General features: G+C 39.9%; 2 protein-coding genes across 2 annotated transcripts; both read right to left on the minus strand.

The window, feature by feature from the left end:
• Nucleotides 1-11,342: 11,342 nt before the first annotated feature.
• Nucleotides 11,343-15,394, minus strand: LOC145801017 (protein NRT1/ PTR FAMILY 3.1-like). The gene is made up of 3 exons (XM_082891080.1): nucleotides 15,183-15,394; nucleotides 13,691-14,250; nucleotides 11,343-12,495 (listed from the first exon to the last, which is right to left on the minus strand). The coding sequence occupies exons 1-3, from the start codon at nucleotides 15,351-15,353 to the stop codon at nucleotides 11,553-11,555; spliced, it is 1,674 nt and encodes a 557-aa protein (XP_082747206.1). The 5' UTR covers nucleotides 15,354-15,394; the 3' UTR covers nucleotides 11,343-11,552.
• Nucleotides 15,395-21,800: 6,406 nt separating this feature from the next.
• On the minus strand, nucleotides 21,801-30,211 carry LOC114257022 (protein NRT1/ PTR FAMILY 3.1-like). Its single transcript, XM_082889881.1, has 5 exons — nucleotides 30,137-30,211; nucleotides 29,986-30,022; nucleotides 28,199-28,416; nucleotides 26,976-27,535; nucleotides 21,801-22,906 (listed from the first exon to the last, which is right to left on the minus strand). Exons 1-5 carry the CDS (start codon nucleotides 30,209-30,211, stop codon nucleotides 21,973-21,975), a joined length of 1,824 nt encoding a protein of 607 aa, XP_082746007.1. The 3' UTR covers nucleotides 21,801-21,972.
• Between the last annotated feature and the right edge of the window lie 41,878 nt (nucleotides 30,212-72,089).

Raw genomic sequence — 72,089 nt, forward strand, 5'->3', positions numbered from 1 at the left:
TTCTCCTTTGACAGTTCCGACACCGAGATCGGTAGGAAATTTCATGGCCAGATGATATGTGGATGTGATGGCTTGGAAGGCATTTAGGGCTGTGCGGCCAAGGATAATGTTGTAAGCGGAGGGGCAGTCGGCCACAAGGAAGGTGAGCAACTTAGTGGTCTGCCGCGGGTGCTCGCCGATGGTGATAGGCAGATCGATGGAGCCGATGGAGGTCACTCGGTCGCCGGTGATGCCGACCAGAGGGGTTTGGAGAGGGGACAAGCTCTCCTCCCCGATCTTGAGTTGGCGGAAGCAATTGAGGAAGATGATGTCTGAAGAGCTGCCGTTGTCTATGAGGACTCGTCTGACCTTGTAGTTGGAGAGGATGGCGGAAATGACAAAGGGGTCATCATGTGGGTAATGGACTCCTGCACAGTCGGTGTCGGTGAAGGTGATGAGTTCGATCCATTGTTTTGACTGTTTGGGAGGTCGGTCCACCGTCGTCACTGCTTTGTCTGAGCCTTGCCTGATTTTTCTGAGTTCTGCCTTCTGAGCCGAGCGGGATGGCCCCCCGTAAGCAAGGCCCCCCAAAATGACTCTGATTTCTCCGACTGGTGGAGGGGGATTGCCCGGAGGCCGAGGCTGTGGTGGCGGGCGATCGTGGCCTTCGTTTGGTGGGGCTTGATTGCGGGGTGGTGTGCGTCGGCGATTGTTCCTGGGAAGGTCAGTTCTTTGCCTCTGTGCGGGGCGGGGGTCTGTGAATCGGCTGAGGCAGCCCTGGCGGATGAAGGTCTCGACCTGGTCTTTGAGGTTGATGCACTCGTCGGTGGTATGGCCATGGTCTTGGTGGAAGCGGCAGTATTTGGACTGATCTTTCCGGGTGGAAGGGTTTCGGGACGGCAGGGGCCACTTGAGGGGGTAGTCCCGCTGGATTTGATTGAGGACGTGCTCCATGGGGGAGTTGAGAGGTGTGTACCGCTCAAACCGACCGGGCGGTCTGGTCGGAGTCGACCGATCGGTTCGGGGGGGTCGGTCATTATAGTGGGGTGTTTGGCTATTATACTGGGCGGTTCTGGGCTCGGAGTCTTTCCTCTTTTCTCTGGGGGTCGGATTTTTAGGGGTCGGCTCTTGCCGAGCGGCCAGGGAATCTTCAGCATTCATGTATTTCTGGGCTTTGGATAGTAGAGCTGCCATGGTGGTTGGGGGATTTTTGGAGAGGGAGAAAAGGAAATCAGACGATCGCAGGCCGGCCATGAAAGCGGTGAGGATGACCTTGTCGTCATTCTCCGTTACTTGAAGGGCTTCGTTGTTGAACCGGGTGACAAAGCTGCGGAGCGACTCCCCCTCGGTCTGACGAATGTTAAGGAGCTGGGTGGCTGGGCGTCTCTGACGTTGGGCTCCAATAAAGTGGCTCAGGAAGGAGTCACTGAGGTGTTGAAAGGTGGAGACGGAGTCCGCCGGTAGTTGGCTAAACCACAGCCGAGCTGATCCCTTCAGTGTCACTGGAAAAGCTCGGCACATGATCTCGTCAGGGAAGGCATGGAGGATCATGAGGGTGCGTTAGGTTTCCAGATGGTCGACTGGGTTCGTCGTGCCATCGAAGGAGTCAACGGTAGGCATCTTGAACTTGGCAGGCAATGGTTTGTCGCGGATGGAGGCAACAAAAGGCGAGTTGGTGGTGACTGAGGGCTTGTGCTGAATGTTCTGCATGACCCCTTGTAGTTGGAGTTTCATAGCTCGGATTTCAGCATCCCATAGGGGAATGCTGTCGTCCTGGTCGGTCAATGGAGGCTGGACACTGCTAGCTTCCCCCTCAGGAGCCAGTGCTGCGACTGGCGGGCGTGGAGGTGGGGGTGGTAGGTTTTCATGTTGGGGAGGAAGGGGCTGCGAACCTTCTGGGTTAGGCGGAGGGGGTTGTGGAGCAGTATGGCCTGGGGTTGTTCCTTGGTTGGGTGGGATATTTGGAGGTGGAACGGGGGGGTTTCTTTGGAGTAACGCATTGATCAGGGCCTGGTTTTGCTCGGCCATGCGGTTAATGCTGTTGGTGAGCTCGATGATGTATTGTGGTGGGTTGGTTGGGTGGGGAGGATCTGTTTGGTGATCGGCGGCGTTGTGGTGAGAAGCCATGGACCTGGTCGTGACCATACACCTGGACGGGCAAGTGGGAAAGGTGATGGTGAGAAGGGAGGGCTCCGGCGGTAGTGAACACAACTAGCGCACGGATAAACCACGAAGTTCCCACAGACGGCGCCAACTGATAACGTTCTTCTTCCCGAGTGAAAGGGTCGGACTAGTCCAGGCTCTTCAGGTTCCGGTTCGGGGTGATGATTCTGTCAAATGACCTGCATGCAAGCCCAAAGGGGAACGGGGCAGTCCCCCAGTGAACCCTCCGGCGTGAGAATTAATAGAGGAAGAAGTAGGGAATATGGGGAGAGGGATCAAGAGAGAGATAACTTAACCTTATTCTTGTCTTTCTATCCTTGCTTATATCCTTTGGTCATCATTTCCCTGTCTCCTGTGACGTGCTTCCTTTCGCCGAAAGCCTGTGCCGTAGCTTACCTTGTTTAGGGTGATGGGGCTCTGTTCCGACGGGGGGGTGTTGTCGTAATAAATGCTGTGATGGGATGCATTAATGGTGATGCGTTGTGATAATAACTCTGCAGATCTTTGTCTGCTGATGTGGCCCGTGTCCCACCTGCCATGTGCCCAAATGCCATTGGCCATCCATGTCTAGATGGCCTCCAGCTGTCCTGGGCTTTGCCAACCGGGTTATGCCATTGGTCCCAAGCGATGGGTTTGGGGTGGTTTGCTGTGGGCCGTATGCCTTGTGGGCCTATCTGTGTCAAAAGTGATTTCAGTGCTCTGTAGGTGCTCTCACTCCCAAGATATTTTCATCAAGGACACGAGAAGGACACTCTCCCACTCCCGCTCCACTCACTAGCAAGTGGGGTAACTTGATCTTTTGGTAAAGAGTATATTCCCTTGCGTTAATATGGAAATTTTAGGCATCACATGACCATTAATTTCTTATTAACGTAACATTTTTCAGGTTTTTATTTTTTTTGGTCAAATTGATGAAATGAAATATATGAAGCTTGACGAAAAAAATATATATATATATTTACCAAGGAATTGGATCTGGTTGTTGCCTATTAGAACCAATTCTTATTGTAATCACATGTACAAGTACCCGTCTAACTTATAAATTTGTTTAATTTGCTGATCAAGGTAATTTATGACAAAAATGTCTCATTAGTAAAGTTCTTAGACATAGCTATAAGTTGTTCATGGCATAAATTTTGGAATATAAAAAATATTTGAGAGGGTTTCATATGCCCTAACACTTCATCTATTTATTCTTTTTGTTTGAACACTAAATTGTTGAGTTTCTATGCGGTTGAGTTGGCTAATGAAGCATCTGATGGGAATGCAAACCAGGAACGCTTAGATAGGATTTCTTAGTTGGCTGAGATTGAGGATTTTTAGTAGTGTATGTAGCCTTTATGAGTCATAGTCTTATCTATAGTTGAATCTTGGTATTTATAAGCCGTTCTTAAAAGACATGACCACCAACTCCTGGTTGCATCCTGGTATTCGGTTGAATACCTCATAATACCTTTTAGCATAAGCCCTAAGGCTCTCACCCTCACCAATTTTCAAATCCATCAGGGAGTCTAACCTTAATGGTTATAACTTGTTCGTGAAAACCTGGCCACGAACATCTCGACCAGGCCTTCCTAACTCTTCACAGTTTCTTTTGGCAACTTATGAAACCAATTCGATGCAATTTCTCCAAAGGATGAGGGAAACACCTTGCATAACAATGGTTCATTCCCTGTATACAAAGCCATTGAATTTAAATATAAGGCGATGTAAAAATTCGGATCGGACTTACCGTCATATATCTGGAACCTCGGCATATGGAATCTTTTTTGAGCTTCAAACCTATTTAACTCTACTAAGAATTGCGTTCTCGGCTTGATGGGGGATATGACCTCGGCATTCTGCCGCTTCCTCTGGAGGTAGTCCCTCAAATCCTCCTTAGTCCGACTAGGAGCTCGCCTGTCAACGGATTTTAGCCTTTTTGGTACGCTGCTCTCGGTGTCGTTATGTGTCCTCTTAGGCTTCTCTTCATTCACCGTATCAAAGCAAAGTTCCTTTCCCTGAATGTGCCGATGTTCTTGGACATAAGTTCCCTTGTTACGAGGCGTCTTCTGAGACTCTCTTCTCATCGACTCTGCTCGCCCGGCATCCCGTGAAGGCTGATGTGAGTGTTCCTTCACCCTATCATACTGGGGGACTACTGGGATTGCTTTCTGCCCCTCTTTCTGGGTGTCGTTCTTGGCCGCTGGAATCGGCATGTCCTTCAATAGAAACGGTGGTTGCACAACGTTGTTCTGCATCATGAAGCTGACAACCGATTGTAAGTCTGTCAACTTGTTTGTCATTCCCTTCATCTCGCCGTCCCTTCTTAGGCATCTATCTTTCCATACTTGGAGATCGCTTTCGTTGTAATACTCGTCTCGGCCTGCTTTCTTTGGTGCATCTTTCTCTTGACCGATGTCTTTCTCTCCGGGATTCTAATCCCATGGTCCTTCATCACGGTTTTCCTCCTCTATGTTAGGAATGGCATTTTTACCACTCCCATTAGGGATGTCGTCCCCAATCATCTATTTATGTTCGTCGTTGGCTATCTATTCTCCTTACGTTTCCACAGACGGTGCCAAATTATGGGTGTTGATTTTTGACCACACAACCAAACAGAGAACTCAGTTGGAGAGCACATACAGAATAGACTAAGCCTGAACAAGCTGTCGTAGAAAGATAAAAATCCGGCGGTGGTTCATCCACCCGAGGACACTCCGACGATTAAGTCAGTAATCAATATCTCTCAAAGATAGCAAATTGTGCTTAAACTCACAAGAAAAAACTTACTTTAGACCCATGAGGGTGCCCTATTTTTATAGCTAGCACTGACCTAATCCCTGTAAAAGTCTCACCTCAATAGACTCAAGCTTAATGCTCATCCTGGGCCTCCACCTAGATAGAGATAAACTCTTCTTGTGTCTTATCCTTATCCAAGATTCTCCCCTATTCTAGGACTCTTACCCCTTATCCTCTCATCTCGGATTTTGGCATCACCTTGGCATCAGGACTAGGCCACGTAAAACCTCGGCTGACACTTTTGTATCACTTAACCATGTGCTAACATTCACAAAATATGTCCCTATAGTTACCTTGTAACATTACAATATTCATCTTTGAACATTTATTTTGTTTTCTCCTAAAAGAATAATATTAATTATAAATTTCACTATTACAGCGCTAAGCTATTTTCTAATTTTTTTTGTTTTAACAGTCTACAGAAGAGATATTGTTCATGGTTGATCAAGCATTTCGGAGCCTTTGGTTCAATCTACTGGGCAAACATGTACATAAAATATTTTAGAGTTGTTTTTGTCTTTTATTATTTTTCATTAATTTATTTTTGCAATTTGATTACAATTAGGAGGGGAGTACTCCTAGTCCATATGATCGGGTTAAACAAATTTTTAAACCCAAGTATAATATGGATGGGGTTCAGAAAAAGTACTTGTAGCCCAATTCAACCGACACACCCACAAATTATACTATGCAATATTCTTTCGTATTTATAAAAATTTATATATATGTTTTACATAATTTAACTTTAATTTTTATAATCATAAATCAATGTATTAGTAAAAAATTACTTATAAAATTTGAACTATTAGCTTTAAACAAGTTAAACACGCACCTAAATGATTAAATTAATTATATTTTTTTTATTTAAAATATGAAAAAATATTATATTATGTCTTCGTTTAGCAACTTAGGTTGGGTTGGGTTGGATTGGATTTGGAGCTATTTTAGTCATAAAAAAACAAAATAGGTTTTTTAGTCTAATAAGACAAAATATTACATCAAACTCATAATTATTGCATTCTTTCTCTCACAAAAAGTCAAAAAAATTAAAAATCTCTTTCTAAACAAAACTTTTTAACCCTAAATTAAAATAATCAAAAAAAATTAAAAAGTTAAAAAAACAGCTCACTTCCCAAACGAATCTAGGCTAGATAGACAGATTTAAGATTTTTATATTGTTTCTGAACATGCTTGAGAATAAGGTAAGACTCAATCATGAGCTGAACTTTGGAAATCATTTCAAGTGGTATTATGGGTTTGTTTTGGAAGAAGGATTGTGTTGGGTTGTGGGCCATTTTAGTTATAAAAAGATAAAATATATATTTTTAATTTAATAAGACAAAATATCATATCTAATTTATAATTATTTTATTTTTTTCCTCATAAAAGTCAAAAAGTGTTTCACAAACGAGACTTTTAACCCCAAGTTAAAATAACTAAAAAGTCAATCTACATCCCAGACGAACTCTGGCCTTATTTGGTAGAACTGTGGGAAAGTGCTTATAGCTTATGCCTAAACAGCTTATAGTTTATAACTATGAACATAAGCTGATTTCTGACTTATAAATTAAGCATCTCCTGCCCCACTCAAAGAATAAGCTGATTTCTGACTTCCAAAAAGGTATAAGCTATAAGCTATAAGCTAAATCAAACATATCAAAATAGTTTAAATTAAGCTGAAAGTTAAAATAAGCTGCTTTTAAGTTCGGCCAAACAGGCACTTTATATCGTATGGGTCTGGCTCAAACATGTCCAAATCCGGCTCCATGTCAATCCCTACCCTATATTGGCTTAACTGGGCCTAGCTGAGATTTTTCTAATATGGCCCAAACCCGGCTATATTGGCTTAACTGGGCCTAGCTGAGATTTTTCTAATATGGCCCAAACCCGGCCATATTAGCTTTCGTTATTGATTTTGGCATTGCAATCTTTTGGGATTAGTTTAAATTCCCAAAATTCAGACAATCATGTCAGTCTTAGGTTGATTAATTCCACATTTCATCCTTAAATTCCATTTGCCCACCTACTCCTTTTTAGTCAGGTTCTTTTATAAAAGCTTATTTAAATATATATATATATATATAAGAAATAAAGTAATGGCAACTTATTACTTATTTATTTATTTATTTCTTAATTGTTGAGACTTTACAACCCATAGCGAATATACTTCCGGGGTGAAAAATTAAAAAAGAATGAATAAAAAAAATAAACAAACAAATAAATAAATAAATAAAGAGAGGATTCTTTTCGAGTGGACTAGGAATGGCAACGGGGCGGGGCGGGGCGGGGCCAGGGATCACCCTCCCCGTCCCCGATCCCCGATTGCAGAACTTCCCCCGTCCCCGGCCCCGATCCCCGACGGGGATCCCACTACCCCCCACCCCCGCTCCCTAACGGGGATCGGGTTTCCCTGACCCCGAAAATCCCCGGCCATCAACAACCTACTTGAGCTCAAATACAACATCATCAACAGATCTTCAAAAGAAATTAACTCCAGAAAAATTTAAAAAAAAAAAACATCAACAGATCACAACACATCAACAGATCTTCAAATAGAACATCATCAACATCAAAAAAAATCAAAAGAGAGATCTGAGTAGAGAGAGAGGTTTGAGAGAGAGATCTGTCGTGGTGGAGACGAGAGGAGGAGACAGAGGGAACGTCCTCGTCGTCGGAGGTCTCGAAGGAGAAGGATGCAGCCCTCGTTGTCGTCGGAGGAGAAGGAAGAGGAGTTGGCACTCCTCTCGGAGGAGGAGGGTCTGAATCGGTGGAACGTCGTCGTCATCATCGTCGTCGGAGGGTCTGATTCGATGGAACGCCATCGTCATCGTCGGAGGAGGAAGGAACGTCGTCGTCGCCTGTAGACACCTTATTCGGCAATGATTCTGAATCTGTAGACATCTATCTGCCATTGATCTTCATCACAAGATCTCCACAGGAGAGAAAGACGGAGAGAGGCAGAGAGGCTGAGAGGAGTGTGATGTGAGTGAGAGAGAGGGCTAAACATATAATATATATATATATATATTATAATAACCCTAAACAAATAATATAATATATATATATATTATAATAACTATACGGGGGTTCAGTCGGGCCGGGGCCGGAGCCGGGGTTTGGGAACTTATCCCCGTCCTCGGCCCGAAAGTCATCGGGGATTTAATTTTTAATACCATCCCCGGCCCTATGGGGATAATTTTCGGGAAAAAACCATTTCAATCGGGGTCGGGGGATCGGATCCCCATCGGGCTGGGTTTAAATTGGCATCCATAGAGTGGACTTTGGGGAGTGTTGTTGGTTGGAGTCCGAGACTCACTAGTATGTATTATTTATTGCATCTCATAATTTTGAAAGATTTATAGAGTTTATCACATGTTTCGTATTGGTAATTTAAATTATTTGTATTTTATAATTTATTAAGAAGAATATTCATATAAAAAATTAAAATAATTAGACATCGGTAATTATGTGTTTGAATAAATTTGTATTACAAAAAATGAATGGTTATTATTGAAATTATATTTATCGTTCATTTTTTTAAAATAAATATGATTCAAACATATAATTATCAATGTCCAATCATCTTATTTTTTATATGAATATGCTACTCAATGAATCTAAAAAAGTGAACGGTTCAAATTACCAAAATCAGATCCAAAATGAGCCTACCAAATCTAAACACTCTCGTAAGTTAAGATTACAAAAAAAAAAAAAAAATGAGATGATAAAAGTCAAATCTTACATTGATTTTTGTCACTTTCCAAACACATTAACTAAAAAAAACTCCTAAAAATTCAAAAAAAAAAAAAAAAAAATCCCAAAGACCCACTTAGTTAGTTGGATTAATTGTAGGGGGAGTTATGGGCCGGTCCTTTGGACTGGACTTAATTCCTAAGAAGTCTTGACCAAAAATAATTTAGCCCATCTTTCATTTGTACCACTTACATTCAGTTGAGTGATTTTACCTTAAACTCAAACATCTCTCTCTCTCTCTCTCTCTCTCCTTTATTTCTATCACTAGCACACCATTTCTTCATCCTCCTCCATCACCAACCATCATCTCCTTCTCCTTCATTGCCATCACTGTTGCTCCTTCCCTATCATTCATCTGTTAGCTTCAGCATTGTAATCCTCCATCATCGATCTACCATCTTCGACATCATCGTTGCTACCATCTTCCTCCATCACCAATCTACCATCTTTGACATTGTTGTTGCCACCATCTTCTTCCATCACCAGTTTGGGATGCAAAGGGTCTAATCAGTGTATTAAAAGGCGTTGTTGATCTTCTACAGATGTGTAACTGATCTGATAAATTTGTTACTTAATTCAGTAATAAATTTGTTACTTAATTTATGAATGATAAATTTGTTACTTAATTTAGTGATAAATTTGTTGTGATGCTCCTTTTCTCTCTCAAATTAAGTCTACTATTTATAAATTTTTTAACAAATTCATCAGTGATAAATTTATCACTGGTTTAAATAAATTTATCACTAGTTTATCATTGGTTTAAACAATATAGAGCTCCGAACTTGTTAATGTCAACACACACATCTACATTTATGTCGATTTTCTTGATCTCTCTCAGATCTAACATCATCTCTCTCAAATCCAAAGGTCACAAAGACAGTTCTCATGTTCACCAACACCAAAGAATTCATCAATGGCTCTAGAACTCGTCAATGTTGACACATCCCTTCTCCATTCATGTCGATTTTCTTGATCTCTCTCAGATTTAACGCCATCTCTCTCAAATCCAAGGGCCACAGAGGCAGTCCTCATGTTCACCAACACCAACAAATTCATCAATGGCTCTAGTAGTTTTCATGTTCACCAACACTACTAATTCATCAATGGCTCTTGCAGTATAACAGTAGGGTCAAAATCGGGAAAAAAAAAATACAACAGAATTTCCTGGTGTATGAGATAGAAACTTAAGACCTAATGGATAATAAATTTAATTATTGGGAAAAAAAACCCTTAATTGTATATCTTCTTGATTTTAGAGTTACTATAAAAGAAGTGTGTTGTATTTTTCCAATTGAGAAGTCTACTTCATTAGTCTTACAGACATCCAGTGTCTCTTCTTCCCTAGCTAGAATTCTATGATGAGGACTCAAATTTTTAATGTTATCTTTTACACATTTTCAATCAAATTTTTCATTAACATATCCAAAATCCGTTAAGATATGACTGGGTGGTAAGGTGGCTCGATCAAATAATATCAAAGCAAATCTATTTTTTAATTGAATTAATATTTTTTTCATTATCAATCCAAATTGTGTTACGTTTCTTAAAATGAAAAAAAAAAATCCAAAATTTTATTCAGAATTTAAATATGTGAACAAAATTCATTTTACATACTTCTCAACACGCTAATTTTAAATTTATACCATATACTTTACTCTCATAGTAAAATCCTATGTACATTTTTATGATTATTAAGGATGGTTACAAACAAATCCTGTGAATCAAACTTATTTATCAAAAAATCATATTAAACTTTTAGTGATAAATTTATCATTGTAAAATTATTTTTTAAAAATACAATTCAACTATTTATACTTCCTGCATTATATTTCAATACAAACTAAAACAAATAAACTAAAGTTAAATCAAAACTCACAAACAAATGCTAAAATGTTTCAATCATTTATCACTTTGGTAAATTTATCAGTATCATTACTAATATGAAATGATCATTTTACAAACACAAAACACATTTAAAAAATCTCAAAATTTTATAATTCTCATCATACATTAAAACATAAATAAATAAAATAAATTTACTCAAATCTTATGAATAAATATGTCTAGTTAATAAGAAACTCTGGTAATTGTTTTAAATTATTAAGTGTCTTTAAAGTGTTATTGATATTTTTGCCAATAACTGCCGAATCTCAAATTGTTTTTAGTATCGTATAATTTAAAGGGGCATTTACGACCAGTCAGTCTTTTTGACCGGACTTATTTAAAAACCCCGAATCTGTTGATATTTATGGGCTTGAAATGGCCAAATTCCTCCTTTTTAGATCAAACTGGACTAGTTTGGCCCGTTAATTTGAGGTAATCCAGCCCAACATGAACTTGTAGTGGACAATGGACATGAACAAATTCAGGTTTAGATCAAGGACCTCCACGGGTCAGTAAATTATACGTTCGGCCCAAAACAAAATGAGAAAAATGTATTGTATAAAAAAATAGAAACAGCCCACCAATATGGGATAAAATAAAAACTCAGTACACTAACAAAAGCCACATAACGAGGGAAACATGATTTCTCAAATAAAGTGTATAAAAATAACCAATTATGTTAGTCCAGTCTTCAAAATAGTTACCACATATAAATAACTAACATAACAATTGATAGAATGGAAAAATTGCATAGTCCACAAATTCAAACTTGAACATTACACTTGATAAAAAAATACTTCATTTATTATCATATCTAACTTTGATGCATGCTATATGAGAATAAATATTCTGATCAACTTCTATCAAATTCTAGCAATAATCATGTCTATAATGAGGCATTCGTTAAAATATATATATATATATATATATATATAAATAGACATGATTCCTTTTTGCACTCACTAAAATTAGAGCCAAGTACTGCAAATTTTTTAACATGGCACAAGTTCCCCATTTCCAGTGGCACCATTCAATGCCTTAGATGGTGTCTTATGATCCTCTCTAGCTAATTCCACATCACCCCCTTCACCATTTCTCTCATCAACCACCTCTTCCAATGGCTTGTAAGTATAAAACCAAGCACATATCACATAATACAAGAGATTCAATACTTGTATGCCACTCACAAGCCAATAATAGTTTTCCAATCTCCCCCTATTGAGATTCCTATTAGGCAACCAATTCCTCTCTTTCCCACTATACTTATGAACCATTGACACCATGAAAGAACCAATAAAGTTCCCCAATGATATCGATATCCAATACAGTGCCGCGGCTGTGCTTCTCATGCTTTCTGGCGATTGACTGTACAAAAACTCCAAATGCCCGACCGACATAAAAACCTCCGCCAATCCATGGAGGCAAAATTGCGGTACCAACCAAAACACACTTATGGGTATGATCGCGGTAGGCTTGTCGAGTAAGTTGTGATTTGCTGCAACCTTTTTTCTTTTTATTTCCACTATGGCAGACACAATAGTTGCAAGAATGTTGACTGTAAACCCTATCCCCATCCTCTGCAAGCACGTGATGCCTGCAGGGTTTTTAGTGAAACGACAAGCGAAGGGCACGAAAGCACGCTCGTAGAGGACGAGGCCGATGAGGACGGTGAGGATGGAGAAGATGGAGAGGCTGGCAGGAGGGATTTGGAAGGTGGGGGACAGGTGGCGGTCCATGGAGCGAGCTTGGAGGATGATGAAGCTTTGCTGGTGGGATTGGGCGGTTGCGAGGAGGATTCCTGCAGCCCAGATGGGAAGCATCCGGATGATGGACTTGAGTTCCTCGACGCGGTGGACGGTGGCGATTCTCCAAAGGTTTGGGGAGGTTGGATCTTTTGTGTCTTCTTCTGTTACAATGGCTGCTCGATCTAGCCACCTTCAAATAACAATATGTATAAGAAACGATTTTAATCATTTCAGACATAATGTCTGAATGCAGTAAAATATAAGAATTGTAGGACTAGTTTCAATGGTCTTAAAGTATGTATTTGGTTATAGTTTAGTCAATTGAGTTTTTAAAATTTTCAATTTAATTTCTAAACTATGAAATTTGAGTTTAATTCAAATTGTCCTAACTCTCATATCATCTATTAGCTGAGCTGGGATATTTTTTGAACAACTGTGCTAGAGACCCCCACTGGGGGTCGACCCCCAGTGAGGTGGCAGCCCCTCATTCGTCCAAATCACAAAAAAAAAAAAAAAAAAACAATTTTTTTTTTGACCAATGGGAATCCTCCATTCATGACCCCCAGTGACCCCCACTGGGGTCTGAGGCATTTTTCATTTTTTGAACTTCAAAATAAATACACAATAAAATTTTAAAAAATTAGGGGACCATAATGCGACAAAGTCAATAATTTAAGGACCACAACAGAACAAAAACACAACAAAATGCATACTTTTGAGTGTACTTGATCTTTTTAATTTTTTTAAGGGAAATTACATGTCAGTGCTGGTTGAAAAAAATATTTACAAATTAATGATGAATTTTATGAATATTAAAATACAAATTGATAAACTTTTTTTTATTAACGGATAATTAATTCTTGGAGGTTCTACTAAGATATAATTTTCTTTTTTTTTAATAATTTTTTCTCTTGAATACATCCAAACAAATTTGGAATACAAGTAACCACCCAATACCTTCACATATCGGATAAAAGTAAAATATCATAACTTAAACTTAAAATCTCCTGCATAAAACTTTACTTAACATTTGAGCTAACTCTCACTCATTGGTTTATCCTTTCAATTTTTGTTGAGACTTGATATAAAATTTCAAAAATATCACAAACTCCCATTAATCAATTAGAGTCAAATTAAATTGGTAGAATCTATTATTAATTCATTCTACACATTGCGAAAATATCTCAATTTAGATTACTTTATAAATATCAATAAGTTTGTACAAGTATAGAATCTATACACAAGAACCAAATACAGAAAATAAATGGATGGATAAGATAACAAATCTTATAAAATCTTTTCCATCCACAAATTTTCTATGTCTGATTCGATATTTAGTTTTTGTGTCCTACCATTGTTAGATAAATATAAAATGTGAATCTTACTTGAGCTGGTGAGTATGTAGAAGCCTTCCATTGTTAGAAATCCCAGCATCAAGCTCTCTATTCTCATATAAATCCCTAAAATCATGTGGCCCAACTTCCTTCCTCTTCTTCACAGCAGCAACAACAACTTGAGCCATCCTAACCAAAGGACTCCCGCTTGGTTTTACCTTCTTATACAGAGGAGACCCCAAAACAAACACAATCACAGACACAGCCATAGCAATGGTGGGTATTCCAAGTCCCAGACCCCAACTCACATTGTCTTGGACATAAACAACTACTGTTAGGGCACTCAGTGAGGCCATTCCCATGCAGAAATAATACCAGTTGAAGAAGTTCCAGCTTCTAGACTCTACTCCTGACTTGGACATGTCGAATTGGTCAGCGGCAAAGGTGACGACGCAGGGTCGGATGCCGCCTGAGCCGAGGGAGGAGAGGAGGAGGGAGATGTAGAGGATCCATAGTTGGAGGGTGGAGGCTTCTTTGCAGTTTACTTGAGTTGGGCATGGTGGTGGGCGGAGTTGGGGGAGTGTTGCTGATATGGTTATGCTCACCAATCCCTGTTTGGCCCAATTGTGTTATTTCAATTTATCATTGCAAAACCATATATAGTAGTATTAAGTCCTGACACTATTTTTGTCATGTATATTATTATTTGGATGATTAGGAGTGTGACAAAATTTTGAAAAAGAAAAATGTCAATTTCATTTTTATCCTTTTTAATTATTATTATTATTTTTTTTCACATTCTTAAATTATCAATTTCATTTATTTAGTCTCTAAGATTTTTAATTTCAGAATACATATTAGAGACATTCTGTCCAAATCATAATAGGAAAAATCAAAGCTAATGGGCAAAAGGATAATTTCATGATTTAGACAGCTTAAATCATGTAATCAAACACTCATCTTCTTATTCATACTATATTAAACAATCTATACTTTACCCTCAAACACTCATCTTTTTCTTCATCTCTTATTTCAAAACTGTAAGTAAGAAAAATGAATATTTGATAATTGTATAATTTAAATTATTTAAATTTCAAAATTACTTTTTTACTCATCAAATTAGACTCTTTTATTTTATTTTTTTAGATAACGCACGACACAACCCTTTTAGTTAAATTAGACATCCAAACTTGGGGATACAGAGATGCACCACTCCACGGCAATAGACTAGGCTTCGCTTAAAAGTTGAACTAAATATCTGAACCTGAACGTTATAAATCCCAGTCTTACCAACTCAACTACATTCTTGGGTATCATCAAATTAAATTTTAATGTTTATTGATTCGAACAACCCTCTAAACTACATTAGTTGAAATTAAAATTTGTAACGACTAAATAAATTAAATTGATAGTTTAAAAATGAAATAATTTTTTTTAAAAAATAAGCAATAATTTAAGAGATAAAAGTAAAATTAATTAAAAATAATAACAACATTAAGAAAATAATTTATATCTTTTTAGAGAGAGAGAGAGAGAGAGAGACCAGTTCATAAATAAGGGAACCAGCGATGATGGTCCAAAAACGGCCAGCGAAGGAGTCAGCAATCAAGGCACCAATAATAGGTGTTAAACTGGCTGTCGCGGCAAAGTTACTCAGTGTGTTTGCTGCTGCTACCATTGGCATGTTCAGCTCCTTCGTCAAGTATGTTATCATGTTTGCATGTGATCCAGATGATCCAAATCTATCACATATTTCATTTGCTGCCCAAAATCACACACCCAACAATCACATTATATTAGTTTATCAGTCAAAAGTCCTTTTACACAACCCATCAATATTTTTAAAAAAATTACAGAAGAATGAGGTGGAAGTGGTATTGTTATAAATATAAGGTATTTTTATGGATATTTTGTTTTAAAGGGGGAAATTATCCATAGGTCCCATGGGAAACATGTGATCTCCATTTAATCCCATAACTTTTTTACTACACCCAAAAGTCCTTTCCTCTCTCTCTTCTTTTTGCTTTCCTTCCTCTCTCGTTTTTTTTTCTACATTTTTCTGTCACCGTGTTTGTCATGGAAGAGGACCACCGGTGATCATATCTTTCTCCATTGATCGGGGTTCATTGATAACCACCAAGCATTGAAATCAACTCCGACGAAGAAGATGATATATTTTCCGACGAAGAAGATGAATGGATCTACTTAGATCTGATATAGATCTACTCAGATCTACATCAGATCTGAGTAGATCTACACAGATTTGGTTAGACATCCGTCTTTCCCCTTCGATCTTTTTTTTTTTTTTTCTCTCTCTGCTATACACTTCTGTTTTTCTGTTCTAATGGAGAAAATTTTCGAATTCTGAACAAGCAGTTTTCGAGTTTTAGTTACAGGCGGTGAAAACTGTAAAATTTTGCAGTTTCAATTTTTTTTTTTGGTGCTGGAATGAATCATGGTTTAAAACTGTAAAATTTTACAGTTTTATAACATTCTTTAGAACTGTAAAATTTTACAGTTTCATAACATGTTTTTTAATTATTTTTTTTCCGGCAATATTCTAGACATTCCGGTGAGTCTCCGGCGACCGTTAAACGGAAATCCGACGGTAGTAAGATGTGAACAGTGTCTATAAATTAAAAAAAAAAAAAAGGATTTTTTGGTAACAATTAAAAATGTGTTTGACTAATTGGTACAAGTATTTTGTTTTGGGATTAGTTGGGTTTTGAACTTATTACATGGGACTTATCAGTAAGTACCCCGTTTTAAAGTGAAACTATTAAATCACATTATTATGCATGAAAGTTCTTTATAAATTTTATATTTGTATATTATTACTCATATTTTTGTTGATGTAATCGGTCTTGTTTTTATTTTTATTTTTTTCAACGTTCATTAGTAGATTTATATTTACTAATTAAAAATTAAGAGAAATTGTACTTCAATGCATGTTTTCAAAAAAAAAATTACAAAATTTTTCCTAAGTTTATAAATATTTTGGGAATGTATCGCTGATTGGTATTTTTTATTAGGGGGGTATGTGCAACTTATCTGAATTGTTTATAACTTTTTTATTCAGGAGTATGTGTTAAATTATTTGGTATAATTTATGCTTATAACTTATTAGGTGAAATAGAAAATAAGCTAAAAAAATGTAATTTTCAAAAATTAACTACCCCCATTCAGAAGCATATGGGTCAACTAATTGAGAAGCAAAGTGTGGTTTAACTCAATAGTGGGCTTTGGGTTGACCCACAAAGAGAATAATTTGACATCTTCTCGGTTTAAACTCCATTTGTTTGTGGGGCAACCATTAACAACGAGTGGGCCGGACCATTAATTTCAAGTTTGAAAATAATAATAATAACAGTAAATACTTGTTGGAGTAGTTATTTAACCAGGCTTTTCGTTTAGTAATGTGTTTTGAGATTATAAATTTATGTCCACCCAAAAACGAGATTATAAATTCAATTTCTAGAGAGTGGAATTTGATATTTTTTATTTATTTTTATTTTTTCTAATATGGGAATTGTATAGGCTGTTTATTTATTCTCAAATTTAGGCTAGTGGTGATTGTTAGGGTTAGTAACTGTTAGGCCTTCTACCTTTTGTTGGACTTTAGTTAAGCTAATTTGATGTAATTGCTCAGATAATTGTATAAAGAGAGAAAAAATAAAAGAGAATCTCTGTATATTGAATATTAATATTTATAATTATTATAAGTAGTAGTCTATATACTAGACTTATATGAATTGTTAATCAAGAAATCATGAGAATAATAAAATCGAAAGAAATATGGAAACTTAATAACTATGGAAAATAATATATTGTAGATATGTTTTAATAGTCTCCCTCAAACGTAAACTAACAGTTTGAAAGAACAAAACAAACAAAATAAATGAGAAAATGAGAGTTTGTCGTGTACAACAAACGAAAGAGCCTGCTAAGGGTGATTGAGAAAAATCTGCTACTAGGACAAATGATAAAGGCCTGTTAAGGGCGATTGAGAAGAATCTGTTGTTAAGGCAAATAATAAAGGCCTGTTAGGGGTGATTGAGCGGCGTGGTCACCATAAGAAGGCCTACTAAGGGTGATGTTGAATGGTGTGTTCACCGTGAGAGGGGCCTTAAGAGGCGACTGATGTGATGGGCTTTTATAGGAGCTTGAATGTGGTGCACTAGGGAGCAACATATGTGATTGTACCATGGGAGGCGTAGGAGGGGCACTAGGAGGCAGCTTGGGTAGTTCGCATAGTATATTACCATGCTCACCAAGATATGAGTATATCCCTTTCTTTCAAACTCAAATAAGTTAGAAAATAGTAACTTATTTGAGGTTGAAACGAAAAGAACTGAGAGAGAGAGAGAGAGAGAGTGTGAGTGCAAGAGTAGAAAAAGAATAGATTTTGAGCGATTGAAGGACGCTAGGGTTGGACGATGATGGAGAATGTTGGCATAGGTTGCCAACTAGTCGCTCATCGATAAACTAGGAAGACAAGCGTTATATGTTAAGATAATTGTCTAAAGCGCGCGCACCGAGAGAGAGAGAGAGAGAGAGAGAGAGAGAGAGAGAGAATCTCCCTATATTGAATGTTATTGTGTGTAACGATTATAAGAGGTGACCTATACATAAGACTTATACAAAGTAAGGGTGTTCACGGTTCGTTTTGGATGATTTGCGGATCGATTTAGACCCATTTACATATATGCGGTTTGGGAAAAATTTAACCTACAACCGCCTGCAGTGCGAGTTGCTGTTTATGTGGATAGGGTTCGCGGATGTGCGAGTGGTTACGGGGCGGTTTGTGGATTGAATTTTTTTTAATTTCCAAATTCAATTTCAATTTCTAGATTCAATATAATATAAGATTGATTTTAATTTCAAAAGTAATTAACAGATTCAATTTCCACTCTATGAATAAGTAGATTCAATTTTCTACAATGTTCACAGAGCAAACAAAAAAAAAAAACTTTCAAAAACAATGTTCTTAAACAATGTTTTCTATAACATTTCTTTTTGTATCATGAAATTAGGGTTTGGTGCTTTGATAAAAAAATATTTACGATAGGATGAATGAATTTTTTTATTAAAAAAAAAAAATTATTCTAAGTGCGGGTGGGTTTTAACGCAACCCGTAATTATATTATATTCCAAATCTTATCCGTCTGTATTGTGTCTGCGAAACCGCCAATTTGTATGCAGATTGGTTTAGGTTGGCCGGGTTGAACAGTTCAAATAATCCTATACCCAACCCTAACACGAAGTATTAATTAAAAAATCATGAGAATAAAGAAATTTATAAAATATGAAAATCTAACAAATATGAAAAATAATTATATATATGCTTTAATAGTAATCAGTGTGTTTGGTTTGAGTTTTCTGGATTAAATTTTTTGAAAATTGAGTTTTTTGGTTTTTATATTCTTTTGTTTTTAGTGAATATTTTTTACATTTTAAATATTTTTTTTTACTTTTTTAGATGCACCTTAGTTAGATGTATCTAAAAAATAAAAAAATTGTGAAAAAAATATTTTAAAAAATTAATAAATACATAAAAATACAAAAAATGCACTGAATTCTTATATTTTTTTTTTGTATTTTTGGTATTTTGTGAATTTTTAAAAGATTTTTTTTACAATTTTTTTACTTTTTAAGTGTATTTATGTTAGATGTGTCTAAAAAGTAAAAAAATTACTTAAAATATTAAAAAAATTCAGTAAAAACAAAAAAATACAAAAAATAAGATTGTAGAATTTTCTGAAAAGTGTTTTCTGAAAAATGAAAACAAGCAAACTGATTTTTTATATTTATAATTATTCTTCTACTGAAAATTTTACAAAAATAAAAGATTAAAAGTGTATAGAGGACAGTTGTAAATGATTGAGAAAAATACTTGATTGATTATGTTGATTTCTCATCAATATCAAACATACAAACAAAAACAGACAAGATTTTTGCTTAAAAAATTGCGATTATCACAATGAGTGCCAAACTGAGGATGACAAAAAAAAACCAGAAAAATGTATAAAGGCTGTTCATTGATAGACAAAAGTCATTTACACTATTTTCTCCTAAAGTGCATTGAAATAATCTCAACTTTTTGATTAAAAGTCAAAATCTAAAATTCAATTTCAATAATAAAATAAAGTAAAAGGTGTACCTATTTGATACACTTTATAAATAAATAAAAAGTACTGGTAAAAAAAAAATCTATTAATTCAAAAGTAAAGAATTACAACGAGTTAATAAGGAGTAAGAAAAATTCTTAAAATTAATATATCCGAATTAGGTTAGGTAACATTTAAAAAAAAATTCAAGAAAAGTTATAACGTATTTATATTAGTTTTGGATGTAACTGCCATATCTAAAATGAATCCCAAACAAATCCTTAACCCCAAACAAAATTAAAAAATAAAAAATAAAAAGAACAACAACAACAATGGGTCTTACAATGATCATATATTCTTAACGCATTGCAGTTATTTATCATTTCATATATTAATTTTACATTGGTATAATAAGTCATACCACTTATGTTTATGTCCAATATAAGATTGACACATAAGATAGCAAAGAAATGAGTAATGATATACAAATAAAAAAAATTTAAGTAATATTATACAAACTAACAAATCTCCTAAACTTTTCTTACCTACTGTTGCATTATTCAATAAAAAAAATTTAAAATTTGAAAGAGGACTCATATCAATAATGTGATAAGTGTCCTATAAGTTAGTAGTCAATTTCTTTTTCTTTTTCTTTTTCTTTTTTTCCATTTTTTTTGTAAAATTCATCAGTTCGCATAGCATTTTTTGACTCTCTTTCCTTTCCTTTTTTTTTTTTTTTAACAAACTTACTATGTCACAATGAATTGTTCCTATCAGTCAAATTCAATGGATTTGTTTCACGTTCCAAAGTTTTACTATTACATCATGTATTAGATTGGGAAAAATTAATAAAAAAGTTATTTATATAATATTTTTCTAGCCAAAATATGATAAATCAAATATTATTATTAAAAAAACATTTTTTTTTTAAAATCAAATATCCGAGTGAACTTAAGCGCGCACACCAACTGAACAAAGTTTTTTTTTATTGAAAAGCAAAGTTGGTAAATAGGAGAACAAAAAATCACAACATAACAATGACTGACCACCTCCTAAACCAATCCAACCACTAAGAATACAACAACGTAACACTCAAAAAAACTGTAGCTAACTCAAAAAGTTGTTCTGAACCATTTAGAGGTGTAAAATTAGCCCGCAGGCTCATGGGTTGTTCGAAGCTTATTTGTTTCCCAAGTGGGTTTGACCCGGGCCGGAGCCCAGTCTAGGACCTTAGGCTTGGACTTTGGCCATCTGTTTTACAGTCCGGCCCATTCCATTAGCTCGACCTACATGGCTCGGACCATTGGCCCGCTCTAGTCTTGGTATAAAAAAAATTGGTGAAAAAATAAAAATTGGTCAGGCTTGACCTATGACCACCCCAAACTCGAGCCTAGGCCCAGTCTGCCAACCTGAGGCCCGAATACTCATTGGGCCTAGTTTTCTGGATCGTAAACTGGCCCGACCTGAATTTTGACGAGGGCCCAAAGAGCTCGACATGGGCCGACTCGAGCTCAAGCCCGAATAAGCCAGACCATGCCAAATTTACACTTCTAAGACCACTCCAATGATTAGCAATGCAATCTATCTGATTGATAGAAATTTATGAAAAAAAATTTAAAAAAATTTAAAAAACCTTGTCAATTGATAGGAATTAATACATATCAATAAAATTATATTAAATTAAATAATCAATTATATAAGCAAGTACAACAACTCATGCCCATAACGCGAATACCACAACATCATCAATATAAAATAAAATTTTATGGAAGACAGTAATAAATAAAATAACTTAAGAAAGAATCCTTAATAATAATAATAAAAAATGTATATATTGATAGAATGGAAAAATTGCATAGTCCACATATTCAAACTCGAGCATTACACCTGATAAAAAAATATTTTATTCATTATCATATCTAACTTTGATGCATGCTATATGAGAGTAAATATTCTAATCAAGTTCTATCAAATTCTAGCAGTAATCATGTCTACAATGAGACCTTAATTAAAATATATATATAAATAGACCTTAATTCGAGTCACACCTTGGGGCCACTGGAGGTTTGCCTGGTCGTTAACTTCAGGGCCCTGAGATTAGTCGAGGTGCGCGAAAGCTGGCCCGGACACTCAGTTATCAAAAAAAAAAATAGACATGATTCCTTTTTGCACTCACTAAAATTAGAGCCAAGTACTGCAAATATTTTAACATCGCACAAGTTGTCATCACTTGGTCACTCCTACTTCCCCATTTCCATTGGCATCATTCACTGCCTTATGATCATCTCTACCTAATTCCACATCACCGCCTTCACCATTTCTCTCATCAACCACGTCTTCCAATGGCTTGTAAGTATAAAACCAAGCACATATCACATAATACAAGAGATTCAATACTTGTATGCCACTCACAAGCCAATAATAGTTTTCCAATCTCCCCCTATTCAGATTCCTATTAGGCAACCAATTCCTCTCCTTCCCACTATACTTATGAACCATTGACACCATGAAAGAACCAATAAAGTTCCCCAATGATATCGATATCCAATGCAATGCCGCAGCTGTGCTTCTCATGCTTTCTGGCGATTGACTGTACAAAAACTCCAAATGCCCGACCGACATAAAAACCTCCGCCAATCCATGGAGGCAAAATTGCGGTACCAACCAAAACACACTTATGGGTATGATCGCGGTAGGCTTGTCGAGTAAGTTGTGATTTGCTGCCACCTTTTTTCTTTTTATTTCAACTATGGCTGACACAATAGTTGCAAGAATGTTGACTGTAAACCCTATCCCCATCCTCTGCAAGCACGTGATGCCTGCAGGGTTTTTAGTGAAACGACGAGCGAAGGGCACGAAAGCACGTTCGTAGAGGACGAGGCCGATGAGGACGGTGAGGATGGAGAAGATGGAGAGGCTGGCAGGAGGGATTTGGAAGGTGGGGGACAGGTGGCGGTCCATGGAGCGAGCTTGGAGGATGATGAAGCTGTGCTGGTGGGATTGGGCGGTTGCGAGGAGGATTCCGGCAGCCCAGATGGGGAGCATCCGGATGATGGACTTGAGTTCCTCGACGCGGTGGACGGTGGCGATTCTCCAAAGGTTTGGGGAGGTTGGATCTTTCGTGTCTTCTTCTGTTACAATGGCTGCTCGATCTAGCCACCTTCAAATAACAATGTGTATAAGAAACAGTTTTAATCATATCAGACATAATGTTTGAATACAACAAAATATAAGAATTGTCTAGTTTCAATGGTCCAAACTATGTATTTGGTTATAGTTTTGTCAATAGAGTTTTTAATTTTTTTCAATTTAATTTCTAAACTATGAAATGTGAGTTTAATTCAAATTGTCCTAACTCGTATATCATCTAAATTGATCAACTGACTTGGGATATTTTTTGAACTTCAAAATAAATACACAATAAAATTTTAAAATATTGGGGGACCATAATTCAACAAAGTGCATAATTTGAAGACCACAACACAGTATACTTTTGGCATCATGAGTGTATTTGATCTTTTTAATTTTTTTAAGAAGAAATTACATGCCAATTGAAAAAAAATATTTATAAATTAATGATAAATTTTATAAATATTAAAATATAAACTGATAACTTTTTTATTAAAGAACAATTAATTTTTTGGGGTTCTACTAAGATATAATTTGGAAAACTTACAGGTCTTAATAGGTAGACTTATTATTCAATAGATTCTATGATAATTAATGACATTTTTCATCAAACACCATTAAAAAAAAAAAGTCACTAATTGTTAATTTTTAGTTACAGTTCGAAAACTTTGTCACAAAATATCATTAATTATAAGGTTTAGTGACGATTTAAAAAAATCGTGAAAAAAAAAGTAACTAATTTTTAACTTTTTTGAAAAATTCATTACAAAAAAAGTCACTAATTGTAAATTTTAACGACAATTTATAAAAATCGTGACAAAAAAAAAAAACAAACTGTCGATTTTTTTGAGACATGTAAAAAGTCGTCACAAAAAAATATTTTAGCGACAATTTTGTTAATACTTATTTTCAATATGATTTGATGAGTTTTTAAAAAGGATATCTTGCAATTCTTCAAGGAATTTTATGATAATGGATGCTTAGCAAAAGGTATTAATAGCTCTTTCATCACATTGTTACCTAAGACTGAGAATCCAGGTGGTGTTTCAGATTATAGACCAATTAGCCTTATTGGATCTCTGTACAAAATTTTGTCTAAGGTTCTAGCTTCTAGACTTAAGAAGGTATTGCCTAAAATAATTGGAGAATCTCAGTCCGCTTTCATTGGGGGGAGGAACATTTTAGATGGGATTTTAGTATCCAATGAAGTAATAGATTGGTGGAAGAGGAAAAAGAAGAAGGGGGTAATTTTGAAACTAGATTTTGAAAAAGCATACGACACGGTAAATTGGGGGTATCTTTTTAATATGATGTCAAGCTTTGGATTCCAGGATAAGTGGATTAGGTGGATGAAGGTGTGTATACAATCAGTTAGAGTTTCAGTTCTTGTCAATGGTTCCCCGACTAATGAATTCTGTCCAGAAAAAGGACTCAGGCAAGGGGATCCGTTGTCTCCCTTTCTTTTTAATATGGTGGCTGAGGGTTTGAATATATTATTCCAAAGAGCTAAAGCATTGGACTTAATCAAAGGTGCTGTGATTGGCCTAAGGGAGGTTAATGTCACCCATTTGCAATTTGCGGATGATACAATTGTGTTTTGTGAGGCCGAAGAGAACGACATTTTGAGCGTTAAGAGAATCTTGAGGTGTTTTGAAGTGCTCTCTGGATTGAAGATTAATTTTCATAAGAGTACAGTTTGCGGAGTAGGTGTACAGGAGGCAGAGGTAAATGTTTTCGCAGGAAGATTGAATTGTATGATCCAAAAGTTACCTTTCATGTATCTTGGTTTACCACTGGGGGCCAGCCCGAGGAAGAAAAGCACATGGTTGCCGGTAATCAATAAATTCAAGTCTAGGCTGGCGTCTTGGAAAAGGAAGTTACTATCATTTGGCGGTAGGTTAACATTGATCAAAGCAGTGCTATCATCTCTACCAGTGTACTACCTCTCTCTGTTTAAATTGCCTACAAATGTATCAACATTGCTGGACAAAATTCAGGCCAGGTTTCTGTGGGGAGGTTCAGAAATTAAAAAGAAGATCCATCTGGTAAAATGGGAGGAGGTTACCAAAACAAAGCACTTGGGAGGTTTGGGGATTAAGAAACTGAAGGAAGTCAATGATTGTTTACTAGCCAAATGGTGGTGGAGATATGGCAGTGAGGACCGAGTGTTGTGGAAAGACATTTTAATTAGTAAATATGGCAGCTCTGGAGGTAGGTGGAGACCAGATTCTGGTAGCAGTGCCCAATGTTCAAGAGTCTGGAGTGATATTCTCAGGTTGGAGCACAGCAATTCTAACCTATTTTGCTTCTTTATGGATAATTCTGTCATTCAAGTAGGGAATGGTATGAGGGCTAGATTTTGGGAGGATAGTTGGGCTTCCTACAAATGTTTGAAGGATGATTTTCCTCGATTATTTGAGTTGTCAGTAGAAAAAGAGGTCACTCTTAAGCAGATGATGGATAAAAGAAATGGCTTATCTGAATGGAAGTTGAGTTTCAGAAGGAATCTGAGAGTTTGGGAGGAGGTTGAGATGGAAAGACTACAGTCCATTTTGTTTTCATATGACCCGTCTTTATCAGAAAAAGCTGATGCATTGGCTTGGAAGGTGTCATCTTCAGGTGTGTTTACAGTTAATTCAATGTATAATAGAAGATGTGTAGAGCAGTGCTTGGAGACATCAAGGTTGATTTGGAATAATATTTCTCCACCAAAAGTTCAGTTTTTTGGTTGGCTCGCTTGGAAGGGTCGAATCAAATCAAGAGCTTTCCTCCAAAGAGTGAGGTGTCTTAGTGATGAGGCTCAACTGAACTGTGTTTTTTGCAGCTGTGAGGTGGAATCAGGGTGTCATGTTCTGGTGCAGTGCCCCTTTGTTTGGAGGATCTGGACAAATTTGCTGAATTGGTGGGGTTTGATTTGGGTGATACCTGAAAAGCCCAAAGGGCTATTGGATTGGTGGAGAGGGTACAAATGGAGAAAGTTTGAACAGAAAATCTGGGAGGCAATTCCTTTGGCAGCACTGTGGTCTGTGTGGAGGCTTCGAAACGAGTGTATCTTTAATAAAAAACAACCTATATTGGAGGAGGTTTGTGAGCTAATTAAAACTAGAGTTGCACTGTGGATTACTGCAACCTCTAGCGAGTTCCATTACTCAGTGCATGATGTGGTGGCCAATTTGGATCAGGTAAGGCATGCATTACATTGTGGCTGACTTGGTGGTATTGTTGGGGGTTTTATGGTCCACATTGGTGAGCAAATTGGGGTAAATAATATCAATAGCCTCTCGCCAACTTATGTTCACTCACCAATGCAAATACTTACTATTCGCCCAAAGCATGGAATTGAAGTCATATTCCATGCATTGTAAATTTCAGTTGTAGCTTTTCTCTTATCAATGTGAGCAAACTCGTAAACTGTTGACAATATATGTTCTGTATTTGTATGTGTTCTGTATCTGGGTGTTGTTCTGTATCTGTGTGTTCTACTCTGTGCTGCTGTCTTGCTGATGCTGTGCTGCTGGTCTGTGTAAATGGTGTGTTCTTGGTGAATGCTATGATCATGGTCTGTGCCAGATTAGTCTGAATGCTTTGCAGTTTTTAGAGTAGAGATCATCAACAAGTGATGATCTGGTTTTGTTGCTGAAATGATGATCTGCTGCTGGTGGGAAATAATCTGATGAAGAAAAATTCTCTACAGGCTGCTGCTGTTATGTGGATGTTTTTTGTTTATGTTGATGGGGTTGAGCTGCCTTCCACAAGTTCACTCTCTTGCTGCTGTTGAACTGATGGGGTTCTGCTATGCACTGTTGGGGTTTTCCTCTGCCCTTGCACTGCTGGGGTTGTGCTGCCTCTTTGATTTAAATTGTAGTTTTGTTTTGGTCCCTTTTCCTCTGGTTTTGCTGGTTTTATCTTCTTTGTTGGTCTCTCACCAACTAGGAGGTTGGAGCTTTGTTTAGCTCCAACCTCCTCTTTATTGATGTATCTTTTCATACTTTGTATGGTTTTTCATCAATAAAGTCTTTCGTTTTGCTGATCAAAAAAAATATGATTTGATGAGAATTAGGTCAAACAAATTTATCCTAAATATAAAATGTGAATCTTACTTGAGCTGGTCAGTATGTAGAAGCCTTCCATTGCTAGAAATCCCAGCATCAAGCTCTCTATTCTCATACAAATCCCCAACGCCATCTGGCACAACTTCCTTCCTCTTCTTCACAGCAGCAACAACAACTTGAGCCATCCTAACCAAAGGACTCCCACTTGGTTTCACTTTCTTATAAAGAGGTGACCCCAAAACAAACGCAATCACAGACACAGCCATAGCAATGGTGGGTATTCCAAGTCCCAAACCCCAACTCACATTGTCTTGGATATAAACAACTACTGTCAGGGCACTCAGTGAAGCCATTCCCATGCAGAAATAGTACCAGTTGAAGAAGTTCCAGCTTCTAGACTCTACTCTTGACTTGGACATGTCCAATTGGTCGGCAGCGAAGGTGACAACGCAGGGTCGGATGCCACCTGAGCCGAGGGAGGAGAGGAGGAGGGAGATGTAGAGGATCCATAGTTGGAGGGTAGAGGCTTCTTTGCAGTTAACCTGAGTTGGGCATGGTGGTGGGCGGAGTTGGGGGAGTGTTGCTGATATTGTCATGCTCACTAATCCCTGTTTGGCCGAATTGTGTTATTTCAATTTATCATTGCAAAACCATATAGTAGTATTAACTCCTGACATTATTTTTGTCGCGTATATTATTATTTGGATGATTAGGAGTGTGACAAAATTTTGAGAAAAAAAAAATTGTCGATTTCACTTTTATCCTTTTTAATTATTGTTTTTTATTTTTTCACATTCCTAAATTATCAATTTCATTTATTTACTCTAAAATTTTTATTTTCAGAATACATATTAGAGACACTTTATCCAAATCATAATAGTAAAAGATAAGCCACGACAAAACCCTTCTAACTAAATTAGACATCCAAACTTGGAGATAAATGCACCACTCCACAGCAATAGACTAGGTTTCGCTTAAAAGTTGAACTAAATACCTAAGGTTATGAATCCAAGTCTTACCAACTCAACTACATTCCTGGGTACTGTCAAGTTAAATTTTAATGTTTATTGATTGGAACAGCCTGTAGACTACATTAGTTGAATTAAATTTGTAACGAGTAAATAGATTAAATTGATAGTTTAAAAATGAAACAATTTTTTTTTAAAAAAAAAGCAATAATTTAAGAGATGAAAGTAAAATTAATTAAAAATAATAATAAACATTAAGAAAATAATTCATATCTTTTGAGTGAGAGAGAGAGAGAGAGAGACCAGTTCATAAATAAGGGAACCAGCAATGATGGTCCAAAAACGGCCAGCGAAGGAGTCAGCAATCAAAGCACCAATAATAGGTGTTAAACTGGCTGTCGCAACAAAGTTACTCAGTGTGTTTGCTGCTGCTACCATTGGCATGTTCAGCTCCTTCGTCAAGTATGTTATCATGTTTGCGTGTGATTCAGATGATCCAAATCTATCACATATTTCATTTGCTGCCCAAAATCACACACAACAATCACATTATATTAGTTTATCAGTCAAAAGTCCTTTTACACAACCCATCAATATTTTTAAAAAAAATATAGAAGAATGAGGTGGAAGTGGTATTGTTATAAATAAAAGGTATTTTTATGGATATTTTGTTTTAAAGTGAAATTATTAAATCACATTATTATGTATGAAAGTTCTTTATAAATTTATATTTGTATATTATTACTCATATTTTTATTGATGTAATCGGTCTTGTTTTTATTTTTATTTTTTTCAATGTTCATTAGTAAATTTATATTTACTAATTAAAAATTAAGAGAAATTGTACTTCAATGCATGTTTTCAAAAAAAAAAATAATTACAAAATTTTTCCAAAATTTATAAATATTTTGGGAATGTATCGCTGATTGGTATTTTTTAGGGGAGTATGTGCAACTTATCTGAATTGTTTGTAACTTTTTTATTAGGGGAGTATGTGCTAAATTATGTGGTATAATTTATGCTTATAAATTATTAGGTGAAATAGAAAATAAGCAAAAAAAATGTAATTTTCAAAAATTAACTGAGGATGCTTTTAATTTCTGTTTTTAAATTGTCAACTTTTACCAAACATAGCCAAGAAGGTGCGGGTTGATCATTTTTTATTTTTTTTGGTTAGCTTCAACAACCCACTGTAGACGGCGGGTCGACCCCCATTCAGAAGCATATGGGTCAACTAATTGAGAAGTAAAGTGTGGTTTACACTACAGGAAATATATGATTTAATGGCGTTTATTTAACAGCGTTTTTAAAAATGTCACTATTTATAATATTTAACGACATTTTGTAAACGTCGCATTTTGTTTTAATTAAAACGGCACCGTTTTAAGTAATAGGAGTCGTTTAAAAAGCGCCTCCAAATGTGTTAACAATGTTTCTCTCTCCACACCCTCAAATCTCTCGCCAACTTATTTCAATCTGAGAAACTCTACAGTCTCAGAGAAACTGATCCCCCAAATCTCTGACTCTCTCTCTCTCTCTCTCTCTCTCTCTCTCTCTCTCTCTCTCTAAGTCCTTCAGCTCCTTCAGCTTGATTCAACCTTCTTCAGCTCGGTGATTCATCATTCGGTCGATCCAATCTCAGAATGATTTTGATTTCGAAGCTCCACCGCCACCACCATCTGTATCGTCTACTAACCATCTGCACGATTTTGATTTCAATCCAATCTCAGTTTCATCGATTCTTCTCTCTCTCTCTCTCTCTCTCTCTCTCTCTTCCTTCGGTCGATTCTTCTCCTAGGGTTTACAATCTTGAATCTCTTCATAGGGTTTGGATCAACTCTACTCTTGCCTGACTTGCCTCTTGCGATTTAATGCAGTAAATTCTCTCTCTGCTTATGAAGTTCATATTTAATTATAAATTTGCTGTGAGAGATTTGAATTTGAATCCATGTGTTCATTCGAATATGAATTTATAGTTATCAAATCGTGAATTCAATCTGTAATGCTATGATGTTGAACTTGAGTGATTGCTTCCTCATGAATTTGTTGACACAATATTAGCATTTTAGCATTGTTCATATTTTAACTACCTTTGATGTTTTCTCTAAGTTTATATTGCAAGGCTTCCTATTCTTGACCAAAACAATGTAGGCAGATTTTCATAGCAGTTTATATTGCTCATTCTGTGTTTTTGCTATTAGTGGATGCAGAATTTATTCTTTGTGAAACAGGGGCATTTACCTTTATGATTTTTCTTTGTTCCAGCTGTTCATCTTTTTGTATGGTATCCATCTTCATATACCCCTTTTCCCTCATCTATATTTGCTTTTATTTTATGGTGTATGCTTTTTGTACATAGTTTAATTTATAGGGACTAGTTTTTTTAAATTTTGAGTCTTCATTGTAACGACACCTATCAGGTTATGGTAAATATACACTATAGGCAATGAGTTAATAACAGTTTATGCTTATTTAGACAAATCACATAACATAAATATAAATTGGTGTGAATTTTTTGTACATCATATCCAACATGAACAATATACAAAGTGCAATAAGAAATGATATAAGTTAAGTTTTGTTTTTAATGTTATGATATCTTGTTAAGATAAGTTTGTGTGTATTAGTTATGTGTGTATATATCTTTGTGTGTTCAAGAGTATTTGTGTCTTTTGTGGGAGTAGCCAAGGCAAGCAGAGCAGCTACCAAGCTGATGTTGAACTTAGCAAGGAATTGGTATTGTTTTCATGAAACTTTAATGGCCTTGTTTTTATCCGATTTTTATGGTCTATTTATTTCAAATAGATTTACCTATTTTCTTGCATAGACTTTGTTACAAAATGTTTTTTGCCCAATTTGACTTTGGTCTCTTGAAGGTTTCAAGGAACATTGATCAGGTCTATGGAAGAGATAGCATAGGCCTCATGGGTTTGTAAATAGTAATTGTTTAATCCTATAGAAAAATTGGTGGCTGCACATTTTTGACATCTTTTTCTTCACAAATGAAAGTTCTGCATCTAGTTTTTGTTAATTTATTTTATCTTATTTTTGGGATTGGAGTAGGTAAGAATTTGAGCTCTGCATAAAAAGCTCTTTTCCTTCCTTTTTTTAATGGCTGAAGGTCTCTGTTTTTTACCATAAGGTAATTCTGTTTCATTTACTAATCACCTTTTTTTTTTTTTTTTTTTTTTTAATTTTAAGTGCAGGGTTGTTCTTTGATATTGGAAATAAGATTTGTATTATTAGATGTAGAGCACCCTACATCCAATGGAAATAAGATTTGTATTATTGATTTTTTTCAGTAGAAGCATATTCTTGGATATTGAATTTATTAACAGAAATTCTGAATTGTTGGTAGACATTTATAGCATTGATAATATGGCCCACCTTGATCCATGTTTTTTCCTCCTAATTCATTGTGGACATGAAAATCTTCTTTCTTTCTCCAATCTTTGAATAATTAATCGGTATTATGTGGATCTTCCTTTTCTTTTTTAGTAAAGAAATTCCTTAAGGGGAGGGGGGTGCAACCATAGTATACATGAAAAATACAAGACCAAACCAACTTACCATTTACTGAAACAAATACATCACCCAGAATTCCACGGATGATTCTAAAAGAATTTGCATTTGGAAAGCTCAGTGATCCAAAAATACAAAGTGCTCAAGAGAAATCTGTTCACCTTGAGGATTAGAGCTCCATTCCCTTAAATGCCCTCCTATTCCTGTATTCTACTTCTAAACTCACCATGCCAAGCACAATGGTGGGGCTTCCAAAGCCTTCCTCCAAACACGACCCTTGGCTATGATGGTCCACTAATGCTTTTGATGTCTAATTTTTTTATTCACCTGGTGAATCTTTTTACTTCTCTTGTAGCCCTAGTACTTGTTGAGAATGGTAGTTTTTTTAAATTGAATATTGCTTTCTCTTGGGTGCTTAATTTTTTATTCACTTGGTAAATCTGTTAAATGTGTGTTGTAGTACTAGCATTGAGTGGGTAATTTTTTAAATTGAAGATTGCTTGCTCCCTTGATTTGCGCACACAATTTTTCCATTTACTAATTGAAATTTCTGGATCAGTTTGTAAATAAATTGCGAATGCAAAAGAACATGTAAGGGATATAATGGACAGAACTTGTGCTGACTTACCATGGCAAGTTTGGCTTGAAGTTGATGGGAAAGACATCCCAATCCCAAAGGTACTTCAACTCAAATAACCTAAGATCTTTATTGTTATTGTTGTTTAAATTATTATTACTATTGTTATTTCATATTTTTAAATTTTTTTCTTTTAACTTTTCCTCCAGGATGCTGAGGGTTTAATTGTGCTCAACATAGGCAGCTATATGGGTGGAGTTGATCTTTGGCAAATTGATTATGGGCATGATGACGATTTCAGTCTTCAGTCCATGCATGACAAAATGCTTGAGGCTTTTCTTTGGATTCTTATTTCTCTTCTTTTTTTTTTCCTTTGATCTGACAAGGGATTGGGTGTTTTGGTTCACTTTCTTCTTATCTTTTGGCTTTGTATACAAAGTAGTAATTTTTTTGTTGAGAATTGTGAATTGAATTTTTGGATATGTTATTTTGTAGGTAATAGTGATTGGATATTAAATTGAATAGAAAGTGAATTAATTCTGCATTTACTATTTGAATGAGAGTTATTATTTCGTATTAGTGCTATTCAATTTTATTAGAGATATTTTTTTAGTTCAATCACACAAAATTAGCACAATTTAAAAAAAAAAAAGAGAGGATATCACGGCGTTTTGAGAAACGCCACCAAAACTTTAAAATTAATTTTTTAAAAAAGATATGACGGCGTTTTGAAAATGTCACTAAAAGACATTTGGCGGCGTTTTTACTAAAATATAGCGACGCTTTTAAAGCGTCATAAAGCTATAGCGACGGCCGGATCTTCGACGTTTGATATTAAACGCCACAAAAACAATTAGCAGCATTTTTGATAGCTATAGCGTCATTTTTTAAACGCCACTAAAAACCTAATTTCCAGAATTAAGTCAATAGTGGGCTTTGGGTTGACCCACGAAGAGAATAATTCGACATCTTCTCTGTTTAAACTCCATTTGTTTGTGGGGCAACCATTAACACCGAGTGGGCCGGACCATTTGTTAATGTACACCTCCTACACCACTAAAACCTACCACTATCACTACACACCTCCACTACTCCTCACCCACTCCACCTACCACCTCCACTTTACCTACTACCACCACCCACTCTACACCTACTACTCCCAAAACCTCTCTATATATAGGACTTGTAATATACAGATAAAAATAACAATATATCAATCAATATCAATCAATAATATACATTAATTTTAACATGGTATCAGAGCAGAGATAAGATTTAAGCCTGTATTTCTTTGCCACCGGCGGGCAGCCGGCCGGCAACTTTGCCTTTGCTGCCCGCTGGAATTTTCCACACATACCTTCAAATTCCTGTCTCTCTCTCTGTAGTCTCTTTCCTCTTTATACTACTGAAAGTCATGCCATCTTCTTCACAATGAAAGTCATGTTCTACTATTTTGTTGAAGCCGAAATAGATCCACCTTCCAAGCCTCTTGTTCTCTGGTTAAAAGGAGGTTTCTTCAGCTTCTCACTTCCTCATGCACACCCACCCCACTTCTGCACACCCATTTTTCTCTCTCCGGCGATGACGTCATTTCCGCCACCAGCAATGGCCGCGGCCCGCCCTCGGGTCTCCGTTCATAACCTCGACTCCGACATCGTCGCCGACGGCGCCACCACCACCCTCCCCTTGCCGGACGTCATGCAATCCTCGATCCGCCCCGATATCATCACCTTCGTCCACACCAACATGTCCAAGCACAGTCGCCAGCCCTACGCCGTCTCCCCGGTGCCTTCGGAACCATGTGTCGCGGCGGCCGCATGTTCGCTCCGACGAAGATCTGGCGACCGCTGGCACCGCCGCATCACCATCAACCAGAACCGCTCCGCCGTTCCCTCCCTCGTCATGGCTCGCGGCCACCGCATCAAGTCGGTGCCAGAGATCTCTCTCTCTTACGGAGAATAAAGACGCACAGAGAGCGAAAAGTTGCACCCCTCTCCTGATTCTCATTTTTTTTTACTTTGTCAAATTCCACAACCCCCACACACCCACTCACTCATATTTTAATCCATGCACTGGTTCTTGTCTGGTGCAATCCAAAAAAAAAAAAAAAAAAAAAAAACCAAAAAAAAAAAAAAAAAAAAAAAACCAAAAATATAAAACATATATAGCTATGCACACTGCTCCATCATGCATACACCAGCACACACATCTTTTCTTATTTATTTATCATCATAAAATAAACAATACCCACATCTTTTCATAAAGTGTTTTACACACCACCTCCACCCACGTGGGTTGATTCCAATTTTCCTCATCAATATATTTTTGGTTCCAATATATTCATGTTTTACACACACCACCTCCACTCATTTATTTTATTATTATTTTATACAAATCCAACCCATCCTTTTTCTTTTTCATTTTTTTTACACACTCATGTTCCCCACTCAATTTTTTTTTTTACTCCATCTTTTGAACATGGGTATTTAAAAAAAAAAAAAAAAAAAAAAAAAAAAAAAAAAAACACAATGGCACGCCAAACTTTACCTTATTTTATTCATCTCCGAGCTCAACCCCGATCACACTTACAAAAAAAAAAAAAAAAAAAAAAAAAAAAAAAAAAAAAAAAAAAAAAAACAGCCAAGACCACCATCACAACAACCAAAGGATTTTTTTCCGTATCCCTTCTCTACTCTGCCGCCGGTCTCTTCTTTTTGCCTCCATCCTGGGCGGCCCTTGACGGTGTTGCCTCCGTGCTTCCTAGACCACCAAGCAAGTTGCCTCCTCCCTGCTCCTCCACTGCAGCATATGGTGGCCCTCCAAATCGGAACATCACGGTGGCCTTCCGCTTCAGCTCCTTGTTTTCTGCCCTTAGCACGCTTATCTCTGCTCGCGCATCCTTATACATGCGTTGGAGCAGAGCCAGCTGGGAATTTAACTGCTGCACCTCATTTGTCCTGCTCTGCAGCCGGTTCGACAAGTTTGTGACCGCCGTCATGCTTTCCACGCATGCCTTCAAAGTATACTGGTTGGCCTCCACATCTGACAGCACTGCCATTCTTTGCTCCACCGACCGCATCGGAAAGTTCAACGGAGTAAACTCCGGGGCGCTTGGTTGAGTTTCCAGTGCCACCGCACCAGTTCTCTCTCTCGTTGACTCGTTGAGGTCGGGAAAGAGGGTGAGCAGCCCGCGGGAAGACGATGAAGCCATTTTTCTGGGCAACAGCGTATCTTTCTCAGCCAAACGAAGAATTTTTCAGAGATTTCTCTCAGTTTTTCTGTCTCAACTTCTGCCTCAGCCTTCGTCTTATAGCCGAGGCAGCCACGCGCATCGCGCGCCTCTTGACGCCGACAACCTGGCACGCCTTTTCATGGCACGCCTTTTGATGACACGCCTTTTGAGGGTGCGGGCACACCTTTTGAGGGCACGACTTTTAAGGGCTCGATATCTACATCCATGTATATTTTTTTGGGCAGCCTATATACACACTCATACAGTGTCTTCTACACCAGTCAGCTTTATCAATCCCTTTTCAACCTCAAATAGGTTACTCTCTTCACACCTATTTGAGTTTGAGGGGGGGTTATACACAGTCTCATGTTCAAGTCACCTCATGGCGCACTCCCTAAGTCGCCCCCTTGGTGCACCACCACAACTTTCTACAACGGTCCGACATGACCCCATAAACTGTCTTCTACATCGGTCTGACACGACCACACAGTGTCCTGCTACATCGGTCCGACATGACCTCGTAAACTGTCCTACTACATCGGTCCGACATGACCTCGTAAACTGTCCTGCTACAACGGTCCGACATGACCCCGTAAACTGTCTTCTACAACGGTCCGACATGACCCCGTAAACTGTCCTGCTACATCGGTCCGACATGACCCCGTAAACTGTCTTCTACAACGGTCCGACATGACCCCGTAAACTGTCTGCTACAACGGTCTGACACGACCATATCGTGTCTCCTATCCTGTTTTATTTTATTTATCAGTTTATTTTTTCTGTTTTGTAACTCTCTCCAAACTCAAGTTGGTTTGTGTCTAACCTCCTTGAGTTTGAGGGGGGCTGTTAATGTACACCTCCTACACCACTAAAACCTACCACTACCACTACACACCTCCACTACTCCTCACCCACTCCACCTACCACCTCCACTTTACCTACTACCACCACCCACTCTACACCTACTACTCCCAAAACCTCTCTATATATAGGACTTGTAATATACAGATAAAAATAACAATATATCAATCAATATCAATCAATAATATACATTAATTTTAACACCATTAATTTCAAGTTTGAAAATAATAATAATAACAATAATAACAGTAAATAGTTGTTGGAGTAGTTATTTAACCAGGCTTTTCGTTTAGTCATGTGCTTTGAGATTATAAATTTATGTCCACCCAAAAACGAGATTATAAATTCAATTTCTAGAGAGAGAAATTTGATATTTTTTATTTATTTTTTATTTTTTCTAATATGGGAATTGTATAGGTTGTTTATTTATTCCCTAATTTAGGCTAGTGGTGATTGTTAGGGTTAGTAACTGTTAGGCCTTCTACCTTTTGTTGGACTTTAGTTAAGCTAATTTGATGTAATTGTTCAGATAGTTGTATAAAGAGAGAAAAAATAAAAGAGAATCTCTGTATATTGAATATTAATATTATAATTATTATAAGTAATAGTCTATATATAAGACTTATATGAATTGTTAATCAAGAAACTATGAGAATAATGAAATCAAAAGAAATATGGAAACTTAACAAATATGAAAAATAATATATTGTAGATATGTTTTAATAGTCTCCCTCAAACGTAAACTACCAGTTTGAAAGAAAAAAACAAACAAAATAAATGAGAAAATGAGAGCTTGTCGTGTACAACAAATGAAAGAGCCTGCTAAGGGTGATTGAGAAAAGTCTGCTACTAGGACAAACGATAATGGCCTGTTAAGGGCGATTGAGAAGAATCTGTTATTAAGGCAAATAATAAAGGCTTGTTAGGGGCAATTGAGCGGCGTGTTCACCATGAGAAGGCCTACTAAGGGTGATGTTGAATGGTGTGTTCACCGTGAGAGGGGCTTTAAGAGGTGACTGATGTGATGGGCTCTTATAGGAGCTTGAATGTGGTGCACCAGGGAGTGACATATGTGATTGTACCATGGAAGGCATAGGAGGGGTACCGGGGGCGGCTTGGGTAGTTCGCATAGTATATCACCATGCTCACCATGGCATGAGTATATTCCCTCCTTTCAAACTCAAATAGGTTAGAAAATAGTAATTTATTTGAGGTTGAAATGAAAAGAACTATGAGAGACAGAGAGAGTGAGTGAGTGTGTGTGTGTGTGCGCGCGCGCGCGCAAAAGTAGAAAAAGAATAGATTTTGAGCGATTGAAGGAGGCTAGGGTTGGACGATGATGGAGGCTGTTGGCATAGGTTGCCAACTAAGTCGCTCGTCGATAAACCAGGAAGACAAGCCTTATATGTTAAGATAATTGTCTAACGAGAGAGAGAGAGAGAGAGAGAGAGAGAGAGAATCTCTCTATATTGTGTTATTGTGTGTAAAGATTAGAAGAGGTGACCTATATATAAGACTTATACAAAGTAGGGGTGTTCACGGTTTGTTTTGGACGGTTTGCGGATCGGTTTAGACCCACTTACATTTATGCGGTATGGAAAAAATTTAACCTGCAACCGCCTGCAGTACGGGTTGGGGGTTGTGTGGATAGGATTCGCGGATGTGCAAGCGATTACAGGCGGTTTGCGGATTGAACTTTTTTAATTTCCAAATTCAATTTCAATTTCTAGATTCAATATAATATAAGATTGATTTTAATTTCAAAAGTAATTAACAAATTCAATTTCCCCTCCATGAAGAAGTAGATTCAATTTTCTACAATGTTCACAGAACAAACAAAAACAAAAACATTCAAAAACAATATTCACAAACAATGTTTTCTATAACATTTCTTTTTGTATCATGAAATTAGGGTTTGGTGCGTTGGCCAAAAATATCTACGATAGGATGAATGAATTTTTTTATTAAAAAAAAAAAATTCTAAGTGCAGGTGGGTTTTAACGCACCCGCAACTCGCAATTATACTATATTCCAAATCTCATCAGTTTGTATTGTGTCTGCGAAACTATCCATTTGTATGCGGATCGGTTTGCGTTGGGCAGGTTGAACGGTTCAGATAATCCTATACCCACCCCTAATACGAAGTATTAATTAAAAAATCATGAGAATAAAGAAATCTATAAAATATGAAAATCTAACAAATATGAAAAATAATTCTATATATGCTTTAATAGTAATATTTTTTATATTTATAATTATTCTTCTACTGAAAATTTTACAAAAATAGTAGATTAAAAGTGTATAGAAGACAGTAGTGAATGATTGAGAAAAATACTTGATTGATTATGTTGATTTCTCATCAATATCAAACATACAAACAAAAACAAACAAGATTTTTGCTTAAAAAATTGAGATTATCACAATGAGTGCCAAACTGAGGATGAAAAAAAAAAAAAGAAAATGTATAAAGGCTGTTCATTGGTAGACAAAAGTCATTTTCAAAACAAATGGACCCCTCATCAAACACTACATGAAAAATGTACCTATTTTATACACTTTGCTCCAAGTGAAAATTATAAAATTTATAAATAAATAAAAAGTACTGGCAAAAAAAAAAATTCTATTAACTTAAAAGTAAAGAATTACGACGAGTTAATAAGGAGTAAAAAAAATTCTTAAAATTAGTATATCCGAATTAGGTTAGGTAACATTTAAAAGAAAATTCAAGAAAAGTTATAACGTAATTATATTAGTGTTGCATGTGATTGCCACATCTAAAATGAATCCCAAACAAATCCTTAACCCCAAACAAAATTTAAAAATCAAAAATCAAAAGAACAACAACAACAATGGGTCTTACAATGATCATATGTTCTTAACGCATTACAGTTATTTATCATTTCATATATTAATTTTACATTGGTATAATAAGTCATACCACTTATGTTTATGTCCAATATAAAATTGACACATAAGATAGCAAACAAATGAGTAATGATATACAAATAAAAAATTTAAGTAATATTATACAACCTAATAAATCTCCTAAACTTTTCTTACCTACTGTTGCATTATGCAATAAAAAAAAAATTTAATTTGAAAGAGGACTCATATCAATAATGTGATACGTGTCCTATAAGTTAGCATTCAATTTCTTTTTCTTTTTTTCCATTTTTTTTGTAAAATTCATAGCATTTTTTAGCTCTCTTTCCTTTTTCTTTTTCTTTTTTTTTTCATTTTTATTTTTATTTTAACAAACTTACTATGTCACAATGAATTGTTCCTATCATTCAAATTCAATGGATTTGTTTCACGTTCCAAAGTTTTACTATTACATTACGTATTAGATTGGGAAAAATTAATAAAAAAGTTATTTATATAATATTTTTCTAACCAAAATATGATAAATTAAATATAATTATTATAATATTATTATTAAAAAAACATATTTTTTTTATAACCAAATATCCGAGTGAACTTAAGCGCGCACACCAACTAAACAGAGTTTTTTTTTTTTTTTAATTGAATAACAAAGCTGGTAAATAGGAGAGCAAAAAATCACAACATAACAATGACTAACCACCTCCTAAACCAATCCAACCACTAAGAATACGACAACATAACACTCAAAAAAACTATACCTAACTCAAAAAGTTGTTTTGGATCACTTAGAGGTGTAAAATTAGCCCGTGGGCTCATGGGTTGTTCGAAGCTTGTTTGTGTCCCAAGTGGGTTTGACTCGGGCCTGAGCCTAGTCTGAGACCTTAGGCTTGGACTTTGGCCATCTGTTTTACAGTCCGGCCCATCCCATTAGCTCGACCTGCGTGGTTTGGACCATTGGCCCGCTCTAGTCAAGGATTGGCCAAGGCCCAGCCCAAGGCCCAATGTCATTTTTGGTATAAAAAAAATTGGTGAAAAAATAAAAAATGGTTAGGCTTGACCGACGACTCCCCAAACTCGAGCCTAGGCCCGGTTCGCCAACCTAAGGCTCGAATACTCCTTAGGCCTAGTTTTCTGGCTCGTGGGCTGGTCCGACTTGAATTTTTTCGGGGGCCAAAGGAGCTCGACATGAGGCGACCCAATGCCGAGCTCAGGCCCGAATAAGCCAGACCATGCCAAATTTACACTCCTAAGACCACTCTAGTGATTAGCAATGCAATCCATCCGATTGATAGAAATTTATGAAAAACAATTAAAAAAATTAAAAAAAAACCTTGTCAATTGATAGGAATTAATACATATTAAGAAAATTATATTAAATTAAATAATCAATTATATAAGCAAGTACAACAAGTCATACCCATAACGCCAATACCACAACATCATCAATATAAAATAAAATTTTATAGAAGAAAGAAATAAGTAAAATAACTTAAGAAAGAAATAAGTAAAATAAATAAATAAATAAAAATGTATATATTGATTGAAAAATGTATAAATTCAAAGAATCAAAACTTTAAACCAAGCATATGAAGTGGAAATAAGCATTCACATACAATAAAAAGAAAACAACACCAAAATGCTAGCTAATAATTGCGTTCATAAGAACCGAAAAAAGTATCCAAGGACTCAAATTAAACAATAATGGGAGGTATGAAATACCCTCAACGAAAATTATAAAAAATATTTAAAATATTACATGTTCACACTTTTTAATCAATAATCATCATTTATTATATTCTTTTATACTTTTCAATCACTCAATATAATACTTCATCTATCCACTTTTAGCACCAATTACAATATCATAAAGTATTACATGTTCATACTCCAAAACTACTCAATAATCACCATAACTCTAAAAGTTGAATGCCAAACTAGCCATGCTTAGCGAAGGTTTTATTTGGAAATCTTGATTTTTATCTAAAATGTTAAAAACTCATTATAATTTATTAAGTTATCTCTCTATCTTTTTACATGTCTTTTTATAAATAATTAAAAAATTATTAAAAAGTCATTTGCCAAACATTTCAATATATGATTTAAACAAGGTAAAACAATGAACAAAAATTTGAGCTAGAACACGAAAATGCGAACTCCCCGACGATAAAACCAAGGTACTGCTAACCATACATAATGTTTAAGTTCGAGTTTTATCATTGCAAAAAAACTACCCCTCTTCTATTTCTCTTTTATCGATTATAATTAAGGGAGAGAGAGAACTCACCAAGGATAAATGGCATTGTTCTCATCCCTCCAAGCTTCTTCTTCTTCTTGTTGTTTTGAAGCTCTTTCTTCTCTTGGTCCTCTCCATTTTCAGTCATGTTCTTCTCAGGCTCCATCTTGACATCCATGTTACAGGTTGAGAGAGAGATGGAATCCAAAAGAGTGTATTTATAAGGTAACTTGGTGATCTGAGAGAGAGATAAACCTAAAACCTGCAATGAGTAGAAAGAAGTGGGGACTTGGAATTGACTTGGTTGCCTTGTGATGTGGTGGCTTATGTCATGTTCAATATAGAGGTTGTCTTTACTCATATATTAATTAATCTGTGTATGGATTGTGTTGTGTTGTGTGCCTCCTAGGAAGTGCAGAGATCTTCATATTAAAAAACTATTTACTGACGGTGTTCAGATAAAAAAATAGCGTAAATTATAAATTATAAATACATCATTCAAAATTTATTTAAAATACAAAATATTTTTTGTGATTTAAAAAATTATAAATATTCAGTAGGGGTGTTCGCGGATCGATTTTGTGCGGTTTACTGTTCGATTTTGACCTGCCCGCATCTATGCGGTTTGGGAAAAAGTCAATCTGCAACCGCCCGCAGTGCGGTTTGCGGTTTGTGCGGATAGAGTTTGTCAATGTGCGGGCGGTTTGCAGTTTACACTTTTTTCTTTAAAAATTAATTTCGAGTTTTTTTTTTTCCAACGAATTTAGGCATCAGATTCATTTTATATATTTGTGATAACAATTTTCTGATGAGTTTACAAATAAAAATTGAATATCAATGTATTAAATGAAAGTACCCAAAACAAAGAGACCCTATACTAGCATTTTTGCCATGAAAAAAAATGTATATCAATGCATTAAAGGTTGTACTCAATTAGAATTGTCAGTTCAGTAATCAATAATCAAATTAGAAATTCCATCGACCACCAGAATGAAAATTTTATTAGGAAAAAGTGGATGAATCACTAACAAAAATCATATAAGAAACCAAGTTTAGGACTTAATAATTCTACGGCATTATGAAAGTTGAGAAATACTTAAAAATAAGGATCCTAGTGTCATAGAGAATATAATGGTGTTCCTGTAAAAGTTACAAAGTTGGTATATAAAAAATAATAATAATAATAACAATTAAAGTGCGGGCGGTTTTTGCGGGTTACGGATTTAAATCGCGACTCGCCCGCAACCCACAAATTTATCATATTTCAAACCGCATCTGCCTGCATTATGTTTGTGAAACTGCCCATTTATATGCGGGTTGGGCGATTTGAGCGGTTCGGATAAACCATTGCCCACCATTAATATTCATTCGTAAAATTTTTCTAGAGAAAATTAATAACACATCACTTTCCAACTTTTGGTAATGAAAGAGGTCCAATATGTTTTTTCTTAATATAAATTATAAACACACCTCATAAACTTTGCTTAAAATACGAACTGTCCCTGTAGTTCTAGAAATTACATCCCACCTACTATGGTTTCTAATTTCATAACAAATGACCTCATTTATTAATAAATTATCAAATCAATTTATAATTTTTAATTATGTTAAATAAATAATTCAATTAATAATTCAGTTAATTTTATTATTATATAGGAGAGAAGTTAGAAATTTTATTTTTTTAATTAATTATGTTAAATAAAAAATTCTGACAAAGGAATATTTATAATTTTCCAAACCATAGAGGTCAATTTGTATTTTAAACAAACCTCAGAGGTGCATTTGTAATTTATCATTTTTCTTATTAGTTAAGGTCTCTTAATAATATTATTAGAGAAATTTTCTCAATGACGAACTTAAATTTTCCTATGAAGTTGAAATTTCTTTGTACAATTTTTCTTTTGTGCAGAAAATTTTTATTGAAAAATTGAGGGACTCACAATTACTATGAAAATATTATATGTCATTAATCTTATAAAATCATAATATCGAGGATCTTAAACTAAAAATCGCATTTTTTTGTTAATAAAATTGACCGAAAAAATAAAATTTATAACATTTTCCTAATAATAAAATTATTTGAATTATTAATTGAAATAAATTTCTGACATCATTAAAAACCATTGATTGAGTTGATAATTTATTTGTAATGAAATTAGAAACTTCAAGTGACGAGATGTAATTTTCAAAACCACATGAGACAATTCGTATTTTAAACAAATCTCAATAGGTATATTTATGATTTACCCTTTTTTTAAAGTGATTTTTTAGTTTTTTTCCTTTTTTTATTTGCTGAAAAAAATTGATGTGTTTAAAAATAAAATTTTAAATTTAATAGATAATTGTGGGAAAAAAAAACTGATTGATTGATATGTAAGGTGTAATTTTTTTTTAATGGAGTTGAATTTATTGACTTTTTAACTTAACTTTCGTTTTTTTGACTTTTTAAGCAAAAAAGTCTCTTTGGAAATTAGGAAAAAGCCAACTTATTGACTTTTTTTTTGAAAAAGATATGCAAAAAAGTATAGAAGTGATGTGATCCAAATGAGCTAATAAATTGGTTTTTTTTTTTCTAATTGCCAAAATAGGCCTATGGGGTGGAGCTTGTTTAGAAATTGACTATTTTAATTAGTTTTTGACTTTTTATAATAACAAAATAATAATAATAATAATAATAATAATAATAATAATAATATAATTTATAGTGATTTTTTACTATTTTAACCTATTTTAGGCTATTTTTGTCTAATAATAACCTTTTTAGTCAATAATTTTTTAAAGAAATATCATATCAATAATATTTGTAAAAAATAATTACTAATCAGTAATAATTTTTTTAAATAGTAATAATTACAATTATAAACTTTTTCACCGATTTGAAATTATTTTCTAGAAACTAGGACTGAATTGTAATTTTCCCTAGTTTTTTTTTCTCCTTTCATAATTTTTTTAAAAAAATTTCGAAAAAGTTTCGTACTTTTTGGTACTACTAGGCAGACCAAAAAAAGTAAAATAAAAAATTAATAAATAAAACTGGAAAATAATCTTTAAATTTTTAATTTTTTTTTTCTTTGCTTTAGTAATTTTTTTTCCTCAGTTTTTTTATCCTTCTATACTAGATAGACCAAAAATAAAAATAAAAATTAGTCACAATTTTTATTTTTTATTTTTTTGTAAAAAAATTTGAAGAAAAAAAAGTGTCAAAAGAAATGTCTTTTTTAGGTTGATCCCAAACTCAGCCTAAATGTGTAGGTCTTATTTCATGTGAATCTATGATCAATTTTCACCTTCTATTTAAGCACAAATTAATTTGAACCATGTATTTGAGCCACACAAATAGATGGCTCAAATTTGAATTGTGGCATTTTTGGGTGTTTTTTTTTTTTTTTTTTTTTTTTTATCATAAAGAAATTTTCATTAATGAAGCCAAACGACACATACAGAAAAGAATCCATTCAACTAATAAACTGACACTAAACAAAGAAAAAATAAAATCAAGAAACACACATGAGTAAATCTATGAAGATACCCAGACGCACAACTCATGTTTATGCTAGTACTATAAAGCAGAGTGTAGTCAATCGGTCGAAGAACATGTCTAAGATAGATCATAAGGTACAATCACAGAGTAGGTAAGTTACAACAAATACTGATAGACCCCATAAACAATCCAAACCAAAAACACAAAAAGAAAAAAATCAAAAAACTTGACCGCAAACCAGAGATAGCTGGATTCGTGGAGTATTGTAGAGAAGTAGACAAAACAATTACGAAATTAGGCAAAACTTTTTAACATGATGTGAATTTCAAAATTGTAACTAATTTTATAATCAAATTTTGTGTGTATATGTGGGCATGTGTGTGTCTGTGGTTCTTTCTCTTTTTAGGACTTCTCCCTGATGTTGAAACTCCTCTTTTAGGTCCTGTTGTTGGCCCTACCACTAGTAACTTGCCAAGACATCATTGTCATCACCATCGTATGAAACCTATTTCAATCTCCTCAGACCCTTCTAAACCAGGTATATTTGAGTGCTAGTTACTGAACTATTTAGTCAGGTCCATCTCCCCCTCCTATTGATAATCTCCATATATTAAGAAAGTAGAGCTGTGGTGCCAAAAAAACACAAGTCTAAAGACAATTGAAATGTCTCAAAAAAATTGGTATATATCCCTATCGTTTAGTTTCTTTTCATCCATGCTAATTTGAAAGTCATATGCCAAGAGTAGCTCAAGACGTCAAAAAAATAAAAATAAATGACCTATTTTTGCTCATACTTTATCAAATGTTTAAACTAAAAGTCAAGCCATCATGACTACACTATTGGATTGCTAGTCAAGTTATGATAATTTGACTACAATCCAATGGAAAATTATTTGGCGGCCTTGGGCAAGTCCATGTGATGTCCCAATCTGATTTTTATTGGTTACAACAGTAGAGCCTAGTACTTTTGTGTTGGTTTTGAAGAGACAACCTGACGAGTGTTATGTGATGCATTGCTCTAAGACCACCAAATAACCTCTCCAATCCAATAGTGTAAAACCATAATGGTATGAGCAATCCAATAGTATACCAAATTCTTACTGTTGACAGTACCAAATTCTTATTGTTGCTTTGCCAAAAGAAAATTCAACTTCACAAGTTTCAAAATCTCTATGCAGTTTTCTTCCTAGAAAATAAGTAGAACTATGCAAGTATTTGACCTATTGAGAAGGTGTTAGGATTCTTAATTATATGGAATGAGTCTTGAGTTTTAATCATTTCTGGTTTCTTGAGCTTCAACTCTCACTTATAAGCACACCCTTTACTAAAAACACAAGTAAAGGAGCAAAAAAACTCTTGAGAATTGGGCTCTCTGTACTTTCAGCCATTGGCCTTCTTTTGTACCACCTTGTCTATTTATTTTTAGAGATCACATTGTAGACAATTTGTTTGTTGTCTTTCTGTTTTAATATAAACGGATTAGTTTCAAACTTTGCATTGTGGATCCAAGTTCTCTATTTTTTCCAAATAGGACCATGGCACTAATGCACTGCACTCTCAATAGCGCTTTCACAAACTTGGACTGAATTCAGCAATTCAAAAATTTCAGAGCACAAATTGATGAGTAAGAGTGCCGATCCAATATCAGGACACTCTTTAGTTGAATATTTTATGGATTTTGACTAGGCTTATTATGGACTTGCAAGCATTCTATTATTTGGTGGCTTGAGGAGAGTTAAACACATAAGAATTAAAACATTTATCTGTGTAGTGAACTGATTGAGAATTGAACTAGTAACCCCTTTAACTTATTCAAAACGTAAGGCACTTACCATTGTGCTGCCTCTTGTATTGTTTAAAATTTTCTTTCTATTATTATAAGTATATGCAAAATATGCATTAAGTAAATATGAATCATGGAAGCTTGGTTTTGCTCTAAATATGGCTCTATGTAATGGTTAATGCATAAAAGTTGATAACGTTCTTCTTCCCGAGTGAAAGGGTCAGACTGGTCCAGGCTCTTCAGGTTCCGGTTCGGGGTGATGATTTCGTCAAATGACCTGCATGCAAGCCCAAAGGGGAACGAGGCAGTCCCCCAGTGAACCCTCCGGCGTGAGAATTAGTAGAGGAAGAAGTAGGGAATATGGGGAGAGGGATCAAGAGAGAGATAACTTAACCTTATTCTTGTCTTTCTATCCTTGCTTATATCCTTTGGTCATCATTTCCCTGTCTCCTATGACGTGCTTCCTTTCGCCGAAAGCCTGTGCCGTAGCTTACCTTGTTCAGGGTGATGGGGCTCTGTTCCGACGGGGGGGTGTTGTCGTAATAAATGCTGTGATGGGATGCATTAATGGTGATGTGTTGTGATAATAACTCTGCAGATCTTTGTTTGCTGATGTGGCCCGTGTCCCACCTGTCATGTGCCCAAATGCCATTGGCCATCCATGTCTAGATGGCCTCCAGCTGTCCTGGGCTTTGCCAACCGGGTTATGCCATTGGTCCCAAGCGATGAGTTTGGGGTGGTTTGCTGTGAGCCGTATGCCTTGTGGGCCTATCCGTGTCAGTAGTCCCCCATTTCCGAGTGCAGCTTTAGCCCAACGAAGGGAATAGTAATAAGGAAGACAAGTGTGAATCGAGTGGAGAGGCCGACTGGAAGCCGTGCTGACCGCAAGGGTGACTGAGCGGGAGAAGCTGACCGTGAGGCGTGCCGACCGCGAGGGTGGCCAGGCTGGAGGGGTCGACCGTGAGGCGTGCCGACCGCGAGGGTGGCCAGGCTGGAGGGGTCGACCGTGAGGCGTGCCGACCGCGAGGGTGGCCGAGCGGGAGGGGTCGACCGTGAGGCGTGCCGACCGCGAGGGTGGCCAAGCGGGAGGGGTCGACCGTGAGGCGTGCCGACCGCGAGGGTGGCCGAGCGGGAGGGGTCGATCGTGAGGCGTGTCGACCGCGAGGGTGGCCGAGTGGGAGGGGGCGACCGTGAGGCGTGCCGACCGCGAGGGTGGCCGGGCTGGAGGGTCGACCGTGAGGCGTGCCGACCACGAGAGTGGCCGAGCGGGAGGGGTCGACCGGGAGGCGTGCCGACCGCGAGGGTGGCCGAGCGGGAGGGGTCGACCGCGAGGCGTGCCGACCGCGAGGGTGGCCGAGTGGGAGGGGGCGACCGTGAGGCGTGTCGACCGCGACGGCGCGGGGCTCAAAAATGTAATAATGTGAAATGGAAAGGACAGGGTAAGGGGAGGGGACAGTGCATCGTGGCCATACACGTGGCGATGTCGTGGGGGGAATGAAACGTTGGAGCGGAAATGAAACGATAGGTCACGAGGGGGGTTTTGAAAAGGCGGTTTTGGCGGTTGATTTGAAAGGTTTTGAAACGGGCGAAAATTAATGTGGATCCATGGGATACGGGTAAAACCGTGGGTTTTTGGTATAATGCGTTTCACCTACCTTTTTACAAAAACTCAAAATATCCAAGTGTTAATTCCTTCACTGCGTACGACATATCTGTGTAGCATCCTCTCAACTTCCTTGCGTCTGCGTCAGAAGTGTTTTGTAAGCAAACCCTAAAAATGGCGCAAGAAGAAGTAGACAATGTGAGGGTGGACCCGCTGGGGGATGATGATGCAGAGGAGTTAGCAGCGCGATACAAGACGGAGGTGCGAATGGTGGGGGAAACGGTGGGAGAATCGCAGGCGTCGGTCCTGGTATTGGCGCCACAGCCACTAAGCCAGGTAGAGCCAGATCAGTGGCACACTAAGGCGGATAGATCCACACTCACGGCGGCGGATTTGGAGGTGATTAGGGGACGGTACCATATTCCGGCGGAGGTAGAGTTACGGCTGCCAACATCAGGGGAAAGGCCGTCTACGGTGAGGCCAGGGGAGTTTTCCCTGTACGAGGAGGCGCTAAAAGGGGGGCTGAGGCTGCCACTGCCACTGCCTCAAGTGGTGGTTGACGTGCTAAATCGCCTGGAGGTAGCGCCGGGGCAATTGATGCCCAATGCGTGGAAGATTCTGCTAGCCTGTGCGAGTGCGTGGCCTAAAGCGAATGGTGGGGAGGCTATGACGATAGACGAGTTCTTCTCATGTTACAAGGCGTCGGGGCAGCAAGAAACTTGGGTCACCCTACAGGCGGTAATGGGGAGGGGATTGGTGGCAGGGCTGCCTACGTCGATCAAGGGGTGGCGGCCACGGTGGTTCTTCGTGGCAGTGAATGGGGGGATGGGGGTACGCACCATCTGGAAGGTGCCAACCCGGTCGATGGAGTCGAGACTGGGGGCGGTGGCGGAAGAGAGGGTGAAGAGAGTGAAGGAGTGGAAAGAGAGAGAGAAGGCCAAATGGAACGATCTTGTCCAGCCGTCTGCACTGTTTGAGGCGGGGCTGGGATCGCAGCCGAAAGGTGGAGACCTCGGCCGGGCGGAGTTGGAGGAGAGGAGAAGAGCGCAGGAGGTAGAGGATCGAGCCGTTATGGCCAAGGCCGCGAAGTTGATGGAGGCGCAGAGGGACCGGCCGCCTCAACCGATCGCGCGGGAGAGGAACCGACCGCACCCCAGGCCGTTGGGGGAAAAAGACTTAAGCAGCTTTGAGCCGCGGCCGCCGCCTGTAGACCCTGTAAAAGAAAAGGCCAGGAAGGGGGTGGAGCCTCTGAAAAAGAAGAAGAAGAAGAAGATGAGTGCCCCAGAGGAAGCTGCAGAGGAGTCTGGGGCCAAGAGGGCGAATGTGGCCCCAACGGAGGTGGAGGTCCCTGTGGCAAAGGACGCCCCAGAGGTGGTGGAGATCATCCCAACGGTGGAGGTTGTGGAGATTGCTCCACCAGTGCAAGTGGAGGCTGGGGTGAGTGAGGCGGTGCCGAGCGGAGGGGAACAGGTCCAGAAGAGGCCTGACCCCCAGGAAGGAGGGGTTCGTCTGGCTACGGCGATTTATCATGCGCGCGCGGTGGCTGGAAGGTTGGAGGGAGAAGAAGGCCCAGCTAGGGCGGGGGCAGACCGCCTGGTGAAGATTGCGGAGGAGGGAGCTCTGCGCGCGGCATCTGGGTATAATGAGGCCGACTTGCTGAGGGGGTTATGCTCCGCCCAAATGGAGGTAACTACCTTGGCGGGGGCCCTTCTTAGGAAGGCTGGGGCTGCCAAGTTGAAGGATGAGGAGGCCAGGGCCCAGTTGGCCAAATTAAGGAAAGACAGTGCCGACTGGAAGACTGCCCATACCGATCTGCCATCAATCAAGTTGGAACTAGAGGACACACGCCGTAAGGTTGTGTCGCTTGAGTTCCAACTGGCTGGTGAACAGAAAAAGTTGGAAGAGTCTGAGAGGGCCTGCGCCGTGGCAATCGAGCGGCATGAAGAGGCCATGACCAGCAATGAAGAGCTGGTCAGGCAAAAGGATGAAGCGGACTTCAGAATTGGAGATCTGTTGAAGGAGTTGGGGGAGGAGCGTGCCAGAGCAGAGGAGGAGAAGGGGAGGCTTCTGAGGGAGTGAGAGATGGAGAAGGCGAAGGCGGCGGCGGAGCTGGAGAGTCTGAGGAAGGGGGTGGAAGAGGAGAGGGCGACGGCGGCTGCTGAAAGGGGGGCCCTACAAAGGGAGCTGGACGAGGAGAGGGCGAAGGCGGCGTCTGAAAAGGCGGCCTACCCTGATCTATACATCGCAGCAGTGGAGCAATATAAAGGGTTCCCCGAATTTCCGATGGTGGTGGATGCTGCTGTCACCAGGAGTCTGGCTGGTCAAGAGTCTGGGGGGGTGGGCCCATCAAGGAAGACTGCTGGAGGTAGGACAGAGGCAGAGGTGATTGAAAGCTTCCAGCAGTCAGACTTCTATAAGCACGAAATGGCCGAGTTCTGGGACAGCGGTTGGAAAATGTTCAAGCGCAGAGCTGAAGAGCTGTTCCCACACTTGGACCTTAGTAGTGTGACAATAGGCGAAGATGATGTGGCCCAGACCCCCTTGGACGAAGGCGTTGAAGAAGAGGATCTGGTATCTAGCGATGAGGAGTAGCCAAGGAGAAGAAAAACTGGGCGTGCTCTGTGTTTGTTTGTTTGTTTGTTTTTTTTTTTTTTTTTTTTTTTTTTTTTTTTTTTTTTTTTTTTTTTTTTTTTAAACTTGTAAACACATTGTAAAGGAATGAGTGAATGAATGAAGGTATGGAGAATTTAACTGTAATGAAGTTGTGTACAAAGATTATTTAATTGTAATGGATGAATGTATAGCCAGTTGAATTTTGTGTATTTTGCTTATGTTGCCAGCATGAATGAAATGTTGTGATTAAAACTAGTCATAAAGATTGGGTCAATAAAAATATCGTGCAACGTGAAAGTTAAAAGTTCCTCCCTGTGGAGTGCGATTGGAGTTGTATGAAAATTGAAAAGATAATGGAAAAATTGGAGTAAGAGGCAGGTTGTAAATTGTAACTAAATAGTTGGCAAATAATCTGATCAGTAAATGTAATACGTGGGAGTATGTAAAGAATTTAACTAGGTAAAGACGTGGCCCTGGAACTGTGAAGAAGCTTCAGAATGTGACTAAGTGTTGAAAATGTGGTTCTGCTTGGCGTTGAAGTGCTCAGTCAGGCTGAGGCTGTTGAAATGCTCGGTCTGGCTGAGGCCTTTGAAGTGCTCGGTCTGCCGAGGCTTTGAAGTGCTCAGTCTGGCTGAGGCCTTTGAAGTGCTCGGTCTGGCTGAGGCTTTGAAGTGCTCGGTCTGGCCGAGGCTTTTGAAGTGCTCAGTCTGGCCGAGGCTTTGAAGTGTTCGGTCTGGCCGAGGCTTTTGAAGTGCTCAGTCTGGCTGAGGCTTTGAAGTGCTCGGTCTGGCCGAGGCTTTTGAAGTGCTTAGTCTGGCTGAGGCTTTGAAGTGCTCGGTCTGGCCGAGGCTTTTGAAGTGCTCGGTCTGGCCGAGGCTTTGAAGTGCTCGGTCTGGCCGAGGCTTTTGAAGTGCTCAGTCTGGCTGAGGCTTTGAAGTGCTCGGTCTGGCCGAGGCTTTGAAGTGCTTGGTCTGGCTGAGGCTTTGAAGTGCTCGGTCTGGCCGAGGCTTTTGAAGTGCTCAGTCTGGCTGAGGCTTTGAAGTGCTCGGTCTGGCCGAGGCTTTTGAAGTGCTCAGTCTGGCTGAGGCTTTGAAGTGCTCGGTCTGGCCGAGGCATGGCTGAGTTCTACGGACCACTGCATCAATCTACCTGAGAGTTCTGGTTGCTGCATGACCTTCTTTAGGGGCTGGTCGGTGAGGACCACTATGGAGTGGGCTTGGAAGTATGGGCGGAGTCGTCTGGAGGCAATGACCAAGGCCAGGGACAGTTTTTCCAGCAGGGGGTAGTTCTGCTCCGCGCCCCTGAGAGCCCGACTGATGTAATAGACCGGGCGTTGGATTGAGCCATCTTCTCTGAGGAGAGCTGCGCTGACTGCGGTTCCCGATACTGCTAGGTAGAGGAAGAGGGGTTCGCCCGTGATAGCTTGGGAAAGAAGGGGGGGTTGGCCATGCATTGCTTTAACTGTTGGAAAGCCTCTTCGGATTCAGTTGTCCATTCAAAAGTCTGCCGAAGAACTTTGAAGAAGGGCAAGCACTTATCTGTCGCACGGGAGATGAAGCGGTTGAGGGCTGCCACTCGGCCGGTGAGTCTCTGAACCTCTTTGACCGTCTTAGGCGACTGCATCTCAACCAAGGCCTTGATCTTCTCAGGGTTGGCTTCGATGCCGCGCTGGCTGACCATAAAGCCCAAAAATTTGCCAGACCCTACGCCGAAGGCGCACTTCTCTGGGTTGAGCTTCATCTGGTACTTGCGCAAGGTGGCGAAGGTCTCACATAAATCAGTAAGGTGATCGGAGGAGTATTTGCTTTTGACTAGCATGTCGTCAACGTAGACTTCCATATTCCGGCCTATTTGGTGATGAAAAACGGTGTTAACTAGCCGCTGATAAGTGGCCCCAGCATTCTTCAGTCCGAATGGCATTACACAGTAGTGGTAGGTACCTCGGTCGGTAATAAATGATGTGTGCTCCTGGTCAGATGTGTGCATCAGGATTTGGTTGTACCCAGAGAAGGCATCCATGAAGCTGAGCATTTGATGACCGGCTGTGGCGTCGACCAGCAGATCTATGCGAGGAAGGGGGTAGCTGTCTTTGGGACAAGCTCGGTTCAGATCAGAGTAGTCAACACAGAGCCGCCATTTGCCATTGTGTTTGCGGACGAGGACCACATTGGACAACCACCTAGGATAGTCCACATTTTTGATGAATTGGGCCTCGAGGAGTTTGTCAACTTCGGCGGCTATAAGGGTGTTGCGCTCCGGATGGAAAATGCATTGCTTTTGGCGGTGGGGTCGAAAGTGGAGTTCGATGCTGAGGCGATGGGTTATGAAGGAGGGGTCGATGCCTGGCATGTCAGAATGGGTCCAGGCGAATACATCTCTGTGCTCGGTTAGGAGAGCAGTAAGGTCGGCCTTGGCTTGGGCGGGTAATTGACTGCCGATCTTGGCGGTTCTGATTGGGTTGGTGGGATCGATGTGGACTTCAACAAGTTCCTCTACAGGTTCACCTCTGACCAGCTCGTCCTCGTCTCGGACGTCAAGCCCTTCGATGATCATGGCCTCTTTTAGCTTGACTTCCTTGAGTGAGGCGACATAACACTCCCTGGCCACGGTTTGTTCTCCTTTGACAGTTCCGACACCGAGATCGGTAGGAAATTTCATGGCCAGATGATATGTGGATGTGATGGCTTGGAAGGCATTTAGGGCTGTGCGGCCAAGGATAATGTTGTAAGCGGAGGGGCAGTCGACCACAAGGAAGGTGAGCAACTTAGTGGTCTGCCGCGGGTGCTCGCCGATGGTGATAGGCAGATCGATGGAGCCAATGGAGGTCACTCGATCGCCGGTGATGCCAACCAGAGGGGTTTGGAGAGGGGATAAGCTCTCCTCCCCGATCTTGAGTTGGCGGAAGCAATTGAGGAAGATGATGTCTGAAGAGCTGCCGTTGTCTATGAGGACTCGTCTGACCTTGTAGTTGGAGAGGATGGCGGAAATGACAAAGGGGTCATCATGTGGGTAATGGACTCCTGCACAGTCGGTGTCGGTGAAGGTGATGGGTTCGATCCATTGTTTTGACTGTTTGGGAGGTCGGTCCACCGTCGCCACTGCTTTGTCTGAGCCTTGCCTGATTTTTCTGAGTTCTGCCTTCTGAGCCGAGCGGGATGGCCCCCCGCAAGCAAGGCCCCCCAAAATGACTCTGATTTCTCCGACTGGTTGAGGGGGATTGCCCGGAGGCCGAGGCTGTGGTGGCGGGCGATCGTGGCCTTCGTTTGGTGGGGCTTGATTGCGGGGTGGTGTGCGTCGGCGATTGTTCCTGGGAAGGTCAGTTCTTTGCCTCTGTGCGGGGCGGGGGTCTGTGAATCGGCTGAGGCGGCCCTGGCGGATGAAGGTCTCGACCTGGTCTTTGAGGTTGATGCACTCGTCGGTGGTATGGCCATGGTCTTGGTGGAAGCGGCAGTATTTGGACTGATCTTTCCGGGTGGAAGGGTTTCGGGACGGCAGGGGCCACTTGAGGGGGTAGTCCCGCTGGATTTGATTGAGGACGTGCTCCATGGGGGAGTTGAGAGGTGTGTACCGCTCTGGTCGGAGTCGACCGATCGGTTCGGGGGGGTCGGTCATTATAGTGGGGTGTTTGGCTATTATACTGGGCGGCTCTGGGCTCGGAGTCTTTCCTCTTTTCTCTGGGGGTCGGATTTTTAGGGGTCGGCTCTTGCCGAGCGGCCAGGGAATCTTCAGCATTCATGTATTTCTGGGCTTTGGATAGTAGAGCTGCCATGGTGGTTGGGGGATTTTTGGAGAGGGAGAAAAGGAAATCAGACGATCGCAGGCCGGCCATGAAAGCGGTGAGGATGACCTTGTCGTCATTCTCCGCTACTTGAAGGGCTTCGTTGTTGAACCGGGTGACAAAGCTGTGGAGCGACTCCCCCTCGGTCTGATGAATGTTAAGGAGCTGGGTGGCTGGTCGTCTCTGACGTTGGGCTCCAATAAAGTGGCTCAGGAAGGAGTCATTGAGGTGTTGAAAGGTGGAGACGGAGTCCGCCGGTAGTTGGCTAAACCACAGCCGAGCTGATCCCTTCAGTGTCACTGGAAAAGCTCGGCACATGATCTCGTCAGGGAAGGCATGGAGGATCATGAGGGTGCGGTAGGTTTCCAGATGGTCGACTGGGTCCGTCGTGCCATCGAAGGAGTCAACGGTAGGCATCTTGAACTTGGCAGGCAATGGTTTGTCGCGGATGGAGGCAACAAAAGGCGAGTTGGTGGTGACTGAGGGCTTGTGCTGAATGTTCTGCATGACCCCTTGTAGTTGGAGTTTCATAGCTCGGATTTCAGCGTCCCATAGGGGAATGCTGTCGCCGTGGTCGGTCAATGGAGGCTGGACACTGCTAGCTTCCCCCTCAGGAGCCAGTGCTGCGACTGGCGGGCGTGGAGGTGGGGGTGGTAGGTTTTCATGTTGGGGAGGAAGGGGCTGCGAACCTTCTGGGTTAGGCGGAGGGGGTTGTGGAGCAGTATGGCCTGGGGTTGTTCCTTGGTTGGGTGGGATATTTGGAGGTGGAACGGGGGGGTTTCTTTGGAGTAACGCATTGATCAGGGCCTGGTTTTGCTCGGCCATGCGGTTAATGCTGTTGGTGAGCTCGATGATGTATTGTGGTGGGTTGGTTGGGTGGGGAGGATCTGTTTGGTGATCGGCGGCGTTGTGGTGAGAAGCCATGGACCTGGTCGTGACCATACACCTGGACGGGCAAGTGGGAAAGGTGATGGTGAGAAGGGAGGGCTCCGGCGGTAGTGAACACAACTAGCGCACAGATAAACCACGAAGTTCCCACAGACGGCGCCAACTGATAACGTTCTTCTTCCCGAGTGAAAGGGTCGGACTAGTCCAGGCTCTTCAGGTTCCGGTTCGGGGTGATGATTCTGTCAAATGACCTGCATGCAAGCCCAAAGGGGAACGGGGCAGTCCCCCAGTGAACCCTCCGGCGTGAGAATTAATAGAGGAAGAAGTAGGGAATATGGGGAGAGGGATCAAGAGAGAGATAACTTAACCTTATTCTTGTCTTTCTATCCTTGCTTATATCCTTTGGTCATCATTTCCCTGTCTCCTGTGACGTGCTTCCTTTCGCCGAAAGCCTGTGTCGTAGCTTACCTTGTTCAGGGTGATGGGGCTCTGTTCCGACGGGGGGGTGTTGTCGTAATAAATGCTGTGATGGGATGCATTAATGGTGATGTGTTGTGATAATAACTCTGCAGATCTTTGTCTGCTGATGTGGCCCGTGTCCCACCTGCCATGTGCCCAAATGCCATTGGCCATCCATGTCTAGATGGCCTCCAGCTGTCCTGGGCTTTGCCAACCGGGTTATGCCATTGGTCCCAAGCGATGGGTTTGGGGTGGTTTGCTGTGGGCCGTATGCCTTGTGGGCCTATCTGTGTCAAAAGTGATTTCAGTGCTCTGTAGGTGCTCTCACTCCCAAGATATTTTCATCAAGGACACGAGAAGGACACTCTCCCACTCCCGCTCCACTCACTAGCAAGTGGGGTAACTTGATCTTTTGGTAAAGAGTATATTCCCTTGCGTTAATATGGAAATTTTAGGCATCACATGACCATTAATTTCTTATTAACGTAACATTTTTCAGGTTTTTATTTTTTTTGGTCAAATTGATGAAATGAAATATATGAAGCTTGACGAAAAAAATATATATATATATTTACCAAGGAATTGGATCTGGTTGTTGCCTATTAGAACCAATTCTTATTGTAATCACATGTACAAGTACCCGTCTAACTTATAAATTTGTTTAATTTGCTGATCAAGGTAATTTATGACAAAAATGTCTCATTAGTAAAGTTCTTAGACATAGCTATAAGTTGTTCATGGCATAAATTTTGGAATATAAAAAATATTTGAGAGGGTTTCATATGCCCTAACACTTCATCTATTTATTCTTTTTGTTTGAACACTAAATTGTTGAGTTTCTATGCGGTTGAGTTGGCTAATGAAGCATCTGATGGGAATGCAAACCAGGAACGCTTAGATAGGATTTCTTAGTTGGCTGAGATTGAGGATTTTTAGTAGTGTATGTAGCCTTTATGAGTCATAGTCTTATCTATAGTTGAATCTTGGTATTTATAAGCCGTTCTTAAAAGACATGACCACCAACTCCTGGTTGCATCCTGGTATTCGGTTGAATACCTCATAATACCTTTTAGCATAAGCCCTAAGGCTCTCACCCTCACCAATTTTCAAATCCATCAGGGAGTCTAACCTTAATGGTTATAACTTGTTCGTGAAAACCTGGCCACGAACATCTCGACCAGGCCTTCCCAACTCTTCACAGTTTCTTTTGGCAACTTATGAAACCAATTCGATGCAATTTCTCCAAAGGATGAGGGAAACACCTTGCATAACAATGGTTCATTCCCTGTATACAAAGCCATTAAATTTAAATATAAGGCGATGTAAAAATTCGGATCGGACTTACCGTCATATATCTGGAACCTCGGCATATGGAATCTTTTTTGAGCTTCAAACCTATTTAACTCTACTAAGAATTGCGTTCTCGGCTTGATGGGGGATATGACCTCGGCATTCTGCCGCTTCCTCTGGAGGTAGTCCCTCAAATCCTCCTTAGTCCGACTAGGAGCTCGCCTGTCAACGGATTTTAGCCTTTTTGGTACGCTGCTCTCGGTGTCGTTATGTGTCCTCTTAGGCTTCTCTTCATTCACCGTATCAAAGCAAAGTTCCTTTCCCTGAATGTGCCGATGTTCTTGGACATAAGTTCCCTTGTTACGAGGCGTCTTCTGAGACTCTCTTCTCATCGACTCTGCTCGCCCGGCATCCCGTGAAGGCTGATGTGAGTGTTCCTTCACCCTATCATACTGGGGGACTACTGGGATTGCTTTCTGCCCCTCTTTCTGGGTGTCGTTCTTGGCCGCTGGAATCGGCATGTCCTTCAATAGAAATGGTGGTTGCACAACGTTGTTCTGCATCATGAAGCTGACAACCGATTGTAAGTCTGTCAACTTGTTTGTCATTCCCTTCGTCTCGCCGTCCCTTCTTAGGCATCTATCTTTCCATACTTGGAGATCGCTTTCGTTGTAATACTCGTCTCGGCCTGCTTTCTTTGGTGCATCTTCCTCTTGACCGATGTCTTTCTCTCCGGGATTCTAATCCCATGGTCCTTCATCACGGTTTTCCTCCTCTATGTTAGGAATGGCATTTTTACCACTCCCATTAGGGATGTCGTCCCCAATCATCTATTTATGTTCGTCGTTGGTCATCTATTCTCCTTACGTTTCCACAGACGGTGCCAAATTATGGGTGTTGATTTTTGACCACACAACCAAACAGAGAACTCAGTTGGAGAGCACATACAGAATAGACTAAGCCTGAACAAGCTGTCGTAGAAAGATAAAAATCTGGCGGTGGTTCATCCACCCGAGGACACTCCGACGATTAAGTCAGTAATCAATATCTCTCAAAGATAGCAAATTGTGCTTAAACTCACAAGAAAAAACTTACTTTAGACCCATGAGGGTGCCCTATTTTTATAGCTAGCACTGACCTAATCCCTGTAAAAGTCTCACCTCAATAGACTCAAGCTTAATGCTCATCCTGGGCCTCCACCTAGATAGAGATAAACTCTTCTTATGTCTTATCCTTATCCAAGATTCTCCCCTATTCTAGGACTCTTACCCCTTATCCTCTCATCTCGGATTTTGGCATCACCTTGGCATCAGGACTAGGCCACGTAAAACCTCGGCTGACACTTTTGTATCACTTAACCATGTGCTGACATTCACAAAATATGTCCCTACAGTTACCTTGTAACATTACAATATTCATCTTTGAACATTTATTTTGTTTTCTCCTAAAAGAATAATATTAATTATAAATTTCACTATTACAGCGCTAAGCTATTTTCTAATTTTTTTTGTTTTAACAGTCTACAGAAGAGATATTGTTCATGGTTGATCAAGCATTTCGGAGCCTTTGGTTCAATCTACTGGGCAAACATGTACATAAAATATTTTAGAGTTGTTTTTGTCTTTTATTATTTTTCATTAATTTATTTTTGCAATTTGATTACAATTAGGAGGGGAGTACTCCTAGTCCATATGATCGGGTTAAACAAATTTTTAAACCCAAGTATAATATGAATGGGGTTCAGAAAAAGTACTTGTAGCCCAATTCAACCGACACACCCACAAATTATACTATGCAATATTCTTTCGTATTTATAAAAATTTATATATATGTTTTACATAATTTAACTTTAATTTTTATAATCATAAATCAATGTATTAGTAAAAAATTACTTATAAAATTTGAACTATTAGCTTTAAACAAGTTAAACACGCACCTAAATGATTAAATTAATTATATTTTTTTTATTTAAAATATGAAAAAATATTATATTATGTCTTCGTTTAGCAACTTAGGTTGGGTTGGGTTGGATTGGATTTGGAGCTATTTTAGTCATAAAAAAACAAAATAGGTTTTTTAGTCTAATAAGACAAAATATTACATCAAACTCATAATTATTGCATTCTTTCTCTCACAAAAAGTCAAAAAAATTAAAAACCTCTTTCCAAACAAAACTTTTTAACCCTAAATTAAAATAATCAAAAAAAAATTAAAAAGTTAAAAAAACAGCTCACTTCCCAAACGAATCTAGGCTAGATAGACAGATTTAAGATTTTTATATTGTTTCTGTACGGGGAGGAAATAATTCTCCTCGTATAATCCTGTTGACCAAGTCCACGCTCCTCCGTACGACGTCGCTTTATCACCTGAAAACACAAACGTGAGCTAGCCGGCGGGTGTGTGCCGGAAACCTCTCCGATGCCTAAGTCAGTAAGCTTGACAAATAGACAAAGTTTTATGTTCTCAGAAAGAATTATGTTCAATTACCTCCTCCAAGGTGATGCTTGTGAGCTTTTATAAGTTTCCCGTGGCACAATCCTAGTAGGACTTGTATTTCTCCATGCAGAGTCCTCCTAGGATTCATTCTTCTAAGGATAATGCTTATCCTTTTACACCCTCCCCCACTGCTTAAACCAAGTGGGATGGTTTTCTTTATGGCCGAACTTTCATTTGACCGAAGTAAAATTGGCTATACCGAGCCACAGAGGGCCGAACTATCCTTAGCTCGGTCTTCTCCTCTAACTCCTTACTTCGGCTGCCCTGTTCAACCTTGATGTGCTTAGATCAAACTTCCAAGTAATAAGTTCTGACCGACCTAACCATTGTAAGTCACGACCGGACTAATTCCGAAACCGGCCTAACTTCAAGTTGTCAAAACCGAAGCAGCTTTGCCATTCCTTTAGCCGAAGTAACTTCATCATTTGTGAGCCGAAGTAACTTTGTCTCCCCAAGGCCGGAGTAACATTGCTCTCTTGGGCCGGAGTATTCATTACGGCCTTTTTACCTAGTCCTCCGCGTTTTGGGCCTCAACGCCCAACTCGCAGCTCGGCCCAATTTTCCCAAAAATTACCCTCTCAATTGCCCCTTAATTCCATCTGCATAGCATGATTGGGATTACCAGTCCACCAACCGAGCTGGCGTCGTTTTAAGCTTTTCCAGCCGAACTAAAAACCGTCGAACTTTTAAGCCGAGCTAATTTTACTTCGGGCCCTATTTTGTCCGGTCAAAAACGTCTCTTCAATCATAGTGTCTGTAACGCTTCCCATTCTTATGACACGTGGCATGTTTTGGTTGGCTAAGGACGGCTGTCACGCCGTCTTCGTGCTTCGTGAATTTGAAACAGTTCCCGCTTTTTTCTTTCCTCATCCCTCTCTCATATTTCACAAAACACCCATTCCTTACTGAATCATTCACCTGTATTCACATACCCTACCTTCTCTCTCTGTCTTCATTTCTTTTGCTTCCAAATCTGTGCTTTTCATCGCTGCTACTGCTCCATCTTCAGCTTCTTGTTCTCCAATCTGGTAAGTAAGCCTACCCTTCTTGCTCTTTTTTATTTGTTTTACCATCCGTTTCTGTTTTGTATGCTTTTTGCAAACATTTTTCTCCATTTGTCTGCTTTGCTTTTGTACTTTTATGAAGAAACCAGTAGAACCCCATGTATGTATGAACTATTATGTAGAAAACCAGCCTTAGATCCAAAATCACATAGCAACCGGACTAGGATACTGTTTGTCCAATATTGGTAGATCACTTCAGCCAATAACCGAACTAGAACTTGTAGGAATATCAGTAGTTTCTTCCGAACCACTCTAGCCAAGATAAGATCACCGAACAAACGTGCACATACCGAACTAGGTACTTCGGTCTATAACCGAGCTAAACTTTCGGGGCCAAGCCGGCTTTCTTAGTTTTTAAACCGAACTTAGAAAGCCGCCCCTAGGGGCTCAACCGAAGTAACTTTCCTCACACTGCAACCGATTTAGGCCTTTGGACTAAACCAGCTTTCTTAATTTTTTAGACCGAACTCAGAAAGCTGCCCCTAGACGTTAAACCGGTCTATCGAACAACTTGCTCCAACCGAGCTACCAGACCTTCAGATGAAAGAACCAGTTCTTTGAGGCCGAAGTAGGGCTTTTATACCTTGCTTGTAAATTGTAGCACGGTCCATTGATCAGTGCTTTAACCCCCTCTGTTTTTTACTTTGTAGACTTAGGTTACCCAGGCACTCCTGCGTGCGCTCAACCGAGCTTCTGAGCACGATTATCGCACCGAAATAACTTATTCGTTAAATTATACAACAAATGGGTAAGTATAGGTATTTAGTTGAGACCCCTGGTGGGATGGCCGAATTCAGGAAGGACTATGATATACCGGATGACGTTCATTTGACTTTAGCAAAAAAGGACGTCATTCCATGGGACAACGAAGGTTTCGTTCCTTTTACTCTTCAATCCATAATAGAGACCGGACTACGGTTTCCTGTACAACCGTTGATCTGTGAGTTCCTTAGGCAAACTAGGTTATGCCCCACCCAACTGTCCACCAATACATACCGTATTATTATGGGAATAGCCGCGCTAAACCACCAAACCGGTTTAAACCTTGGCCTTGCCGAAATATTCCATCAGTATTCCATCGGCTCGAAAGATGTTGGGTGGGTCTATTACCTTAGGATCCGCCGCCGCCGAGAGAAGATAATTAAGCACACACCGGACAAAGACCTTAATGATGATGACTTCTTCTGGGTCTCTGGGAATTTTGAGGATTTTCAAGCCCAAATTCCTGGCCGACCTATAAATTGGAAGAAGGGAGAGCCTGGTAATTTAACTTCGGCCTTCTTCCTTGTATTTTATTTCGGTTTTTGTTAGTCTATTAACCGAACTAACACTTCTCTTTCTTGCAGACTTCGCCCATCTCCACTCCTTATATAGTTATCCAAACCTTGCAATTTTGCGAGCCGCGCTACGGATTAAAGAAAGAAGTTGGGCCAAGCTTCTAAATTTTGAACCGACGTACCGATATAGCGGGCGCCGAAAAGCAAGAGTAACCGATTTCCTACTTAAGGAAACACCAGAGCCGGACCCAAACTTGCCGCAAATAAGATTAGTTCCTTTGACTGCCGAAGAGGAAATGGCCAAGAAGAGCAGAGTGAGGGCGCTTTTGACCGAAACAAGTAGGGCCGAAGTACCGTCACCAAGCCAAACGCAGCCTGCCGTCGTGGCCCTCCCCACTCAACAACCGTCTTCATCGCGCCGCACCAAGCGCGCCCAAACCAGCGAGTCCGAACCAAATTTGGTTGATGAAGATGAGACTGTTACTCCACCAATCTTGCCACCGAGCCCCCAACCGGAACCTACCAACCGAACTGCCACCCGTTGGGTACCAAAATTGATTTTTAAAAACCGAGATGTCGAGGATGCTGATTCGGTTGTCGCCGAAAAAGATCACGAGTTGGCCTTTAATCTGGCTAAGGGAGTGTGCCTCCCCAACGATATGGAGCATCACAGAAAGCAGCTAAACACCGAATAAAGTTAATTCGGTCTGCAACGAAGTCCATGATCCTGGTATGCCGCTCTGTTCATTTTTCTTACTAATTTTGTGAACTTTTATCTCGGCTCATGGGAAGTCCTTGTCTTTTGCCAGGCAATTCAAAAAAACTACCATACTCACAAGAAGGTGCTGGAACTCAGACAAACTGCAAGGGATGCTGTTGCAGAAGCCGAAGTGAAGTCGGCCGAAGTAGAAGAAATCAAGAAGCAAATGGCCGAGCTTCAGGCTGAGAACAGCAGGCTGACCGGACTGGTTAGTTTGGCTGAGGCAGAAAGGCAGAAGACTGCCATAGCTCTTAAGGACAAATACCTGCGCGAGCTGGTGAAGCTCGAAAGAAAGAAGGATGCCGAAATAAAGGAGAAGGTAAAGGAGGCTGACAAACAAGGCTTCAAGAGGGCAGAGGATGCTTATGCCCAACAATGCAATGCTGCCAACGAGCTGTTCTTTAAGTGCGGCTGGAGGGGAGCCGTTGAGCAGCTCGGTCATGATCCTCAGACCGAGGTTTTCAACCCCCCAGCCTACTTTATACCGAACTCCCTGATGGAGTATGCCAAGGCCATGCAACAGCAGTTCCTTGAGGGCTCAGATGATGAAGACACTGATGAAGACTCTGCCCCTGAGGATACTTCGGTTGTGAATGCAGATGAGGTAGTTCGGTCGGAGCCCGTGGTGGAAGGTCCAACTATTGATCAACCAAGTGAAACCGTGGCTCCGGCCGAAACCATTCTTCCTGCTGAAAACGTCCTTGCTCCTGAATCCGGTCTTCAGGTTGATGCCGATGCTACCTTCGATGCCGAGATCGAAGATCTTTTTTCCTGACTTTGTACTTTTTGTTTTCTTTGTAACCGAACTAAGCCCCCTTGTAATGACTTTTTTCTGAATGAAAATTTTACGCAACTCTTACTCCGGTTTTGATGTGTATGCCTGTGCTTTGTAATGTCTTCTATTACTCCAACTGTTATTTCGGTTTTAGCTTTCTAAACTATGCTTACCAGCCAACCACTCCTTAGCCGATATGCTTACTTCGGCTGAGGAGTACAAAGTGTTTGGTTTATTCCAGCCAACCACTCTTCAGCCATACACTTACTTCGGCTGAAGGGTAACAAGAGTTGGTTTATTCCAGCCAACCACTCTTCAGCCTTGCACTTACTTCGGCTGAAGAGTAACAAGTGTTGGTTTATTCCAGCCAACCACTCTTCAGCCTTGCACTTACTTCGGCCGAAGAGTAACAAGTGTTGGTTTATTCCAGCCAACCACTCTTCAGCCTTGCACTTACTTCGGCCGAAGAGTAACAAGTGTTGGTTTATTCCAGCCAACCACTCTTCAGCCTTGTACTTACTTCGGCTGAAGAGTAACAAGTGTTGGTTTATTCTAGCCAACTACTCTTCAGCCATGTACTTACTTCGGCTGAAGAGTAACAAGTGTTGGTTTATTCCAGCCAACTACTCTTCAGCCATGTACTTACTTCGGCTGAAGAGTAACAAGTGTTGGTTTATTCCAGCCAACTACTCTTCAGCCATGTACTTACTTCGGCTGAAGAGTAACAGGTGTTGGTTTATTCCAGCCAACTATTGAAGTTAGTTTTTCCAGCTAACTTATAGTATTTGGTTATTCCGACCAAATGTCCTGCAGCCTGGATCCTTATCCTAGGCTTAGGAAGGGTGTTGGTTTAATCCAGCCAACCTCTAAGTTAGTTGTTCCAGCTAACTTAGAATAGAATGCTTGCAATATACTTAGTCTTTCAAGCTAACTTTTACAAAGAATAATTCGTGCTAAAAAGAATTTCTCATTTTATTGAAGGAAGAGAAAAGTACATATGTTTTGAAAAGAAAAGCTAAAAGTAAAATAACTTGAGATTGGCCGTATTCCATGGCCTAGGGATTGCCTTGCCATCCTTGTCTTCTAGGTGGTATGCCCCTTTGCCTGCTAAACCAACCACCTTATAAGGACCTTCCCAATTTGGGCCTAACTTGCCGTCTCCTGGGATCAAGGTGTTTCCCATTACTTTGCGTAGTACCCAATCCCCAATCTTGAATTGTCTTGGATGCACCTTTTTGTTGTATTTTCTGATTAACTCTCGTTGGTATGAGGCGATGTGGACTAACGCTCTTTCTCTTCTTTCTTCTGCAAGGTTGAGTTCTAAGGCTATGGCTTCTCCATTTAAGTCTGGATCAAAATTTTCGCTTCGAATTGTGGGGAGGCCAACTTCTAGTGGGATCACTGCTTCCATTCCATAGGCTAAGGAGAATGGTGTTTCTCCAGTTGATCGCCGAGGCGTGGTGCGGTAAGCCCATAAGACGTGAGGAAGTTCATCTGCCCACTTGCCTTTTGCTTTCTCTAGCCTTTTCTTTAGTCCATCCAAGATGACTTTATTTGATGCTTCAGCCTGCCCATTTGCTTGAGGATATGCTGGTGTGGAATTGTAGAACTCTATCTTGTATTCTTCACAAAAGCTTCTAAAGATTCTGCCGTCGAACTGAGTTCCATTGTCAGAGATCAGTGCTTTTGGTATGCCAAACCGAGTGATAATATTCTGCCAAACAAACTTCTTCACATCTTTTTCTTTGATTGACGCCAATGCTTCTGCTTCTACCCACTTTGTGAAGTAGTCTGTTGCTGCGAGAAAGAATTTTCTGCCCCCAGGTGCTGTTGGAAGTGGTCCTACTATGTCTAAGCCCCACATTGCGAAAGGCCATGGGCTAGTTAAGGGTAGGAGTTCTCTTGCTGGTTGATGTATTTGGTGCGCGAATTTCTGGCATTTTTCACACTTCTTCACATATTTCTCTGAGTCTGCTTGCATATATGGCCACCAATATCCTTGCGAAATAGCCCTGTAAGCGAGCGACCTTCCTCCTTGATGACTTCCACATACCCCTTCGTGTATTTCGAACAGGAATGCTTCTACTTTGCTGGGATGAACGCACTTGAGGTAAGGCCCAGAGAATGACTTCTTGTATAATGCCAAAGATGGAGATAGCCAAAATCGCTGCGACTTTGCCCTTATTTTGTTGGCTTCTTTTTTCTCTTCTGGTAGGATGCCGTCTTTTAGGAACAGGATGATGGGATCCATCCAAGAAGGGCCTAATTCTGTGCAACATACTTTTTCTGCTTCGGGGTCTTCTATGCTTGGTCTTGGTAAGAAGTCGATGAGTAATGGATGAGGGGTTGATGTATCTGCCATTGAGGCCAGGCCTGCTAGCTCATCCGCTCGGCTGTTTTCCTCCCTGCCAATTTGTTCTATCCTTACCACATCAAACTTCTTGATCTCTGTTCTGACTAACTCTTGGTATTTGGCCATTCTGTCGTCCTTTGCTTCGTATTCGCCAGAAATTTGGTTTACCACCAGCAGAGAGTCACTGTATACCATTATTTCGGTTGCTTTCATGAAGTGTGCTGACTTGAGTCCTGCGAGAAGCGCCTCATACTCCGCTTCATTGTTGGATGCTGGGAAGCCAAGGTTGATTGCTTGCTCTATAACCAGGTCGTCTGGAGAGATGAGGACTATGCCAAGCCCTGCACCATGTCGGTTGGATGCTCCATCCACAAAGAGCTTCCACATCTCTCCAACGAACAGTTTCCAGCAAGCGGAAGGATCAGACGATGTCGTGAGGTCAAGAATGGTGTTTTCTTCGAGGTCCATGTTGGCTGTCTGTCCTTTGTCCTCTGTCTGAACTGCTGGTGAGCCTTTGTTTGTCTCTTCCTTGTTGTCCTTAGTATGATCTGCCTTGGTGCTTGATTGACTACCTTCCACTAGGGGTTGCGCTATTCCGGCGTCAACTTCCGTCCCTAGTTCGGTTGTGTCAGTCAGGTCGACTGGGCAGATATGATGACTTCCAGGAGTAAACTCTGCGACGAAGTCTGCCAAAGATTGGGCTTTTATTGCGGTCTTGGGTTGGAACTTAATGTCGAATTGTCCCAACTCCACTGCCCACTTTAAGATTCGCCCACTAAAGTTCGCCCTTTCAAATAGAGCTTTTAGTGGAAAGGCTGTGAGGACGACTATGGTGTGGGCGTGAAAGTAGTGTGCCAATTTTCTGGATGCCATCATTAATGCTAATGCTAGTTTCTCCAAGGGCAAGTACCTTGTTTCGGCTCCCAACAATGTCTTGCTGACATAAAAGATGGGCAAGTGTTGTATTCCTTCTGCACGAACCAACACTGCGCTAACTGCGTGCTGAGAAACTGCCAGGTACAAAAAGAGTTCTTCACCAGGTACTGGAGTAACAAGTAGTGGTGGGGAGGACATGTACTCCTTCAAGCTTTCCAGAGCTCGGTCGCATTCTTCATCCCACTCAAACTTGGCTTTTAAAGCTTGGAAGAACGGTCGTAATCTGTCCGACGATCTGCTTATGAACCGGTTGAGTGCAGCCGCCATACCAGTGAGATGCTGCACTTCTTTGACTGAGTTTAGTCTCTCCAACTCCTGGATTGCTTTGATCTGAGAGGGGTCTGCTTCTATACCTCGGTTGGTCACCAGGAAGCCCAAGAATTTGCCAGATCCAACTCCGAATGCGCATTTGGACGCTTTGAGGCGCAGCTTGTGTTTCTTTAGGATCTGGAACATCTCGCCTAGATCTTTAAGATGGTCATTCTCATCCTTGCTTTTGACCACCATGTCGTCGATGTAAGCCTCCATTGTTCTGCCTAACAATGGCTCAAACATCTTGGTGACCATCCTTTGGAATGTCGCCCCTGCGTTCTTTAGGCCAAAGGGCATGACCTTGTAGCAATATAACCCTCTTGGTGTTGTGAAGGATGTGACCTCCTGGTCTGGTTCATGCATGGCGATCTGGTGGTAGCCTCTGTATGCATCCAGGAAGCTAAGACGGTTATGCCCTGCCGTTAGGTCCACCAGTTGATCTATCCTTGGTAGAGGAAAGCTATCTTTTGGGCACGCCTTGTTGACTGTTTTGTAGTCGACGCAGACACGCCATTTACCATTCTTTTTTGGCACTACGACTGTGTTGGAGATCCACCTTGGGTAGTGCACTTCCCTTATTGCTCCTGCCTCCAGCAGGTTGCCTACCTCTTCTGCCACTATTTCGGCGTGGTGGAGTGCCGATCTGCGTGTGCGTTGAATGACTGGTCTGGCGGATGGGTGGACATTGAGTTGGTGACTGATGAAGTTTGGATCAATGCCTGGCATGTCGTAAGGTGTCCAGGCAAACACTTCGATATTAGAGGTCAAGAATTCCAAGACCTCTAATCTCTCAGCGCTGGACAACGATGAGCCAAGCAAGAAGAACTTATCCGGGTTCTTCTCATCTATTTTTACCTCCACCAAGTCTTCCACCGCTTTCTGATCAGCCTCTTTGCCGACGTCCGCGAATAGTTCATTACTTTCTGGCTCTTCCACTGAATGAACGTATCCTTTGGCAGCTCGGCTTCCATTCGCTGTGGCGAAGCACTGTTTTGACATGATCTGATCGCCATAGACTTCTTCAATTATACCGGCGTCATTGGGGAACCGCATTACCTGATGGTATGATGACGCTACCGAACGCATGGCATGCAGCCATGTTCTGCCCAGGATGATGTTGTAGGTGGAGGGGACCTTCAATACCCAGAACTCCACTTGTTTTGTTACACTTCCTGCTCTGACTGGAAGGATTATTTTGCCGACAGGCCACTCTGGCATGGAGTTGAATCCAATCAGGAGAGAAACTGCAGGTGCCAAGTCTTTGTCTTGCAGTTTCAGTTGTTTGAATGTGTCGTAATACATGATCTCACATGAACTACCCTGGTCAATCAGAATCCGCTTGACGTCAAAATCCTTGACTCGGAGAGTGACAACCAGGGCATCATTATGGGGGCAGTAAATTCGTTCCAAGTCCTTATCCGAAAAGGACATGACGTTTGTTGCCTCTGTCCTCCCCTTTTTGATGGCAGGTTGGGCACTTAATACTTCCCTAAAGTGCTCAGCCTTCTTGATTGAACCTCTGAGCTCGCATACACGCTCAGGTTCAAAAACTCCATGAATTACATTGATAATGTCTTGAGGTGGTGCATCGTTTGGCATTCTGTTGGGATGGTCATTATGATCTTGGGGGGCCGGTTGTGCTCCTCCTTCAATGTATTCGTCCAAGTGGCCTGCTGCCACCAATTCTTCCAAGTGCTGTCTCAGTGGCGTGCAATTCTCAGTTCGGTGCCCCTTTTCTTTGTGGAAGGTGCACCGTGATCTGTCATCGTAATTTTTCTGACCTTCCCCTAGCTTGGCTGGCCACTTGACAAAAGGCCTGTCTTTTATTTCGCTCAGAATCCGATATATTGGTTTTTTGAACACCGTTGTTATGGCAGTGCGGATTCTCAACCATCTTTTGTCTGGGTCTTCTCCGTTATCTCGTCTGCCACGCCCGTTTTTATTCTGTCGATCTACTGTATTGACCTTTGCTGAGGTCTTCTTTTCTGGCATTGTGGTTGTACTAGATTTTGCTTTTGCACGTGCGCCATCCTCTTCTACCCTGATGTGCTGATGCACTCTCTCCATCAGGGCCTCCATGGTGAGGGGTGGCGTCATGGTAATTGAATCCCTTAGTCGGTTCCCTACTGGTAAGCCTCTTTTATACTGCGCAATGGCTAGATTGGTGGGGCAGTCTCCAATCTGGTTGAATGTCTTCCAGTAGCGACTGTTGTAAGATCTGAGGGTCTCTTTTTCACCCATGTCGATGGAGAGTAACTGGTCTATCTCCACCGGTGTTTTAGTATTTGTCCGAAATCTTGTTACGAACGCTTCCGCCAGCTGAGCCCAGGAGGCTATGCTGCCTTCTGGGAGTTTCTCGAACCAAGTCAAGCCTAGGTCGCCAAGACTTGATGGGAAGAGTATGCACATTAAGGCCTCGTTTCGCCTGTACACAGCCATGACTTGGTGAAAGTGGCTCAAGTGTGAATACGGGTCCGTCTTCCCTTCATATGTATTGAATTTCGGCTGAAGGAAGCCTGATGGTAGGGATGTGTTTTCGATCGCTGGGACAAATGGCGAAGTCTGTAGTCTTGCCAATGCCTTGTCCGTTGGTTCGTAGGCCGGTCGCGGTATTGGCATTCCAACCTTGACGCTTCCATGCGTCCGAGGAGCCAACCGTTGTAAGGCCGAAACTCGGTGTGGATCTCTTGCCCTAGCATCCTCCTTGCATCGTGCTTTCTCTTCTAGCACGGTTCGTAAGTCGGATGACCTGGGCAGCTCTGTTTGTCTGGATCTGGTTTGGTGTGAATGTGAAGGCCAATACGTGCTTCCTTCAGTGTATGATCTTTCGGATCTCGTCCTCTCAGACCTGGAGTGACGAGTCCTTGAAGATAAGGAGTGAGTGTCGCCTGTCCTGAGGCTTCTGCTCTCTCCTTGGGAGGGTGTAGTATTCCTACTACGATTCTCTGAGTGGCGAGGGGGCGTCTTGTGCTTGCGCCCCTCTCCTGTCGCCACATCTTTAGCCTTCATCTGGTGTTTTAATGCTTCCATGTCCGCCGCCATCTTCCGAATTAGTTCATCTTGTTCCTTTACGCGATCTTCCAGGGCTTGAGGATCAATCCTCCTCCTTTGCCTGTCAGGACTTTGAGAGTGACGAGGGCTGCTATTTCGCCTTCCCCTGCCACTCCTCCTGGAGTTATGTTGTTGGGGCTCCAAATCTACCATGGGAGGGACAGCAGGTAATCCTTCACGCCTTGCGCCCCCTTCTGGAGTTAGTCCGTCGACGGCGGACTGCGGCAAGTCTTCAATGTGTGCCATTGATTTGAGAGAAAGGAGAAGCTTAGTCAAGAGGTTTTTGTTCTTGTCTGTTCTTCCCACAGACGGCGCCAATTGTACGGGGAGGAAATAATTCTCCTCGTATAATCCTGTTGACCAAGTCCACGCTCCTCCGTACGACGTCGCTTTATCACCTGAAAACACAAACGTGAGCTAGCCGGCGGGTGTGTGCCGGAAACCTCTCCGATGCCTAAGTCAGTAAGCTTGACAAATAGACAAAGTTTTATGTTCTCAGAAAGAATTATGTTCAATTACCTCCTCCAAGGTGATGCTTGTGAGCTTTTATAAGTTTCCCGTGGCACAATCCTAGTAGGACTTGTATTTCTCCATGCAGAGTCCTCCTAGGATTCATTCTCCTAAGGATAATGCTTATCCTTTTACACCCTCCCCCACTGCTTAAACCAAGTGGGATGGTTTTCTTTATGGCCGAACTTTCATTTGACCGAAGTAAAATTGGCTATACCGAGCCACAGAGGGCCGAACTATCCTTAGCTCGGTCTTCTCCTCTAACTCCTTACTTCGGCTGCCCTGTTCAACCTTGATGTGCTTAGATCAAACTTCCAAGTAATAAGTTCTGACCGACCTAACCATTGTAAGTCACGACCGGACTAATTCCGAAACCAGCCTAACTTCAAGTTGTCAAAACCGAAGCAGCTTTGCCATTCCTTTAGCCGAAGTAACTTCATCATTTGTGAGCCGAAGTAACTTTGTCTCCCCAAGGCCGGAGTAACATTGCTCTCCTGGGCCGGAGTATTCATTACGGCCTTTTTACCTAGTCCTCCGCGTTTTGGGCCTCAACGCCCAACTCGCAGCTCGGCCCAATTTTCCCAAAAATTACCCTCTCAGTTTCTGAACATGCTTGAGAATAAGGTAAGACTCAATCATGAGCTGAACTTTGGAAATCATTTCAAGTGGTATCATGGGTTTGTTTTGGAAGAAGGATTGTGTTGGGTTGTGGGCCATTTTAGTTATAAAAAGATAAAATATATATTTTTAATTTAATAAGACAAAATATCACATCTAATCTATAATTATTTTATTTTTTTTCTCATAAAAGTCAAAAAGTGTTTCACAAACGAGACTTTTAACCCCAAGTTAAAATAACTAAAAAGTCAATCTACATCCCAGACGAACTCTGGCCTTGTTTGGTAGAACTGTGGGAAAGTGCTTATAGCTTATGCCTAAACAGCTTATAGTTTATAACTATGAACATAAGCTGATTTCTGACTTATAAATTAAGCATCTCCTGCCCCACTCAAAGAATAAGCTGATTTCTGACTTCCAAAAAGGTATAAGCTATAAGCTATAAGCTAAATCAAACATATCAAAATAGTTTAAATTAAGCTGAAAGTTAAAATAAGCTGCTTTTAAGTTCTGCCAAACAGGCACTCTATATCGTATGGGTCTGGCTCAAACATGTCCAAATCCGGCTCCATGTCGATCCCTACCCTATATTGGCTTAACTGGGCCTAGCTGAGATTTTTCTAATATGGCCCAAACCCGGCCATATTAGCCTTCGTTATTGATTTTGGCATTGCAATCTTTTGGGATTAGTTTAAATTCCCAAAATTCAGACAATCATGTCAGTCTTAGGTTGATTAATTCCACATTTCATCCTTAAATTCCATTTGCCCACCTACTCCTTTTTAGTCAGGTTCTTTTATAAAAGCCTATTTAAATATATATATATATATATAAGAAAT

Source organism: Camellia sinensis, chromosome 10 (genome assembly GCF_055761805.1).
Source record: "Camellia sinensis isolate YWXY chromosome 10, ASM5576180v1, whole genome shotgun sequence".
Taxonomy (NCBI): Eukaryota; Viridiplantae; Streptophyta; class Magnoliopsida; order Ericales; family Theaceae; genus Camellia; species Camellia sinensis.

Bases quoted from the DNA above. Each gene is read 5' to 3' on its own strand.
- LOC145801017 (XM_082891080.1), bottom strand. From the start codon at position 15,353: ATGATAACATACTTGACGAAGGAGCTGAACATGCCAATGGTAGCAGCA. The intron at 14,251-15,182 runs GTCTCTCTCTCT...TGGGCCAAACAG, and splicing joins GTTCCCTTATTTATGAACTG to GGATTGGTGAGCATAACCAT. The intron at 12,496-13,690 runs GTAAGATTCACA...TGTTATTTGAAG, and splicing joins CTACATACTCACCAGCTCAA to GTGGCTAGATCGAGCAGCCA.
- LOC114257022 (XM_082889881.1), bottom strand. From the start codon at position 30,211: ATGAGGGAAAAGGGGTATATGAAGATGGATACCATACAAAAAGATGAA. The intron at 27,536-28,198 runs GTCTCTCTCTCT...TCGGCCAAACAG, and splicing joins GTTCCCTTATTTATGAACTG to GGATTAGTGAGCATGACAAT. The intron at 22,907-26,975 runs GTAAGATTCACA...TGTTATTTGAAG, and splicing joins CTACATACTGACCAGCTCAA to GTGGCTAGATCGAGCAGCCA.